Source organism: Mobula hypostoma, chromosome 7, assembly GCF_963921235.1.
Source record: "Mobula hypostoma chromosome 7, sMobHyp1.1, whole genome shotgun sequence".
In the NCBI taxonomy this organism is placed as follows: Eukaryota; Metazoa; Chordata; class Chondrichthyes; order Myliobatiformes; family Myliobatidae; genus Mobula; species Mobula hypostoma.
The window spans coordinates 138,440,648-138,501,595 of NC_086103.1; the positions used below are offsets into that span (position 1 = coordinate 138,440,648).

General features: G+C 39.8%; 1 protein-coding gene across 1 annotated transcript; it reads left to right on the forward strand.

Moving 5' to 3' along the window:
* Positions 1–18,781: 18,781 nt before the first annotated feature.
* On the forward strand, positions 18,782–60,085 carry LOC134349575 (protein THEM6-like). The gene is made up of 4 exons (XM_063054105.1): positions 18,782–20,936; positions 28,594–28,672; positions 44,447–44,579; positions 59,062–60,085. Exons 1-4 carry the CDS (start codon positions 20,684–20,686, stop codon positions 59,287–59,289), a joined length of 693 nt encoding a protein of 230 aa, XP_062910175.1. The 5' UTR covers positions 18,782–20,683; the 3' UTR covers positions 59,290–60,085.
* The last annotated feature ends 863 nt before the right edge of the window (positions 60,086–60,948 follow it).

Sequence of the window (60,948 nt, forward strand, 5' to 3'; positions counted from 1 at the left end):
ATGGTTCAATGATAGGATGAGTAAAGTTATCTCAAATGGTTCAAGAGCCTGATGGTCGAGAGGTAATAACTATTCCTGAAATTGGTGATGTGCGTCCTGAGGCTCCTGAGCCTTCTTCCCAATGGCAGCAATGAGAAGAGAGCATGGCCTGGGTGGGTAAGGGTTCTTGATGTTGGATGCTGCTTTCCTTCGACAGTGCTCCGTGGTGAGGTGCTCATTGGTGGGGTGGGCTTTACCTGTGATGGTCTGGATGATAGGCATTACTTTTTGTAGGATTTTCCATTCAAGGGCATCGATGTTTCCATAGCAAGCTGTGATGCAGCCAGTGAAAATACTCTCCATCACACATCTATAGAAGTTTGCCAGAATTTTAGATGTTGTCCTGAATCTTTGCAAACTTCTAAGGAAGTAGAGGTGCTGCCATGCCTTCTTCACAATTACACTTACGTGCTGGCCCCAGGAGAGATCCTCTGAAATGATAACACCAAGGAATTTAAGTTGCTGATACTCTCCACTTCTGATCCACTGATGAGAACTAGCTGATAGACCTCTGGTTTCCTCCTCCTGAAGTCAATAATCAGCTCCTTGGTCTTGCTAACCTTGAGTGAGAGGTTGTTGTTGTGGCACCACTCAGTCAGATTTTCAATTTCCCACCTATATGCTGATTTGTCACCACTTTGATTCGGCTAACAACAGTGGTATCATCAGTAAACTTAAGCATGGCATTGGAGCTGTGCTTAGCCTCTCAGTCATCAGCGTAAACTGAGAAGAGCAGGAAACTAAGCACACAACCTCGTAGTGCACCTGTACTGATGGAAATTGTGGAGAAGATTCCATTGCCAATCCAAACTGACTGGGGCTTGCAAGTGAGGAGATCGATTCAACCTCTAGAAAAACTTCGTCACTGTGGATGTAATTGCTATTGGACAATGGTCGTTGAGGCAGGCTGCCATGTTCTTCTTAGGCTCTGGCATAATTGAAGCCGGCTGAAACGAGAGGTTAAAGTTATAGGTGAACACTCCAGCCAGTTGATCAGCACAGGTCTTTAGTACCCAGCCAGGTATCCTGTCTGGGCTGGATGCTTTCCATGGGTTCACCTCCAATGCTCTCACGTCGGCCACAGAGACTGAAATCACAGGGTCTTCATGGGTTTTGGGAGTTCGTGAAAGTTCCTCCATGTTTTGATAGTCAGAACAAGCTTAGAAGACATTGAGCTCATCTGGGAGTAATGCCTTGTTGTCATCAACAGTATAATCATCACTCCCAGCAGCAAAATAGCATGTCCACAATCTACAAACACTAACCATATGTCGTTGGAATGGGGGAAGGAAAGCGAAGCATCTGAAGGAAACCCACGCAGTCACAAGAAGAACATACAAACTCCTCCGAGACAGAGGTGGGAGTTGAACCCTGATCGCTGACACCTCCAATCCAGAAAAATGTAAACTGATTCACTTTGAAAAGTTCATCTCGAACTCAGAGTACAGGGTTAATGACGGTATTCTTAGCAGAATCATAATGAGGTGATCAGAACTGAACACAATACTCCAAGTGTGCTCTAATCAGAGATTTGCAACATTACCTTGTGACTTATGAATTCAATCCCCCGATGAATGAAGTCCCACAAGACATATGTCTTCTTAATCACCCTGTCAACCTGTGTGGCAACTCTAAGGCACCCAAGGTCCCTCCGTTCCTCCATACTGCTAAGAATTTTTGGGGAAAACATCACTGGGGGGGATCTCTTGGTCTGTCAACATAACCTCAATAGTAGGGAATGACAATGAGGTACTCCATCTGCAGCTAGACAGATCACAAAGCATTCCAATGGGTGATTAGGATGGCTCAGCACATCGTTGAGACTCGACTACTGGACCTGGAGACAATCTACAACTCTCGATGCCTACAGCACATCTTTAACATCATTAAAGGCACATCACATCCCGGGCACTTTTCAATCTCCTGCTATTAGGTAGGAGATATAGAAACATCTTGGCCAAGACAGTAAGAATGCCATAACCTCCCACAAAGTTAAATATAGTGACATAGGGGTCAGCACAGCTTCGCTTCCAGAACTGTCCTTTGTTATTCAAATATCAAGCCAGGGGTGACAAAGGACATTAAGGACATCCTGAACGCTAAAAAGAGGGTGTTTAAAGATGGAAATAGGGAGGAGCTGAGGGCAATACAGAGGGACCTGAAAGCCAGGATCAGGGAGGCTAAAGACAGGTACAGGAGGAAGCTTGAGTGGAAACTCCAGCAGAACAACATGAGAGAGGTCTGGAGGGGGATGAGGACCATCACAGGGTTTCGGCAAACTAGCAAGAGAGGAGCTGAAGGCAGTGTGGACAGGACCAACAAACTTAACCTGTTCTTTAACAGATTTGACATTGTGACCCCTGCCCATCCCCCACATGAGCCATCTGTTGTCGGCCCCCAACCAACACATATTCCACTCTCCCCTCCTACCCCTCCTCACAGTCCCCCACCCTGCTCTCATGATTATACCCCTCCCCCACACGAAACCACCACAGTGGGCTTCACAGCTGAACAGGTGAGAAGACAGCTGAAACGTCTCAACCCAAGCAAGGCTGCAGGACCAGATGGTGTCAGTACCAGGGTGCTCAAAGCCTGTGCCCCTCAGCTACGTGGAGTACTTCGCCATGTCTTCAACCTGAGCCTGAGGCTCCGGAGGGTTCCTGTACTGTGGAAGACGTCCTGCCTCGTCCCTGTGCCGAAGACGCCGCGCCCCAGTGGCCTCAATAACTACAGACCGGTGGCATTTACCTCCCACATCATGAAGACCCTGGAGAGACTTGTTCTGGAGCTGCTCCGGCCTATGGTCAGGCCACACTTAGATCCCCTCCAGTTCGCCTACCAGCCCCGACTAGGAGTTGAGGATGCCATCGTCTACCTGCTGAACCGTGTCTACACCCACCTGGACAAGCCAGCCAGCACTGTGAAGGTCATGTTTTTTGATTTCTCCAGTGCGTTCAACACCATCCGCCCTGCTCTGCTGAGGGAGAAGCTGGCAGCGATGCAGGTGGATGCTTTCCTGGTGTCATGGATTCTTGATTACCTGACTGGCAGACCACAGTACGTGTGCTTGCAACACTGTGTGTCCGACAGAGTGATCAGCAGCACTGGGGCTCCACAGGGGACTGTCTTGTCTCCCTTTCTCTTCACCATTTACACCTCAGACTTCAACTACTGCACAGAGTCTTGTCATCTTCAGAACTTTTCGGATGACTCTGCCATAGTTGGATGCATCAGCAAGGGAGATGAGGCTGAGTACAGGCTACGGTAGGAAACTTTGTCACATGGTGTGAGCAGAATTATCTGCAGCTTAATGTGAAAAAGACTAAGGAGCTGGTGGTAGACCTGAGGAGAGCTAAGGTACCAGTGACCCCTATTTCCATCCAGGGGGTCAGTGTGGACATGGTGGAGGATTACAAATACCTGGGGATATGAATTGACAATAAACTGGACTGGTCAAAGAACACTGAGGCTGTCTACAAGAAGGGTCAGAGCCATCTCTATTTCCTGAGGAGACTGAGGTCCTTTAACATCTGCCGGACAATGCTGAGGATGTTCTACGAGTCTGTGGTGGCCAGTGCTATCATGTTTGCTGTTGTGTGCTGGGGCAGCAGGCTGAGGGTAGCAGACACCAACAGAATCAACAAACTCATTCATAAGGCCAGTGATGTTGTGGGGATGGAACTGGACTCTCTCACAGTGGTGTCTGAAAAGAGGATGCTGTCTAAGTTGCATGCCATCTTGGTCAATGTCTCCCATCCACTACATAATGTACTGGGTGGGCACAGGAATACATTCAGCCAGAGACTCATTCCACCGAGATGCAGCACAGAGCGTCATAGGAAGTCATTCCTGCCTGTGGCCATCAAACTTTACAACTCCTCCCTTGGAGGGTCAGACACCCTGAGCCGATAGGCTGGTCCTGGACTTTTCATAATTTACTGGCATAATTTACATATTACTATTTAACTGTTTATTACTATTTTTCTATTACTATTCTATTACTATTTATTATTTCCATGACTATTACTATTTACTAATAGTAATATTACTATTATTATTTCTATTACTATTTATTATTTATGGTGCAACTGTAACGAAAACCAATTTCCCCCAGGATCAATAAAGTATGACTATGACTACTAGATGAGCTCAATGCCTTCCATACTCGCTTTGACCACCAAAACAGGGAGGAACCTGTGTTCTCCCCCACATCTCTCAATGATCCTTTGGTCTCAGTATCTGAAGATGATGTGCAGAGGGTTAATCCCAGGAAAGCAGCCTGAGTAACTGGCCGAGTACTGAAGACCCATGCTGACCAACTAGCTGGTGTGTTCACAGATATCTTCAGCCTCTTGCTCCAACAGAGTGTGTACCCACCTGCTTCAAGCAGGCTTCAATCATATCAGTGCCCAAGGCGAGCATGGTAACTTGCCTCAATGACTATTGCCCAGTGGCACTTCCATCCATGGTGATGAAGTGTTTTGGGAGGCTGTTGATGAAACCTACTAACTCCTGTCTGAGTGACATCTTGGATCCGCTCCAGTATGCCTACTGGAGCAACAGGTCCATAGCAGATGTCATCTCATTGACTCTTCACACAACCCTGGAACATCTGAACAGCAAAGTTGCATTTATGAGGATGCCCCTTATTGTTACAGTTCAGCTCTTAACACCATCAACTCCTCAAAGCTCATCAGTGAACTCCCAGACCTGGGCCTCAACACCCACTTATGCAGTTGGATCCTGGATCCTGGACTTGTAGACCCCAGTCAGTTTGGAATGGCAAAAACATCTCCTCCACAATCTCCATCAGCACATATGAGGAGATGTTTTTGCCATTCCAAACTTTGAAGACTGAAAAACAGCTTCTTCCTGAGGGCTGTTGTGCAGCTGAATAATGCTACACCCCAGCTTACCAATGGCCTTTGAGTGTCATAGACTATTGAAATCACTTGCTGCATAAATATGGGGTTATTAAGCCATAATGCATGCATTGTAAATATCTGTTTTGCATGGACAGAAGAAGCACCACAACCTCGTCATCTTACGCAATGACAATAAAGTTTTACTCTATTGTAACAAAGTCCTAGGATTAAGAAAATTAATTACCTACGTCAATCACAACTATTTCCCCTGTGCATGATACAACTCCAGCCAGCAAGGTGTTTAACCTTTGGATGCCATTAGCTTCAGATTTATTAAAGTTTCTTGATGCTACATTCAGTTTAATTCTGCCTTTACGTCAAGAGCAGACATTTTCGTCATGATTCTCGGATTCATCTCTTTTATCTGCTTACTTCAAAGCTGCAATGATGTCTGGAGCCAAGAATCCCTGCCATTAATGTAAATAAATGTTCTTTGATAGCATCTTCCGTCGTTTTGTTGATAATGAGGTGGTTTCAGTCCCAAGTGGATTTGCCCTTTATGTAGGGGGTATGGCCAGGTAATTGACCATTGTCAGTATACAGGTGAGTGGTAGAATCTGGGGGAATATTTGAGATGAGATAGAAAAAAAACAGAAGCAGTATAAATAACTACTGTTGGCTCAATGATAGTTGTGGGGTGGGGGAGGATGTAATACCAAGGGAGAAGGCCTGTTTTTGAATTGTATGACTCTATGTCCTGCAGTAGCAGTTTTCTGCATTTGTCTGGTAAAAGCTCGTATTGTAGCAGAAAAGAATTAATACATGAAAGGCTAATTCTGGACTTTAATTCTTCAACATAGCAGCCATTTTACTGTGTCTCCTCACCTTTACTATTTCCAATGTTTTCAATAATTTCTTCATATTGATGCTCCTGAGAAGTATTATCCTAATCTCGGTGTTACACAGCACACATCTTCTGCCTTACTTCTTTGAATTTAAATGCAACGGTCCTTCAGAATAGCCTACGTACCAAAACCATATTTTTCTTATGCTCGGTGTCTGACAATGCACTTAGGGATATAGTGCTGTTGCTATGCCATCGCAGATCATTAGGCTCCTGAAGCAGCATGGATAACTTCATTCACCACTATTCTGAACTGAATCTATGACCTACAAACTCCATTTCAAGGACTCTTTACAACTCATGTTCTCAGTCTTATATTTGTTCGCACTGTTTGTCTTCTTTTGCACATTGGCTGTTTGTCAGTCTTTTTCTGTTTATGTATAATTTTTTCATAAAACTCTATTGTATTTATTTTTTCCTGTAAATGCCTGCAAGAAAATTAATCTCAAAGTAGTATATAGACAAATATAGACATTCAGTACTTCGATAATAAATTTACTTTGAACTTTGAAGTAATGTTTAAGCTGTTTCCTTTATAATTTTTAATGATGTTATCTTAAATACATACCCTATGAAAGAAAAAGCATTTATTCTTTTCTTTTTAAATCTTTTTATTAAGTAAGTATACAAAAAAGGTAAGCCATATAAACATTAATACAATGTTAAAGTACAATAAAATTCCAAAAGATAACAATACCAAAAAGAAAATACTACAAACAATGTAATTTAAGCATAAGAAACCAAGATAACATAATAGTATACTAGATTTTATATATATCAATGGAAAAAAAAAAGAAAAAAAAACCCCCCCAAAAAAAAACCCACCGTGCAACTACCTAAAAGCAAAGCAAAGCAATGGGCTAACTTGAAACCAAACAGAGTTAAACTTAAAATCACGTCCTCAATCCCGACCTCCATTAAAACAGTGAAAAAAAAACAAGAAGGGTAAATATTACATTAAATGAAAATATCGAATAAAAGGTCCCCAAATCTGTTCAAATTTAAATGAAGAATCATAAAGGTTACTTCTAATTTTCTCCAGATTCAAACATAAAATCGTCTGAGAAAACCAAAAAAAGGTAGTTGGAGCATTAAGCTCTTTCCAATGTTGTAAAATACATCTTTTCGCCATTAAAGTAAGAAATGCAATCATTCTACGGGCTGAAGGGGAAAGATTACTAGAAATTTTAGGTAGTCCAAAGATAGCAGTAATAGGGTGAGGAGAGATATCTATATTTAATACCTTAGAAATAATATTGAAAATATCTCTCCAAAAAGTTTCCAAAGTAGGGCAAGACCAAAACATATGAGTTAAAGAGGCTATCTGCCCCGAACATCTATCACAGAAAGGATTAATATGCGAGTAAAAACGCGCTAACTTATCTTTGGACATATGTGCTCTATGAACCACTTTAAATTGAATTAGGGAATGTTTAGCACAAATAGAGGAAGTATTAACTAATTGTAAAATCTGCCCCCAATCATCCACAGAAATGGTAAGCCCCAATTCCTGTTCCCAATCTACCCTAATCTTATCAAATGGAGCTTTCCTAAGTTTCATAATAATATTATAAATCATAGCCGATGCACCTTTCTGACATGGATTAAGGTTAATTATCGAATCTAAAATATATATAGGAGGAAGCATTGGAAAGGAAGAAAGTATAGTACTTAGGAAATTTCTAACTTCAAATGGAACACAGTTTACAGTTTACTACTCTCGTCCTCGATTGTAAACCAATTAAAGAAAACAAGAAGTGATTTTTATGTTCACAGTGATAAAATTGGCAAGCTGCTGGCTAATCAATTGAAATCTAATTATGTTAAATCTCAAATCAATCAGATTTATAACCAAAATGATCGATTGATATTGGATCATGTGGGGATTAATCAAACCTTTTGTGATTTTTATTCTTCTTTATATCAATCAGAGTCTCCTCGAGATTCTAAATATATGAATGATTTTTTAGATAAGTTAGACTTCCCTCAGATTTCACAGGATATGTCTTCTTTATTAGATACTTCCATTACAATGGATGAGATTAAGAATGTTATTTTTTCTATGAATCTGGGGAAAGCTCCTGGCCCTGATGGGTTTACCGTTGAATTTTATAAATGTTTTGCTTCTTTATTGATTCCTTGGCTCTATAAGGTTTTTGAGGCTTCTTTGAAACTTGGTAAACTTCCGGAATCTTTTAATAGAGCATCAATTTCTTTAATACTAAAGAAGGATAAAGACCCTGCTCAATGTGCATCTTATAGACCAATATCTTTATTAAATGTTGATTCTAAAGTTTTTTCTAAGTTATTAGCAAATAGACTAGAAAAAGTACTTCCTTCTATTATTTCGGAAGACCAAACGGGTTTTATTAAAGGTCGTTACTCTTTTTATAATATTCGTACATTGTTAAATATCGTTTATACTCCCTCACAAAATGTTCCTGAGTGTGTTATTTCTTTAGATGCCGAGAAAGCTTTTGATAGAGTAGAATGGCCTTATTTATTTAAGGTGCTTGAAATGTTTAATTTTAGCTTGAAATTTATATCCTGGATTAAACTGTTATATCACTCCCCTGTAGCCTCGGTTCGTACTAACTCCTTAAACTCACCTTTTTTTCCTCTCTTTCGTGGTACTCGACAAGGCTGTCCTCTTAGTCCCCTATTATTTGATATTGCATTAGAACCTCTTGCAATTGCTATTCGAGAATCTTCAAATATTACTGGGATAACTCGGGGATTAAAGTCCCATAAATTATCACTCTATGCTGATGATTTACTTTTATATATTTCTAATCCTGAGAGATCCATTCCTGCTGTTTTAGAGTTATTAGCACAATTTGGTCTTTTCTCAGGTTATAAATTAAATCTTAGTAAGAGTGAACTTTTTCCGATTAATAAACATCTTCCCTTATATTATAAATTTCCATTTAAATTGATTAATAATTACTTTTCATATCTTGGGATTAAAATTACTTGTAAACATAAAGATTTATTTAAGACTAACTTTTTACCATTAATAGACCATATTACTCAACTTTCATCTAAATGGTTTCCCTTATATTTAACTTTGATTGGTCGTATTAATGCAGTTAAGATGTTTTTTTTGCCAAAATTTTTATATGTGTTTCAGGCATTACCAATTTTCGTTCCTAAATCTTTTTTTGATAAAGTTGACTCTAAAATTTCTTCATTTATTTGGCAGAATAAGAATCCGAGACTGGGTAAAATACATTTACAGAAAGCTAAGAGAGATGGAGGTTTAGCATTACCTAACTTTAGATTTTATTATTGGGCTATTAATATTCGACATATGAAATTTTGGTTACTTGACCGGGACATACTATCTATTCCTAAATGGGTAGCATTGGAATTACAATCTGTTCAGGGTTATACACTTGGTTCTATTTTAGGTTCCTCTCTTCCTTTTGATTCGAAACGCCTTAAGCAGGTCTCTAACCCGATAGTTAAATATGCTTTGCGCATTTGGTTTCAATTCAGAAAATTTTTTGATCTTAATCAATTCGGGTTAGCGATTCCTATTTTAGGCAACATATTTTTTCCTCCCTCTTTTACGGATCGCGCTTTTCAAACTTGGAAGACTAAGGGTATTTTACGGTTTTTGGATTTATTTTTAGATGGTTCCCTTATGTCTTTTGAACAATTATCTAATAAATATAACTTATCAAGAATACATTTTTTTAGATATTTACAAGAAAAAGCATTTAGTTGGATGAAATTTTGATTCCTGTCTTTCCATTAAAAGACAGGAAACACAGCATGTTGTTGACAGCATCCTGTGGACAGGTGAAATTCCTAACCAACATAAGTACAGAACATACTCCAATAATCCGGTGCCTGCCTATAGGGAAATGGCAATTGTGCAGTGTCTGGCTCCCTTTGTGATGCTTGTTGGGCTCCCTTTCCACTGTCTGTGACTCCCATTCTCATGATTCCTTGGGTTGTCTTGTAAAAATTGTGTATGATTTAATTTATGTTTTTACTGAGAACGCTGCTTATAATGATGCTACATGCCTGTGATGCTGCCACAAGTAAGTTTTTCATTTCACCTGGGCATACATGTACTTGTGCATATAATAATAACTTAATTTTAAAACTTACTATAGCCTCCATTCCTACGCTCCCTTTTCACTCACCAGGGCTTCAACGATATTACTCTTCATCCTTCTAAACATCAATAACATGTTCTTTCAAGACAACCACTTTATCGCAATAGTCAACCTAATGAACCTTTCTTGAATTGCCTTCACTGCAATTATAACCCACATTATACAATGACTATTACTTTCCCTCCATTCAGATAAGCTATCTTCTCTTTAGTAAGTACTTTGTGTCCTCCTCACAATTTATTCTCTCACCTATCTATGTGTCATCATCATATCTGGCTATCTTAGATCTAATCCTTCCACTAAGCCATCAGTCATTCATTTGTTATGTGTTGTGTCATACGACGTGGGTGACCATGGTTATTCTTGGCAAATTTTTCTGCTATAGTGGTTTGCCTTTGCTTTCCTCTGGGCAGTGTCTTTACAAGACAGGTGGCCCAGGCATTATCGATACTCTTCAGAGACTGTCCACCTGGCGCCAGTGGTCACAGAACCAGGACTTGTGACGTGCACCAGCTGCTCATACAACCAACTAGTCAATTTCTGTAAAAAAAAAATGGCATTTAGAACATAGAACAGCACAGCATAGTACAGCCCCTTTAGCCCAAAGTATTGTGCTGACTTTAATCTATTCCAAGATCAATTTAATCCTTCCCTTGAACATTGCTCTCACCAGTTTTCTTTCATGCTGTACATGTGTCTAAGAGTGTCTTAAAATTCCCTAATGTATCTGTATTTACCACCACTGCTGGCTTCGTGTTTCATGCACCCAGCACTCTCTGTATGTAAAAAAACAACCTCTAACATCCCCCCTTTTCCCCCAAACACCTTAAAATTATGCCCTTGTATTAGCCATTTCTGCACTGGTTGTCCTCTCTATCTATGCCTCTTATCTTCTTATATACCTCTATCAAATCACCTCTCATCCTCCTCCATTCCAAAAAAAAATGAACTCAATCTGTCACTTCTCAGCATAGCTCTGCATCCTATCAATGTCTTATTGTAACTCATGACATCCTTCTACACTATCCATAACACCACCAACCTTTGTATCATCTGGAAACATACTAACCCACCATTTCACTTCCTCATCCATGTCACTTATAAAACTCTCAAAGAGCAGGGGTCCCAGAACAGATCCCTGTGGAACACTGCTGATCATCAACCTCCAGCAGAATATGTTCCATTTACTACCACCCTCTGCCTTCACAAGATCACAAGACAAAGGAGCAGAAGTAGGCCATTCGGCCCATCGAGTCTGCTCCGCCACTCCACCATGAGCTAAACTATTCTCCCATCTAGTTCCAATTCCGGCTTTTTCCCCATATCCCTTGATACCCTGACTGATTAGATACCTATCAATCTCCTCCTTAAACACCCTCAATGATCGGGCCTCCACAGCTGTATGTGGCAACGAATTCCATAAATCCATGACTCTCTGGCTAAAAAATTTTCTCCTCATCTCTGTTTTAAATGGGTACCCTCTAATTCTAAGACTGTGGCCTCTTGTCCTGGACTCACCCACCAAGGGAAACAGCCTTTCCACATCTACTCTGTCCAACCCTTTCAACATTCAAAATGTTTCTATGAGATCCCCTCTCATTCTTCTTTACCTAATGAATACAGTCCAAGAGCCGACAAGCGCTCCTCATATGTTAGCCCCTGTATTCCAGGAATCATCCTTGTAAATCTTCTCTGAACTCTCTCCAACATCAGAACATCCCTTCTAAGATAGGGGGCCCAAAACTGCACACATATTCCAAATGAGGTCTCACCAGTGCCCCATAGAGCCTCATTAAACATAGAAACATAGAAAATAGGTGCAGGAGTAGGCCATTCGGCCCTTCGAGCCTGCACCGCCATTTATTATGATCATGGCTGATCATCCAACTCAGAACCCAGCCTTCCCTCCATACCCCCTGACCCCTGTAGCCACAAGGGCCATATCTAACTTCCTTTTAAACATAGCTAATGAACTGGCCTCAACAGTTTGCTGTGGCAGAGAATTCCACAGATTCACCACTCTCTGTGTGAAGAAGTTTTTCCTAACCTCGGTCCTAAAAGGCTTCCCCTCTATCCTCAAACTGTGACCCCTCGTTCTAGACCTCCCCAGAACACCTCCTTACTCTTATACACTATTCCTCTTGAAATGAATGCCAACATAGCATTCACTTTCCTTACTGCCGACCCAACCTGGTGGCTAACCTTTAGGGGATCCTGCACGAGGACCCCCAAGTCCCTTTGCACTTCCGATTTTTGAATTTTCTCCCCATCTAGATAATAATCTTCCCGATTATTTCTTCTTCCAATGTACAACTGTACATTTCTCAACATTGTATCTCATCTACCATTTCTTTGCCCACTCTCCTAAACCGACCAAGTCTCTCTGCAACCTTTCTGTTTCTTCAACACTTCCTGCTCCTCCACCTATCTTGGTGTCATCCGCAAACTTGGCCACAAAACCATTTAATCCATAATCTAAATCATCGATATACATTGTAAAAAGAAGCGGTCCCAACACTGACCCCTGCAGAACGCCACTAGTAACTGGCAACCAATCAGAATAGGATCCCTTTATTCCCACCCTTTGCTTTCTGCCTATCAGCCAATGCTCCACCCATTCCAATATCTTTCCTGTAATTCCATGGGCTCTCATCTTATTAAGCAGCCTCTTATGCAGCACCTTATCGAAGGCCTTTTGAAAATCCAAATACACAACATCCACAGCCTCTCCCTTATCAATCTTATTTGAGATTACCTCAAAAAATTCCAATAGGCTGGTGAGGCAGGATCTTCCCTTCATGAAACCATGCTGGCTTGAGCCTATCTTGTCGTGCACCTCGAGGTATTTCATAACCTCGTCCTTGAGGACCGACTGCAATAACTTTCCAACTACCGATGTCAGACTAATAGGTCTGTAATTTTCTTTTTGCTGTCTCCCTCCTTAGTTAAACAGCAGAACTACATTTGCGACCTTCCAGTCCTCTGGGACCATGCTAGAGTCTATTGATTCCTGGAAGATCATTTCCAATGCCTCCACAATCTCCAAAGCCACCTCTGTCAGAACCCGTGGGTGCACCTCATCCGGTCCGGGAGAGTTATCTATTCTTAGTCCATTTAGCTTCCCAAGCACTTTCTCTCTAGTAATCTTGACTGTACCTAATTCTATTCTCTGAGACCTCTGGCTATCAGGTATGTTGCTAATGTCTTCCACTGTGAAGACTGATGCAAAATACTCATTTAGTTCCTCTGCCATCTCTTTGTTACCCATTATAATTTCTCCAGCATCATTTTCAATAGGTCCTATATCTACCTGTGTCACTCTTTTACTCTTCATATATTTAAAAAAACTCTTAGTATCCTTTTTAATGTTAATTGCCAACTTCCTTTCATAATTCATCTTTTCTTTCCTAATGACTTTCTTAGTTTCCTTCTGTAAGTTTTTAAAAGTCGTCCAGTCCTCAGTTTTCCCACTAATTTTTGCTTCCTTGTACGCCATTTCTTTTACTTTTATTTTAGCCTTAACCTCTCTCGTTAGCCACATTTGTGCCAATTTTTCCATTCATGACTTTCTTTTTTCTTGGAATATATTTTTTCTGCACTTTCCTTATTTCTTGTAGGAATTTCATCCAATTCTGCTCTATCGTCCCTCCATCTAGCTTACTTTTCCAATCGACTTGGGCCAGATCCTCTCTCATACCACTGTAATTTCCTTTGTTTCACTGAAATATCGATACATCTGATACCAGCTTCTCCCTTTCAAATTTGAAACTGAACTCAATCATATTATGATCACTACTTCCAAGGGGTTCCATTACCTCCAGCTCCCTAATTGCCTCAGGTTTGTTACACAGCACCCAATCCAAAACAGCCGATCTTCTGGTGGGTTTATGGACAAGCTGCTCCGTAAAGCCATCCCGTAGGCATTCTACAAACTCTCTCTCCTGAGATCCAGTACCTTCCTGACTTTCCCAATCCACTTTCATATTAAAATCCCCCATAATTATCTTGACATTTTCCTTCTGACATGTTTTTTCTATTTCCAGCTGTAACTTGTAGTCCACATCCCAGCTGCTGTTTGGAGGCCTGTATATGACTGCTATTAGTGTCTTTTTACCCTTACCATTTCTTAACTCAACCCATAAGGATTCTACCTCTTCTGATCTATGTCTCTTCCTTCTAGTGATTTGATATCGTTACTTACCATCAGGGCCACGCCACCCCCTTTACCTACCTTCCTATCTTTCCTATACACTGTGTATCCTTGGACATTCAGCTCACAATCACATCCATCATTTAGCCATGACTCGGTGATGGCCACAATGTCATATCTTTTAAACTGTAGCTGTACAACAAGGTCATCCACTTTATTTCTAATGCTGCGTGCATTTAAGTACAGTACATTTAGATCAGTATCTGTTACTTATTTTGCTATATTTCTATCGCATAGCAAATTATCCTGTCTATTCACCTGCCTGTCCTCCTTGCCATCTTTGCTGCACAGTATCTTTGACTTATTTCTATTTTCCTCTTCCTCGACCCTAACACCTTGGTTTCCTTCCGCCTGCCAACTTAGTTTAAACCCTCCCTAACAGCTACATTAAACAATCCCACCAGGATATTAGTACCCTTTGAGTTCAGGTGTAACCCATCGTTTTTGTATAAGTCATACCCCCCCCCCAAGATAGATCCCAATGATCCAAGAATTTGAAGCCCTGCCTCCTGCACCAGTTACCTAGCCACACATTCATCTGGTTAATTCTGCTATTCTTACCTTCATTAGTGTGTGGCTTAGGCAGTAATCCTGAGATTATTACTCTGGAGGTCTGGCTTTTCAATTTTCATCCTAGCTCCCAGTAATCTTTCTTCAGGACCTTCTCTCTTTTTCTGTCTATGTCATTGGTACTTCTGTGAGAAAGCCACTTCCGAATCCATGCAGCCAAGTTTCCTTGGATCCTATGCCTTCTGACTTTCTGATTGAGTGTACCATGGAGAACTTAGTTGAATATCTTACTAAAATCCACACCCATCTACTGTTCTACTGTACCTTCATCAATGTGTCATTTCCTCAAGGAATTCAAATAGGCTCATGAGGTATAACCTGCCCCTCACAAAGCCATGGTGATTATCCCTACTCAGACTATATTTTGCCAAATGTACGTATACCCTGTCTCTATGAATCCTCACCAGTAGTTTGCCTACTACTGACATAAGACTCACTGGTCTAAAATTCGTAGGATTATTCCTACTACCTTTCCTGAACAAAGGAGTAATGTTTGCCACTTTCCAATCTTCCCATGGCCAGTGAAGATAAATAGATCATCGCCAAAGGCACAGCAATCTCTTCCCCTGCCTCCCGTGGTAACCTGGGGTACATCACATCTAACTATGGGGTCTTAACTATCCTAATAATTTTCAAAAGTTCACGGACATCCTCTTTCTTAATGTTGACTTGTTCCAGCATAACAGCCTGTTTTATGCTGTTCTCACATTCATCAAGACCTCTCTCACAACTGAATACTGAGCAAAGTATTCATTAAGGACCTCCACTATGTCCTCCAACTCCAGACATTTCTTTGTTCAAGCTTCAGAACAATGTGATAACAGGCACCAGCCTGTTCTCCTTGTGCACAAGTAAATTAAGTGTGATCGAGGAATGAGAGGCATGTTTTCAGAGGCCAGTTAATCAGTGACGACAGTTAAATGGAGTTGGCTAACCCTTGACTTTGTTATATGGGAGGATGGAGTTTAGCCCTGCGGGTAGTTCATTAGTCCTAAATCCTAGGCAACTCATATTTGAGCAAATGGCTGGGTCTGCTACTGGAACACAAGTTCCCCCTGTGTGGAGTAGTCAGAGTATGCCACACCTTTACCACCTTACCACGGTGGTAAAACAAGGAGGGTGCCTCAGCCGGGTTGGGTGTTGCAAGAGAACGCCGTGGGCTGGACTGGGTCTTGCGATTCCGTGAAGAAGAGGATGCCTTGGTCCAGGTTGGGTCCCAGGAGTGCACAAAAAAGAGGGTGCCTCAGGTTGGGTTGGGTCACACAAGTGCACAAAGAAATCACCTCCAGCCAGGTTAGGACATGCGAATGCACAAAACAAGAGGGTGCTTTGGGCTGGGTTGGGTCTTGTGAGAGCACAAAGAACAGTGTGAGTAAGAAAACGAATTCCAATGCGTATGTGAGTGAATGGTAGCGTGAGAATCCTTTGTCTCGGACCTCTAACGGGACTCCAGTCCCACAGATTTGTATATTATGAACCAGAAGGCATTAAGTATTTTGAGGAGTGAGATTCAGAAACAGTTAGATGAAAAGTTAGAGAAGGAAAAGTACCAGAAAGAACATATAAAGGTGCTAGTGTCTACCTCAGTGTTTACAAAGAAAGAACTGACACTAGATGCATGATATGGTGATTTAAATTTACCCTAAACTAAACCATCATTTTGTGTGTGTGTTACTAGTACAGTTACAGTGTGATGTATCAGAGGCTAATACACCCTAACAGACTAAAGCACACTGCGTGCAAAACTACAAAGGATGATGGTATAATTGAAAATAGGTGGTGTGTGCCAGGATTTCCAACATCAGCAGGTAAAGTAGCAGTGAACTCCTGACTGGCAAGAACTAATCCTGGTGCTGCTGTCAGGCCGTTTGATCATTTCCAAATGGATTCTATGCAGTTACCTAAATGTATGGGTTATAACTATGTACTTGTTATTTGTGTTTGCTTTCTAGATGGGTAGAAACTTATCCATCTTGTAGAAATGATGCTGTAACTTTCTTATATTTTTATTTTGAGACTCTATTCCTAGGTTTGTAATCCCTGAGAAGATCTCAAATGATAATGGCCCATACTCCACAGGCAAGGTAGTACAGGAATTTACAAAAGCCTTATGGTGTAAGCATTACTTAACCTGACTTTACCACCTACAACCTATCCGTTCAGTTCAAAGACAGAACAGGGCCCTAAGAAGCCAAATTTTGTGAGGAAACTGGGCTAAAGTGGCCAGAGGTGCTTCCACTGGCTCTCATGACAATACACCGTGCTTCTACACGAGGCAGCTCTGTAACACTCTGGTTGGGCCACACTTGGAGTACTGTGTCCAGTTCTGGTCACCTCACTATAGGAAGGATGTGGAAGCATTGGAAAGGGTACAGAGGAGATTTACCAGGATGCTGCCTGGTTTAGAGAGTATGCATTATGATCAGAGATTAAGGGAGCTAGGGCTTTACTCTTTGGAGAGAAGGAGGATGAGAGGAGACATGATAGAGGTATACAAGATAATAAGAGGAATAGATAGAGTGGACAGCCAGTGCCTCTTCCCCAGGGCACCACTGCTCAATACAAGGGGACATGGCTTTAAGGTAAGGGATGGGAAGTTCAAGGGGGATATTAGAGGAAGGTTTTTAATGCAGCGAGTGGTTGGTGCGTGGAATACACTGCCTGAGTCAGTGGTGGAGGCAGATACACTGGTGAAATTTAAGGGACTACTAGACAGGTATATGGAGGAATTTAAGGTGGGGGGGGGTTATATGGGAGGCAGGGTTTGAGGGTCGGCACAACAATGTGGGCCGAAGGTCCTGTACTGTGCTGTACTACTCTATGTTATATGTTCTTCCCTTTTGGTTAAACAGATGGACATCCATACTATGAGTGAAAGCATGCTGCAGTATTGTATTGCACTAATGCAAACTCTTAATCAACAACTGTTTGAAGCCCTGAAGCAGAGTGTCAGACCTACCAGAAAGAATATTGGGTACTGGCGAGATCCTACCGATGAAAGAGTTGCGTTTAGCCACAGTAGAAAGGCCCATTTTAAGTATTGCTAACCGCGTATACATGCTCCGAAGGTTCAGGGGAAGCACCAATGACCTTCCAAATCCCATCAACGGTACCTAATAAGCATGGCAGCCATTGTAATCAGAGGTACCCCCTTCAAAATGGGATCTTTGGCCTGAACCAAAGCCACTGAGGGTTTGTTGTTATTTGGCTTACAGTACCATATACTACCACTCGCCTGTGCTCTTTCTATATCCCACTGTGCGGGCCACCATTTAAGGTCTATTACAAAGACTAATCTTATCTCGATAATAGAACCCCAATCCGAGGACCTGTTAGACTGGCTTGTGAAAGCATCTATTGGGCCTCAGCACTGGAGAAATTGGCTAATGACACAACCTGAGTGCTACATGGCATGAGCCAGGCCATCAAAGATATTACCATCAAAAGGTGGCAATCTGTACCGTGTCGACTAGCACTAGACTTTTTCTTGGCTGAGAAGGTGGTACTTGAGCCAGCATTGCACATGCATCTCAGATATATCTGAGAACGTCACCAATTTAGCCTCACATATCAAATTAGGAATCAATAAGGTCAAGAGTTACATAGGACCTCATTATCACCTTGGAGGCCCTTGAACTGATTTCACTCACTGCTGGCAAGTTGGCGTAGCTCCATTATGCAGTGGGCAATGGAGGTGGTGGGCTATTCCTGTAAGTTGTGATATTTGTTTTTTTTCTCGAGCCTGAGATCCATCTGTGGGGTGATGGCCCTACAGAGTAGTCGTCTCCATTATGATCCAACAGCCAATGTCGCTGTTGAAAATGCCGCAGTGTTTCAGAAACTCTATACTATTGAAATTCAATAAGGTTTGTGTTCTTTACAGGACTAAGGGGACAATGGGGAGGTTATGGCAAGACAAGGGGCAGGTTAATTTACAGACAGTGCATGGTCAACAGTGATGAGAAAGTTCCTTGAGAGCACAGTTCCCATTTGCACATCATGGGACTGGAGCCATTAGACATAATAAGAAAAAATAAAGATGCAAACGAAAGATTCTAGGGTGACATTTACTGTTGGACAGCTGTTTTATTAATTAAGTATTAATGGCCTTTAACATGTAGATTCTATTGGCTATTAATAACTATTATTGCAGTGTGATTGATTATGGAAATACAGAATTTAAATATCCTCAAGATTATGAATTGGTCAATATCTATACCCAATTAGTCAATTTCAAGTTAAGTAAACATTTAATTTTCATTCAACCATGCATGAAAGAGCATTACTCCAGGGCCAAGGTGCAAAACATAATACCAACAGTCATACACAGCACAAAGCACATATAGCACAGATAAGATAGCAATCATTTATAAGATAGCAAGCACATAGGAGATAGCAGTAAAAATCTTTTCACACACAAAATATATATATAGTCTAAGTCCCTGAGTCCATGAATGTTGCAGCAGTCTGCAGTTGAACTCAATATAGCTTGTCTTCTGCTGAGCGAATACTTGGGGGGCAGCATCAACTCCAGCTTGGATGCTGTGCCACACCACCTCCAGCAAACGATTCAGATGCCTCTCTCCTGAGTGGTTGTAAACAGGCAACACTGCGGCTTTAGGCCTAGTCCTCAATTTCTGCATAAGGGTGGCATTTCTTTGTTCAAATTTCAGAACAGTATGTGTTTGAAAGGAAATAGGCCATTCTCTTTGTATGTAAACAAGCAAATGAAGTGTGATTGAGGAACGAGTGCAAGCTTGAAAAGCCCAGTTCTTTGGCGATGACAAGATGTTTAGAAATCAAATTACACCCATCAAATGGAACAATGGAAAATGCATTATCATATACAGTATTTTTGATAAGAAAATAAATCAGATGTTACTTTAGACATTGATTAATAAAGCTATAAAGATAAATTATTTACTAATACAAGTTTATAGTGGCAAACATTTTTGAAAGGATTACAATTGTATTAACTTACATAGATTGATTTGCAACTCCATGTAACATTTTTGAATATACACTTATGGATGCTTCATACAAAAGTACAGGTCAGATCAGATCCAATTAAAATGTAGTATTTCTCCATGTGTGCCAGTTTCATGCTATGAGGAGCTGATCTTCATGTCGACGATGGGGCAGAATGCAGCATCAATGCATATTTTGTTCTCTATGGAATTTGGATTGGATAATGGCAAGGAATGAAATGTTTAGAAATGGGTTATGTAGTAACTGAAAGCAGCAACCGGAGAGATATTTTCTCCGATGGACAAAAAGTAGTCAGTCATTAAAAGAGGAAATAAAAACTTAACAGAAATAGTAACTGGTAATTAAGAGTGCAAGAAAAGAAATTGATGGAATAAAGTACAGACCGATTAGAATAAGAAAGAAATGCCGAAGGGAAATTGATGGAGAAAGATTTTCAGTAGAAATACAAATTAATGTGGGAGACAGGTCTCATTGATTAGGATAAGCTTGAAGGTTGAATTAATGGAAATAAAAATCCAGTGCCTTCATTTTGATCCCCAAAGCTGATATTAAGGTCAACCAACATCATTTTACTTATAAATTGTTGAAAACTGTTAAAAGCTTAAAACTCGAGTCAGTTTTTAAAGAGGAACATATGTTGCAAATGCCAAAACGTCTTCCATCTGTAAAGTTCCCTTTCAGCCGATGATGCTTGATCCGCTGAGTGTATCGAGCATTTTCTGTTTTTACAGCAAATGTTACTTCTTTCCACGAGTTACTCGGGTGATTGCCGTGATTACAGTACTCACGGTTCGGCTGGGTTTATTTTCGGGTTGTCGAAGTGGGGATCGTGACGCGCTTTTTTTTTGACTGCAGTGACTGCCGCGCGGCCCGGCGTCGCGCACGGGACTCCGCACTGCGGACTTGGCGCGTGTCCGTGCCACTGCGGCGAAGAGTCCGCGCCCCCGCGGGCGCTCGCGAGCGAGCGGTAGGGGCGCGCATGGCATCTGCCGTCTGGTGGGGGCGGAGGGGCGGGAGTGGGGCTGATGCTGGGGATGACGCGCAGAGGGTGAAGCAGCAGATAGTCACCGGCTCCAAGACCAGCACCATGTGGCTCATAATGGCCGCGCTGTCTGTTCTGCTGCTGTTCGCCTTTTTCGACTTGTGGTATTTCATACGCATGTTGCTGGTATTACTGGTCGCTTCTTTCGAAACCCCGGTCAAGGATATTCTGAGGGAGCAGACAGTCCGGGGTAAGGAAGACTGTTCCTGAGGTGCTATCAGGCTCACTGCAGCCGGGGCGGGGGACGGTGCGGAAGCTGGGTCTCAGCTCACTTCCATTCATTTTCATTACCAACTACACGCAGCTCCGTCGGAGCTCAGTGACCCTGTTAACTTGCCACCTTTCATTATTTAGCTATTTGAAATCAGATGCTCTTCCTGCTGCCGGTTGTCTGGTTGCAGCGTTATCGCGATGACTGTAAATTCGTTAGGGCGGGTCAGGCAACATAAGTGGTTGAAACCTGGCCATCTCTAGGAATTGAAGCTGATGTAGATTTCCCCGGATTTTGTATTTTTTTTTGAGGAATTGCGTAATGCTGGCAAGGTCGTCCATATTTATCCTTACGAAAGTGGTGGTGAAGCTTCCAACCCTGAACTGCAGTCCTTCAGGTGAAGGCTTTCCTACATTGCTCTTGTTTAGGGAGTCCCATGATTTGTACCCGCTAATGATAAAGGATAGATGTTGCATTCCCAGAATCGGGTTTATGGCAGATTTAGAGAATCTATGATTGTTGGTGTTCCCTGCATCTACTGCCCTCTTCTTGTGGGGTTCTAAGTTGCCTTCAGAGTCGTCTAGCGCGCAACACCTGCCTTTTGTACACACTTCTGATCGTAGTCATTGATGAATTGGGTACCAGTAAAGTGGGCAGCTTCTAGACGCTATGAAGTTTCTTCAGTTACTGAGTGCACTGATACTAACAAGTCAAGAGTATCTGCTCTTTTGAAGTTGGCTTCATCCGTAAGCCATTTAAGTAGTAGAAAGACTCGGGTATCAGCAGGTGGAGTCACTTGCCACAGGATAGCCATTTTCTGATCTGCTTTTACAACAATGCAATTTACTGCATCTCGGTACATGCGACATAAAACCAATTGCGAGTTGTCTTGTTCTTCCAATGGAGTTTCTAGTCAAAAGTGACACCCTCCCCCCCCCAACTAGTTGACAATGGAAAGTCTAGAATGGGAATGTTTATGATAAATGGGCCTTGAGCTTTGACGATGTTGAGTGTATCATTCAAAAGTGCTAAGCTTGAGTCAAGACAAGTTTAACAATCTATATAGTTTTCTATTTTCATGACACTCTATATCAAGTATCTGTATAGGCACTAATTCCAGATAGGACATAAATCCTGCTCCATCTGGTATGTATGCCTCTCAGTGCACTCTCTTTAGGGTGATTATGCTGTATCATCCTACACTAGTTCAATCCCCTCCTGAAGTCAATAATTAGTGAGTAAGTCACTACTTTGATCAGTAGGTTTTCCTTCCAATCAAGGAGGAACTATTTCCAGCTAACAAAGCAGATCAAAGTTATACTTTTAAACAAAACTCATTTAATTCTGAGGAATTTTTGACAGATTCAAAAAAATTCCAAACACAATTACAATCCCTACAAAGTAGGTAGACATACTAGTGGGTTGCAGGCAAATGAATCACCTATCACAAGACCACAGAGTGACTTCTATGTCATCTCCCTATCACTTCTACCAACCGTGACTTCCTTCTAACATGTATGTTGTTTTTCTGTTGGTTGACATAATCTGTATGTGATGTTTCACAAGTACATTTATCAGGTCGAGTGAATGGAGATCAACATGTACCCTCCTCTTTAGGTCATAATTGAACGAGGCCTATGTAGAACCCAATGTTTTTCTTGATTAAAAGGGTGAGCAAAGTATACTGTCTAGAAGCTTAACGTATTGAACAACTAACATCTTGAACCATGGACAGTTCCTGCTGCTGAATTTTAAAAGCTAAGTTTAGCAGTAAGTTTGAAAAGCAGTAAGTGGGTTTGAAAAATGATATATCCATCCCAGCATATCAGGCAGAACATAGCCAGGGTCAACCAGCTGAAAGATGTATAGCCCTGGCAGCACTGTTTCTGCCACTGTAGAAAAACATACTCATTCTCTACAGCGTAATGGTAAGCAACTAGAGATGTTTCCATTATATTTTGTTTTTGCAGCTCCATGTCTGAATGACTCTCTTTAAAAATAGTTAAGATGATAAGTTTATATTTGAGTCCATTTGGCTGTACCTTTAAATTGTATGGCTAACTGCAACATATACAATCTGAAGAATAGTGGTCCTCATTAATGCTAATTGTTTTACATCAAGAATTGGGAGAAGGGCAACTTGCTTTTTAAATGACAATTGTATTTAGTAGCTCCAGAAACCTGGGTTTGGTCCTGACCTCAGGTGCAGTCAAATGTAGAACTTGCATGTTGTTTATGTGACCATGCAAATTTTTGTTGAGTATTCCAGTCTCCAAAGATACTCTAGTAGGTAATTACTTGCTGCAGCTCACCCGTCGTGTAGGTAAATGGCAAAAGAATCGCGAGCTGATGTAGCAGAGAATAAATTATGCAATGAAATGTGTGGGGGTGGGGAATTGCTCTGCTGGAAGTTGGCAGGGGCTAAATTGCCCAAATATCCTCCTGTGTTGTAGAAATATATTACTAATCATAGGAACATATTAAGGAATGTTTGAGGGGAAAACAATAGTATTTCAATTTTAACTCCTTCCTTTACATGCTTGTTGACTGCCTATGTTGTTTGATTTTCATGTTGTATAGTAAAATAGCAGAAATTTAAGGATGCAATAAATCTCTGCTGATCTGGCCAGCTCAGGACTTTGGTGCCAAACATGCAGATTTTCTGGACTATTGGACATTGTCCCATTTAATACTTCAACACACTTTTAATTCAATTTGTTATTAGATGTTGCACATCAGTATAAGTAGGTTTCCAGTGCAGTTGGTAAGTTTAAAGGGAACACTGAGATCAGAACCTGAGAGTTTGAAAGGAGTGCAGAGCCAGGATCCTGGAGTGTTAGAGCTCTTGAACCAGCACCGAATGAGCCATCGGAATTTCAGCACATTTGACAGCTCTAGGACTGTGGAACAGCTCCAATTCTACGGGTGATAATCCCACTGTGGGAAATGCAGACTCTGTAATGTGAGGCAGGAGCTGCTGAATGAGATGGGCAGTTTGGGAGATGATGTCTTCCTCCTCAATACTAAGAGCTTCTGCATGCTCCTGACAAATGGACTCCAGGTTCTCTACAGCATCCCACATGTTGCTTCTCCATTTTGAGCAATCATTGGACAGGGGTTCCTGCACATTTGTGGAGATGTTACACTCTCTTGAGAGTACACTGAGAACATCTCTGAATTGTATTCTCTCCATCGGGTGAACTTTGCCATGATGGACCTCTGAATAGAGTGCTAATTTGGGGAGTGTGGTTTCAGGCCTGGCCATTAGAGCCTTGATACTCAGAATACTGGATTAGCAGAGGATAGTGACTTTGGTTTTCTTGGTTTTGCCAGTAGATTTAGAGATTTTGCACAGGCAGCATTAGTAGTTTGAAGTTCTGAGGTCCCAGTCTCAGAACTATACAGGAGGTTGGGATTATCTGTCTAGTAACCAGAAACACTTACAGTGTTTAAGATCTTGATCTTAATGCGGACTCCTGTCAAGCAACACTGTGCTATTTCTCCAACGCTTCGTAACCTCTCTTGCCATAATGTTGCATCTGAGCCCCAATATAGGTAACCTCACATTATGGGGAATAGTGATGAGGTATGTGGTTTTCCAAGAAAAAGGTCCATAATCGCATTTTTCTGTCATGTAAATCCATGTCTGCAGTGCATGTCTCAAGAAATGCATTTCAAAAATAAATTTCTGTATTTTTTTGGCATAAGTTCCATGGAAGTGACTTTAATTCCATATCTCAAATTTTAGCTGGTGATTTTTGAATTCTGTAAGAGTGTATTTTTGTTACTTGGCCGTATTGTGGGGATTCCATGTGTTCTTCCTGCTGGAGTGGAACTGATTTACAGGGCTGATGTTCAACTTGGGTCACTTCCAACCCAGAATCTTCAATCTTCAATCTTATTCATCAACTTAGAAGTATGGAAACAGTGTGTGTTTGAGTGTACACTCAGAATCAGACCCTCAAGTTGTCAATTTATTTGTACAATAGACCTTGCACGAAACATTTGCGAAACAAAGACACTCTATCAACGTGACCCACCCTCATGAGACCCTGGAAAATGTAGACATTCCCATATCTTGGGAGCATTTTTTAAATAAAGGCAGACACTGATGTTGAAATTTGCCATCCATCTGGTGTGTGATATATTTTGTTCTTGCCGAGGTTAGCCTCGGTTAAAATATAGCCATCTAAAAGAGCTTTATTTGCTTGTAGTATCAAATGACAATGAAGGGTCTATACACAACGAATAATACTTTGAACAATGAACATGCATGTTGGTCACATGTTGAAAGTTTGAGCCAATAATGATGGATGTACTGTATGCATAAATGATGTGATCTTGGCTTTGATTTATAGCCTGTTTTGAGTCAACCATTTGTAACTGGAGTGCCTTTTGAGAAGATAGATTTGCCTCAGTATTCTCGTTGAAATTGGAATGAAACCTTTGTTCTTGCCAGAAATGGCCTGTTGGTAGGTCTTAAGACTGTTTACCACTCAAGTTTCATTGTGTTTTTGTGGATTTTTGGAGACAGTCAATATGGTTTCGTAAATGGGTTATCTTTAAAGATCTGAGGCGCAAAGTAGAGAAACAAATTTTCCTATTGTAGACAAAGCCACTGAAAAGCAATAAGTTAGCACATTTAAGATAACAGTGTGATTACTCAAGTTGAGTAAGATGTTCTAAGGGGTTGTCAGTTGTTGGGTCCTCATGTGGCTGTAGAGTCCAGTCGGTGATCCATATATTCTGGTGCAGTGTGGACATGAATGAGTGGTTGGCCCTTTTGGCTGTTCGTTCTTTCACAGCTGCCGGTTGCTCTCTGAGGCACAGCAGAGGTCGCTCCCTCTTGAAAAGATTTCCTCCAAGTACATCTTTTGAGTGTAGCATCTTTGCAGTTTTTAGATGTAATGTTGAATTTCCTCAGACTGATTTTGATGTTATCTTTGAAGTGTTTCCTTTGCCCACCAGGGGCTGGCTGACCGACCTTCAACTGAAGGTAAAGGATCTGTTTGGGGAGATGAGTTAGGCATCCAAATGACTTGACCCATCCGTCGGAGTTGGAGTTGCTTTATTATGGTGGAGATGCTGTTCATGTTGGCTTCTTCCAGTATGCTGGCATTAGTGCATCTGTACTTCCAGCTGTACCTCAATCTTTCATAAGGTTCTTTGGTATTGTTTCAGGGCTTTCAGGTGCCTTTTGTAGGTTGTCCATGATTCAGCTCTGTACTGTAATGTAGGCAGGACATCTGCTCTATAGACCAAGAGTTTTGTTTGGACCTGTAGGTCGCAGTCTTCAAAAACTCTTTTTTCTTACTCTTGTATAGGCTCCACCAGTGCTACTCAGGCAGTGGCTGATCTCTGGGTCGAAGTCTGCTTTTGAGAAGAGAACGCTGCCATTAGGGAAAGTGGCCTGCATTTTCAAGGGCAATACCATCAATTTTAATGGAGGGCTGGATGAATGGCTGGTTGGGTGGGAGCTGATATAGGACCTGTGTCTTTTTTATATTCAAAAGAAGAGTCAGGGCTCTATATGCCTTGGCAAAGACATTCAGGATACATTGGAGGTCTTCATCAGCATGTGCTGTAATGGCGTTGTCATCCACATACTGAAGCTTCATGATAGTCGTGGTGCTGATCTTGTTCTTGACCTTGAACTGGATGAGGCTGAAAGGCCTGTTGTCCATTCTCTACACAACTGGGATTCCCTGATTCAGGTTGTGTCTAATGAGGTGGGGCAATAAAAATGGCAAATAGGGTAGATGCAATGATGCAGTCTTTTTGACTCCTGTTTTGACAGTAAAGGGTTCTGATTCAGCGTCACTATTGCTGAGTGTTGTGGTTGATGTGTCATCATGCAGTAGCCTTAATAATTGGTGAGTACTTGTTAGGGCAGTCAAGTCTTGATAGTATACACCAGTGACGGTCTCCTATATCAAATGCCTTTGTCAAATCTATGAAAGCTAAGTACAAGGGTTGCACGGCATTTTTCCTGTGAAGATCATGTCAGTGAACATCATGTACCTGTAGATGTGCTGAAACCATACTGCGACTCATGGAGTACTTCTTCAAATAGTTGCAGGAGCTGGTTGACGAGGGTACGTGCAAGTACTTTGCCTGTTGTTGATAGGAGGGAGCTGCCTCTCTAATTACCTCAATCTGCCTTGTCTCCCTTCTTGAATATGGTCACTATTGGAGCATCTCTGAGCTCTGATTGCATTACTTTGGATATTTAAGGTAATTAGGTATAAATAATTAGGTGCACCCCAGAATCAATGTTGGTCCCTCTTTTGTTCCCATTGTATAAATAACTTGAGGTTTGCCTCTGGAAGTCTGATCTCATTGTACCTTGCTTTGCTGATTTATTACCTATCTGAGACTTTCAGCGTTTAATCAATAGTCGAAGGCTATCCTGGCCTTCACTAACAGTTCTGATATTTTATTTTTGCTTTTTGTAATACTCTAAAGACATGATAACTAATCCGTTCCTCCCTCCCTCCCTCTGAGCTGCACCGCCCAGTAACCCCCAACAACCCCAATTTAACTCTAACCTAATCACGGGACAATTTACAATGACTAATTAACCTACCTGGTATGTCTTTGGACTGTGGGAGGAAGCAGGAACACCTGGAGAAAACCTGTGATTCCCACGGGGAGGATGTATAGAGGATGCTGGGATTGAACTCTGAATTCTGATGTTCTGAGCTGTAATAGTATTGCACTAACCGGTAAGCTATTGTGGCAAGTGAAAGATATAGATACAATCCTGTAAATGATAAATGTTATTCAACCTATTTACATAATTGTGCTCCTAAGAGAATTTGTTATTTTAAAGGGAAAGTTTAAAATTGGCAGTGATGCTGAAAGCAATCTGACAGGGTATATGATTTTTTCAGATAACTTGCATGTTAGTTTTATCTATTATATAAGCGTTATGACATGGTTCCATAATGCAAAATATATAGCAATTTTAAATTTAGCAATGTCTGGAACAAGCACCATTTTATGCAAAGAATAAGGTGGAGTTCTCCAAGTGGATTCTTGTATTGTGCTGGTAACTTGACTATGGAGATAACATGTCTGGGATTGTAATTGTCTTATACAAAATGCGAGAACTATAATCAGCTTGTGAAACAGAAGGTCATTCAGGATTTTCTAAATACACCCGGTGTTAATATCTTCCTGTTAGACTGCAGGAGTCAATCACTTAGCTTAGCTTGTTAAATTTGAAATGTGTATGATCTACAGAATAAACCAAGACTTAACATCAAGATAAAAAATCTGCAGATAATGGAAATCTAAAATAAAAACAAAATGTTGAAAGCACTCGGCAGGTCAGGCAGCATCATGGAGAAAAAGAAACGTGTCACAATTGGGAAAGAGAGAAGACAAATTTTCAGTTGCAGAGAAAATGAGGTAGCGATGTAGAACAAAAATATCTATGGTAAGGTGAGACTGAAAGGGTATCACAAAAGGTCATATCAAAAGGGATTAATTAGATGTTTATCAAGTAGTTTTAAGTTACTTAAAGTGTAATTTTCATACTTCTATTTTTTATTGGAAGCTTTTAAATAGCTATTCAAACAATTTAATTAGATGATTTCCTAAAGACATATTTATTCTACTATCTGCATTCTAGGCATTGTGCTTTTCCAAGACATCGACTTCCTGGGCCACATGAATAATGCACGATATTTGCGGGAGTGTGATTTTGCCAGGTAATTATTCTTCATACTATATTAATTAGGTTTGCATCAGAAATGGGCACAGAAAATTTCGATAGTTCCAAACGATGCAAATCTCATCTGCTTTTTAGATGAGGAAAATTATCCTGGAAAATCCTTTGATTGTTGGATCCATGCCCTTCCATGCTGGAGGATGGATACAGAATTTTGTATTGAAAAAAAAACTTTAAATATTTGTGAAGTGTAGGAAATATTCTTTGTATAATAAAACCTGTTTGCTGCCTGTCAGCAAGATCGTATTTTGTTGAAACAATCTTAGAATAGTATGGGTTTTGTCACCTAAGTAATAAATCATTCTATCTGATTAATTTTTTATTTCTAGAAACAAATACTTTGGAGAAAACTGCAGAAGAAGTTTAATTGTTTAATTGTTGAAATTACTGGTAATTCAAATACCTACCTTGATTTTCTCCTGAGATCCCCACAGTCATAAGCCAATCCTCCCACCTTTTCAGTCTGCTTCCTGTGATGTCAAGAAACGGCTGAGAGCACTGGATACAGCAAAAGTTACGAGTCGACATTTTAACTTTTGTAATGAAAAACTGCACTCCAGAAGTATTTGTCTCGAGCAAAATGCCAGGTGATGATGTCAAGACTGGGATGTAGTGGACAGTGAGGAAGGCCATTGTGGCTTTCAGAAGGATCTGGATCAGCTGGAAAAATAGGCTGAAAAATAGCAGATGGAATTTAATGCAGACAAGTGTGAAGTTTTGCACTTCAGTAGGACCAACCAGAATAGGTCTTACACGGTGAACGGTAGAACAATGAGATCCATAGTCCATAGTCATTGAAAATGACATCGCAGTAGATGGGGTCATAAAGAAAGCTTTTGGCACATTGGCCTTCGTAAGTCAATGTATTGAGTACAGGAGATGAGATATACAACTTCAACATAATAACACACTAATGAGACCTAATTTGGAGTACTATGAGCAGTTTTGGTCACCTACCTATAGGAAAGATGTAAACAAGGTTGAAAGAGTGCAGAGAAATTTTACAAAGATAATGCAGGCCTGGAGGACCTGAGTTATAAGGGAAGATTGAATAGGTTAGAACTGTATTCTTCAGAATGTAGGAGACTGAGGGGAAATTTGATAGAGGTATACAAAATTATGAGGGTATAGATAGGGTAAATGCAGGCTTTTTCCTCTGAGGTTGGGTGTGACTACAACCAGAGGTCATGAGTTAAGGGTGAAAGGTAACAAGTTTAAAGGGGAACATGAGGGGAAATTTCATTCAGTGTGTGGAATGAGCTGCCAGCACAAGTAGTGCATTCGAGCTCAAGTTCGATGTTTAAGAGAAGTTTTGATACATACATGGATAGTAGGGGTATGGAAGGCTGTCATCCCAGTACAAGTCAGTGGCAGTAGGCAGTCTAAATGGTTTTGGCATAGACTAGATGGGCCAAAGGGCCTGCTTCTGTGCTTTACTTCTCTATGACTCGTGCCTTCAGTTCTGATTTCTATCTCCTACTCTTTATCCTTGTTCACCTGGTCATTTGCATGGTCAGTTCTTCATGTTCTTAGTTCCTTTGGCCACCTATGGCACAAGTGTGGCTTTTATCATGATACACAGGTTTATGTTACTAGGCTTCAATGTAGCCAATTAGATTTGGATGGCAATGTTTATCAGTTTGCTGTTTCCTTGTGAACTGTAATTTGCCCTTCAGGTAAATTCTGCATTTTTTATAAATAAGTTCATTTTTCCCAGCTTAACAGTTTTGGAGAACAATTCCTGTTCTTCAATTGCATTTGTCACTTACTACTTAAGACAAACCCGCTTGCACTGCCCCTCGTCAGCCGAGATTGAATCTGCTCCACCCCATATAATTTTAATCAGTCTACATACTTGGTTTTCTGTCAAGTCTTTGTCTAATTTTCATAAGATTTCAAGTTCAATGTTAAGCTTCCAACACATTTAGATGTTTTGTAATGTTACTGATTTCACTGATTGGCATTGAAAATAACATATGAATGGGCAGGGAATGGAGGGACAATAAAAATCAAAAGTGGACAGATTTTTTTGTATTCAAGGTTTCACTTTTGGAAAATTAGATCAGAAGCTCAAAGAATGAAACAGGGCAAGCAGATGACTTTTAATTTTTTAATCAGGTTATAGGAAATAAAAGTACAGAAGCAATCCCCAGTACGTCCTCTTAATCTGCTAATCTGTTAATGTAGCAGTTCAGCAAATAGGAAAGTCAGTCAGAGAAACTATGCTTGCAAAGCCCGGGACTTTGCAAATAAGGGAAAAATCCCAAGTTCCACAGCGGCAGAAATTTTACTCAGGCATCCGGGGGCCTACTGCTAATTTAGCAAAGAGACCTACCTATCAATCAGTGCAAAATCTATTTGTGCCGTATTTCTTCTTAATGGTGGATGGCAGAATTTCAGTTCCTTTTTGAATTGTAATTTGGCCTTCCAGCAGATTCTGCAATATTTGTAATTTTGTAATACTGTAATTTTTATTTTCAAGATTTTTTTTTGCTTAACCACTTGGGGATCAGAAGAGTACCATTTTCCAGCTCTGGCGCATATTCTACCAAATAAATCTCAGGTCATCCAGACTTGGAAATGTATTATTGTTGCTTCATCACTGGGTTTAAATCTGTGAAATCCTTGCCCAATGTCACTGTAGGAAAATCTTCAGCGATTTATGTAGATTGCTGAGCACTATCTGTTCCAGAGCATTTGGTGATGGGTATTAAATGCAGTTCTTGCCAGTAATGTCTACCTCCCAAAAAAGAAATTCATTGAGTATTGTATAGCTTCTTGTTAGCTGTAAAAAATTAGGGCAGTTATCAACATTTGTCTTAAAACTGCTCATAAAATAGCACAGGATAAGTAAGGTATTACAGAAGCGATCTTCTTTCCTTTCTGTGGAGTATAATTTGGAACACTTCATCTTGATCAATGGTCTTCCATGCTGGAGGGTAGATACAGAATTCTGTATCGGAAAAAATGTTTTAATATTTGTGAAGTGTATATTTGGGAAGTACTCCTTGTATAATAACAAAACCTGTTTGCTGCCTGTCAACAAAATATTAATACCCATTTCTTGAAACAATCTCAGAATAGTTTGGGTTTTGTCACATAAGGGATAAATCATTCAGGCTGGCATTCTTCATCTTGGGGGTGGGAGAGGGGTTTCTTACAGTAAAAGTTGCTTTTCACTAAGTTTTACGAAATAGCAGCTATTCCTTAAAGACTGATTTTATTAAAAATTTTTATTACAAAAGAAATAGGGTATGCTGTGACTAAATATGTATGCAACTCTAAATGCTCAAATTAAAAGTGTTTGGAAGAATGGTGCCTTTTATTTGTTGGTCCCACTCTAAAAGAGAACCATTTTTTGCTACTTTGTGTGTCTTAAGTAAGAGTTTTGCAATGGGTGTTTTAATTGTTTTTCTTTTAAGTTTTACCACCTGGTGACAAATCAGTGAGTTCACCTGATGTCAATAGGAGAATGCTTCAGTCATTCCATAGTTTTCTTGAGCTGAAGAGGATAACTGAGATTAAGTTAAAATATTAGGTAGATACTTCCTTGAATACTTTGAATATAAAATAGCTGGCTCAGTAATCTGTAAATTAATCAGGTTTTATTATTTATTATTGGAGATTATACATTGCAATTAAGTGTCACATGCACAGTCCACTTGAAATTCCAGCAAATTGTGCCATGTTCTGGTGGGGCGGGGGGAGCAGTTTTGGATCTCCCCCTCCCCCTCCAACTTTCAAATCCCTTACTCACTCTTCCTTCAGTTAGTCCTGACGAAGGGTCTCGGCCTGAAACATCGACTGCACCTCTTCCTAGAGATGCTGCCTGGCCTGCTGCGTTCACCAGCAACTTTTATATGTGTTGCTTGAATTTCCAGCATCTGCAGAATTCCTGTTGTTTGCTTAAATTGTGTAGTTTTTTTGCAGGTTGATAGCTGGAAGAAGTATCTAAGGGTTTGTTTGATGTTTTCATTCCTTTGTTCAGTGTATTTCTTCCACGTGCAATATCTGCCTTGAGGTGGGAAAAATTATCATGTTCCCTAGTTTGTTTGACTTTTGAAATTTTAAACTGTAGTGTTTTGAGGAAGTATATTTTCATTTCCTAAATATGTTATGGTGCACAGTGTTGGAAGAGTTCCATTTTACGTCTGTAGTTCCCCACATGATAAATTCTCATCTCCAGTTGCGATGTGCAGCCAAAAGATAAAAGCTTCCCATGGGGAGAAAGGAAAAACAAAAACCAGTTTTGTTGCTAAGGCCAAAGGTGGTGTTCATTTCCCACAGTAAAATAAGGGGATGAGAGCAAAGCGAATTGAGGCAAAAAAAAAAGTTTGTAAAGAAATGTGTAATTCAGGGCTCTGAGGTTTAGTTTTATAAGAAATAGCAGTGATCAGTAAAATTATAATGAATGTGGGGAATGTGTAGGCTTTATTTCTGCATTATCCATAAATTTCTCTTTCAATATTTTTATTAATATATACATTGCATAAATACAAATACAAAATTCATAAGGATACAATTAAGTAATATGAATTATATTACATTTAAATCACAGTAATATGATCACAGTATCCCATATTCCAAATCAATCATGTAGGAAAAAAAGATTGAATTATGAAATGAAATAAAATAAAATAATTGTATTTTATTAGAAAAGAATCTACCCCCCCCCCCACCAAAATGAGCTGGTTGGTAAAAAAAAAAGAAAACAAAATAAATACCTTACCATATAAAATTATAATAATAATGGCTCAGATCCATACTTTAATAACAGTTCAAAGATTATGAAAATAACTCAGAAAGGGTCCCCATAACATTAGAAAACCATGTTTAGAATCAGAAATCGAACAACAAATCTTCTCTAGATCAAGGCACAACATAACGTCAGATAGCCATTGAACATGAGTGGGCGGGGCAGCCTCCTTACACTTGACCTGGCCATAAGAGACATAAAGGCCAATACCCGCAAATTAGGTGGCTTCAGTTTTGTTGCAGTATCCTCAACAATACCAAACATGCAGTCAAAGGATTGGGCTTAAAATTGACATTGAGAAGTACAGAAGAAGTTTGAAATACATCTTTCCAAAACTTTTCAAGGCTTGGACATGTTCAAAACATATGAATTAGTGTGGCCACTCCATTAGTACATCTATCACAGTAAGGGGAAATATCTGCGTAGAAACGAGAGAGCTTGTCTTTAGACATATGAACTCTATGTACCACTTTGAATTGTAATAAAGAATGATGAGCACATAATGATGAAGAATTAATCAATTTTAAAATAATTTTCCAGCTCTCTTCAGATATGAAAATGTGTAAACCCTTTTCCCAGTTTCCTTTAATTTTATCTAAGAGGCCTTTTTCAGTCCCAACAGCAGACCATAAATATAAGATATTGAACCGTTGTCAAAGGGTTTCAGATTAAAATTTATATCTATTATATTCTTACCTGGACTTGTAGGAAATATATGTAATTGAGATCTTAAAAAACCTCTAATCTGTAAGTATTGAAAAAAGTGGGTATTGGAAAGGTTAAGTTCCATTTAAAGTGCACAGATGAAGATAGATTCCCTCCATCAAACAAATCCTGAAATCGTTTAATACCCAATCTCTCCCATTCTTTAAAAGATAAGTCAATTAAAGATGGTTTAAAAAGACAGTTAGAAAAGATGGGACTCGAGAGGGAGAATCTCAATAAACCAAAACCATAAATTTCTAAATAGTATTTGATCATGATCTGTCAAAAAAAATCATACAAAAACAGTGTAAAAAAGATTCACAAACATCTGTGCTATGATGCCACAAGGAAGCAGCTACAGTTTCTCCACCTCTGCAGCTGTACGCCACAGCATTGTTTAGTGGTGCCAAAATCCCTTGCACCTACTGGTGCAATGTTAACAGTATGAAGTAGTACCAAATAAAAATTGTTTCACTTGGGGCAAAAGTGTTTTATCACTGACAACAGTTGGTTTCACCTGAACTCTTTATGATTAATAAAGTACAACTGTTCTTGGATTCCTTAGTTTAGAGCTGCCTGCTGCAACTGGAATTATGTTACCGTGGTTCATTTCGGAGAACTGGGTATTGCTGACAAGGCCAGCACTCACAAGCCATCCCTAAATGCCCTCGAAGGTGATGGTGACTTGATTGACCAACCACCTTGAACTGTGTGGAATGGGTGTAGTTGAGAGTTCCAGGACCTAGACCAAGTGATTAGGAAGGATTAATGATGTGTTTCCAAATCATGAAGATGTGCTTCTTAAAGTGGAATATGCAGATTGTGGTGTCCCCAGCAGCCAGGTGCCCTTGTCCATTTTGGTGGTAGTGGTTGTGAGTTTGGGGAAGTGAAGTCGGTGTAGCGTAGCTGAAATGATTAACAATGGTTCCTTTTTGTAGATGCCACACGTTGTAGCCATGTTGCAATGGTGGAGCAGTGGATGGAGTCCAGTTGAATAGGCTGCTTTATCCTGGAAGGTGTCAAGGCATTTTGAGTATTGTTTGACAGTCACTTGCTTTGCAAAGTAGAAGTATTTTAGAGAGCCAAACTTATGCCCTATTAATGATGGAAACGCACTGGGTATCAGTAACCAACTTTGTTCGCTATGGGATATCCAAACTGTAAACTGCTCTTGTTTTCACCAATAAATGAACAGCTGGCATGCTTGATTTCTGCTCAGTGGTGATACATAGATGTTGATTGTTGGGGATGTCTGACTACAGTAACATCATTGGTGTATGGAGTGCACTCGGCCTTTAAGTGATGAAGTATGACATGATTTTGGGAGGTCTAATAAGGGTTGGGTGTACACAGTGAATGGGAGGGACCTAGGAAGTATAACAGGGATTTTAGTGTACAAATCCAAGGATCATTGAGGCTGATAGCACAAGTAGTTAAGATGGTGAAGAATGCATATGGAATACTTGTCACTAGGGTATATAATATGAAAGCACGGAGGCTGTGATGCAACTTTATAAAATATTGGTTATGCCTCAACTGGAGTATTTTGTGCAATTCTAGTCACCACACTAAAGGGAGGGTGTATTACACTGCAGAAAGTGCAGAGGAGATTCACCACAGATTTTGTCTGGGCAGGAACATCTCACTGATCAGAGACTTGACAGGCTGGGTTGTCAGAAGAGGGTAAGTGGGAGTTGATTGAGATATATTTAAAAAAAAATTATGGGTAGATTAGACATTTCAATTATTTCACCTCAGCAGAGGTGTTAAAGATAAAGGCCTAGGTTTAAGGTGAGGGATATGAGGTTTAAAGGGCATCTGAGGATTTTTTTTTTCATCCAGAGGATGATTGAAATGTACTGACTCCACCACAGTTAAGCATCTAAACAAGCACGTGAAAGTAAAGAAAGTGACAGACCTTTTCTGGTAAACGGAGTTGGTATAGATGGCTGGTTGGTGGTCAGCATGGATGTGGTATGCTTTAGGGCCTATTTCCATGCTGTATGACTTTATAAGAAACTATTCTACACATTGCATTTAGAGAATCTGAACAATATGATATCCCGAACAGGGCTGATAATTATTTTGCCGCCTTTAGGGAAAATTTATACCTTGCAAAGCCCATCGAGGTTTCAGAATCAGGTTTATTATCACCAACATGTGATGTGAAATTTGTTAACTTAGCAGCAGTTCAATGCAATACATAATCTAGCAGAGAAAAGAAAACATAATAATAAATAAACAAATCAATTAAGTATATTGAATAGATTAAAAAACGTGCAAAAACAGAAATACTGTAAATTTTTTTTAAAGTGAGGTAGTGTCTAAAGATACAATGTCCATTTAAGGGGAAGAAGCTGTTCCTGAATCGCTGAGTGTGTGCCTTCAGGCTTCTGTACCTCCTACCTAATGTTAACAGTGAGAAAAGGGCATGCCCTGGCTACGGGAGGTCCTTAATAATGGACACTGCCTTCTGAGACACCCGCTCCCTGAAGATGCCCTGGGTACTTTGTAGGCTAGTACCCAAGATGGAGCTGACTAGATTTACAACTTTCGGCAGCTTCTTTTGGTCCTGTGCAGTAGCCCTTCCATACCAGACAGTGATGCAGCCTGTCAGAATGCTCTCCGTGGTATAACTCTAGAAGTTTTTGAGTGTATTTATTGACATGCCAAATCTCTTCAGACTCCTAATAAAGTATGTCTTGCCTTCTTTATATCTACATTGATATGTTGGGACCAGGTTAGATCCTCAGAGATCTTGACACCCAGGAACTTGAAGCTGCTCACTCTCTCCACTTCTGATCCCTCTATGAGGATTGGTATGTGTTCCTTCATATTACCCTTCCTGAAGTCCACAACCAGCTCTTTCATCTTACTGACGTTGAGCGCCAGGTTGTTGCTGCAGCACCATTCCACTAGTTGGCATATCTCACTCCTGTACGCCCTCTCGTCACCACCTGAGATTCTACCGACAGTGGTTGTATCGTCAGCAAATTTATAGATGATATTTGAACTATGCCTAGCCACACAGTTATGTGTATATAGAGAGTAGAGCAGTGGGCTAAGCACACACCCCTGAGATGTGCCAATGTTGATCATCAGAGAGAAGGATATGTTATCACCAATCCGCACAGAATGTGGTCTTCCGGTTAGGAAGTCGAGGATCCAAATCAAAGGGAGGTACGGAGGCCCAGGTTCTGCAACTTCTTTATCAGGATTGTGGGAATGATGGTATTAAATGCTGAGCCATAGTTAATGAACAGCATCCTAACATAGGTGTTTGTGTTGTCCAGGTGGTCTAAAGCCTTGTGGAGAGCCAGTGAGATTTTGTCTGGCATTGACCTGTTGTGACAATGGGCAAATTGCAATGGGTCTAGGTCCTTGCCGAGGCAGGAGTTCGTGATTCCCTTCAGTAAGGAATAAAGTGACCAGAATCTTCCAGCCTTGAAATGGTATTTCAGTTGATTTTGTAACAACCATAGTTCATAGCTCCTAATGGAGTGCTACTGTGTGCATGACCACTAATTATTTTTTCCAACTGCTTCTTTTCCCTCAGCAATTCACAATTCAAGGAGTTGGAAGTTAAAGATCATTCACTGATCACATGCATTGTTCAAAATTTTAAGAAGTGATCCACAATAGCTGTATTGGTGGAAATCTTAAGGTGCAAGGCAAACAGGGGTGGGTTCGAATTTTATGGAAGAGTTTGCATGAGGAATTGAGTTGAAAGCAGTAAATGCAAAGTGAAGGGATTCCATTGATGAAGATTGAAGGACAATGAGTCTCTTCGGTTCAAAATAAAGCTATGATAATCTCTGGATTACTACTGGAGCCTTGTGTGAATTGGCATAGTGTCAATGAAATCAATGAACTGTGTGGGTTATTAAAAATTAGTATGGGAGAAATAAGTACTAGGGAAAATGGGAGTTATTCCATTAGGATAAGCTTTGCTTGAATTGGGCTGTGTACTATGCTTCAGCAGATGAAATAACTGGACTGCAGATGGAGATGAGGCTTTCAATTAAATGGTAATGTGAGTTCTGGTGAGAAATTTAGGAACTTAAAAGGGCAAAGTGAACTTTGACAAACTTCTATAGTTGTGTGACGGAGAGTATATTGACTGGTTGCATCATGGCCAATGCCCTTGAACAGAAACTCCTAGAAAAAGTAGTGGATACAGCCCAGTCCATTATTGGTAAAGCCCTCCCCCACCACTGAGCACAACTACACGGAGCGCTGTCACAGGAATGCGGCATCCATCATCAGGGACCTCCACCATTCAGGCCATACTCTATTCTAACTGCTGCAATCAGGAAGGAGCCTGAGGGCTCTCACCACCAGGTTCGTGAACAGTTATTGCCCTTCAAACATCAGGCTGTTGAACCAGTGGGGATAACTTCATTTGCCCCATCACTGAACTGTTCCCACAACCCAAGGACTGACTTTCAAGGATTCGTCATCTCATGTTCTCAATATTTTTTGCTTATTTATTTGCTTATTAGTTTTGTTATCTTTTGAATTTGCAGAGTTTGTTTTTTGCACATTGGTCATTTATCCGTCCTGTTAGGTGTGGTCTTTCACATATTTGGTTATTTTTCTCGGATCTACTGAATATGCCCGGAAGAAAATGAATCTTGGGGTTGTATATGGTGACATATATGTACTTTGATAATAAATTTACTTTGAATTTTGAATGTTGGGTAGCAAAATAGATAATTTGTTAGGGAAAGAGAAAGATTAATGTAAGGGAAAACCTCCACTTAGTGTCAGAACAGGGAATATGATTCAAAGACTGAAATGAATGCTCTTCTTAATGCATGTTGCATTTGTGAAAGGATCGGTGAATTAATAGCACCAATGGGACTAAATAGATAAAGGTTTAGTTGACTTTAGTTCTTAAAGTCAAGAGTTAAAAATGCCAAGGTAGCTTCAGAAACTTGAGGCAAGATAGAAAGAAAAGAAGGATCATCCTGATTTTAAGCTCTGCAACAAAACCAGTACATTGGAAGGATCTTAGCTCAAAGTAACAAGAAGTACAGTAGTTTGGGAAGAACCAAGAAACAGCAATAGTCAGAAAACATAGGAGGGAATTGTGAAGATAACGGAGGGTTGGTATAAATCAGAAAATTATGGGTGTATATAACATGGGTAAGGCAATAGTCATAGGGAATTCCACTGTACATAGATGAGAATTGATCATTAAATTTATTGAATGCATTAGGTATCATTTCCAAGTAAGTATATTGAAGTATCAATGATGGAACAGGCTACTTTAGATCTGGTATTCTGTGATGATAGATTAATTGATGACCTGATTTTACGGGTCGTTAGGAACAGTTACAAATATGAAAGAATTTTATGCAAAGATCGGAAGGGATTTTAGTTCAATCTGGCACAATAGACAAGATGATCCAATTGATGTAGTGTTTTTCATTTTCAAGGAAGCCTTTGATAGGGTACTATACCAGAAGATATTCAAGAAAATTAAGATACAAACAAATGGGGGTATATACTGGTGTATTGAGGATTGGTTAACATTAAGAAAACAGTAAGAACAAATAGGTGACTTACAGGTTTAGATTTAGTAGGGATCGGTGTTATTCATAATTAGGGCTAAAATGATTTAGATGAATTAACTGAGTATAATATAGTATATATACATTTTGCGCAACTCTCCCTCACTTAAATCCAAATCACGCGCTAGTCTTGACATCATCATAATGGTGTCGAGGTTTTCATCTACGTCAATGATGGACGAACAACCATATATACATTTGTTGATTATGCAAAGTGAGGTCATGGTGTGGGCTTGAGGATGATGCTGACTGATGTTGGGAAATGTAGCCAGACCACAAAAATGGGCAAGGACATAACAAATGGAATATAACGTTTAAAAGTAAGGTCATCCACTTTGGGGAAAAATGGTTAGGTGGATTTTATTTTGTATGGTAAAAGATTGAAAGACATTGGTATTCAGTGGGGCCAGAATCGTTGCACATAAATCACAATATGAATGTGTGGTTTCAGTAATCAATTAGGAATGCAAAGGGTATGTTTGCCTTTATTGTAAAAGATCTTGTTGCAATTATCCAGACAGGATTGCATTTCAAATATTGTGCGCAGATCTAGTCTATACTTAAGGAAGATTATACTTGCAGTAGCAGGGATGCAGGCAAAATACCCTATATTGATTCCTAGGTTTGATATACAAGAAGATAGTAAGTATCATGAACTTTGAAGAATAAGGGTGATTTCATCAAAATGTACAAAATTCCTGATGTGGTTAACGGGATAGGTGAGTTGTTTTTCCCCTGGCTGGGATATTTAGATCCAAGGTTCAGTCTCAAAATACGAGATCAGCTATTCAAGACAGACGAGAAGAAATTTCTTTGTACAAAAGACAGTGAATCTTTCAAATTTATTACCAGATGGAGCTATGAAGGATTAGTCATTATGCATATTTAAGGCTGAAATTTGTATTTTTTTTCCAATTGGCCGGGAGCTTTTTTGTCTTTCAGTAGGGTCCTGGTCTCAATGCAACACAATTTTTCTACTTTTTCTCTGGAACAGAATATTCCAAATATTCTCCGAACCAGTATTATTATCACTGACCTATGTCATGAAATATACTGTTTCATCTAGAGAAGAGGTCATGTCCCGGATGGTGAGGGTCTTTAATGATGGATGTTGCCTTTCTGAGGCATTGCATTATGAAGATATCCTCAGTGGTGGGGAGGGTTATGCCAGCAATGGAACTGGATGAGTCGACAAAGCTCTGCAGCTCCTGCGCATTAGAGGCTCCCTACCAGCCTGCGGTATAGTCAGTCAGAGTATTCTTTACCGTACATCTATAGAAATTTGCAAGCTTTTGGTGTCATACCAAGTCATCTCAAACTCCCAGTGAAGTAGATGTAATTCTTAATTTTCAACTAAAATAGATGACTCTTTATTCTGAAACTCTGCTCCCTAACTCTAGATACACCTACTAGGGAAATATTATCCAGCATCCACCTTTAATCCTCTCAGCATCTTGTATTTCAGTATGATCATGCCTTCTGAAGTCCAATGAGTATATTTCCAATGTGCTTAAATTTTCTTCATAGTCTAAACCCTTCATTCTAGGAATCAGTATGGTTAATCTCTGCACTGTCTCCAATGGAACTGTCTTTACTTAAAATACAGAGACACTGGTGGTACTAGTTACTGATTGCAGATTGAAAATGACCCATTTATCTTGACTGTTTTCAATTTGTTAGCCATTCTCTTTCTATGCTCATGTATACCTGCATAATCGAAGTTAAGGACATGAAGTTTCAAACCCGAGTTTCTCAGCCTCGCACTGAATTTGAAATTCCGCTATGCTATGATCGCTCTTTCTTGGGTGGGGGGGGGAGGTCCTTTAATGTGAGACTACCAACTAATCCTGTTTCATTGCATCATGCTAAATCTAACATAGTCTGCTGTTTGGTTCCTCATTGTATTTTCACTAAGCAATTATTCCAAGGACATATCCTCAAGGCTAGTTTTGCCAAATAGATTCGTCCAATCTGTATGAAGATTAAAATTGTTCATGATTACAGTTGCCATGACAACTGTAAAAGTTCCCACTATTTTTTGAATTGCGCTATTTTCCTACACACAATGGATCTTGCCCCTCTTATTTCTCATCTCCACCTAAAGTAATTTTATGTCCTGAGATTGAGCAACTTCATTCCTCAACGATCTTTTTTATCCTGTTACTTTACTTCCTTTACTTTTGTCTGTTTCTCCAAAATATCAAATACAGTAGATTTTGGTTAATAGAGGCATCCTTTAATGTAAATATGGGAGAACTCAATGAACAAAAACTAATTAAGAAAATAGCTGAGGCGTCCTTTGTTTATTTGGGACACTATGCTGCTTAATTGGGACAGAAACTGTTGCTGAACAGTTTCTAACTAGCATCAGTTACGTGCACTGTGCGACCTTTGGGACACTACATGCTTGGAGCAAGCAGTTTTTAAATAGCGTCAACTGTGTTATGTTATCCATTTGGGCCAGTGGATGCTGATTCAAAAAGCACTACAGTTTGTCATTGATAGTTGGCAAGAAATAAGCAGTAATACAATTCAGAACTGTTTTGCTCGCTGCAGTTTCAAGCATTCTGGTTTGGAGATGCCAGAAATAGCCAGGCGTGAAAATGAAACAATTTCACTACTTCAAGTTAGGAACTACGAAGAAGTTGAAGGTATCAACAATCATCTTGAATGCTACAGTGAAAGTAAAGATTATCCATTATCAGCAACAGGTCTCCGCACTGATATTATTCATTTACAGTTGATCAAAAAAACACGGCAACGTACATCGGATGAATTTCTCCAACGATAACTATTTGGAATTAATAATTGGGTTTATAGTACTGTAGTAGTGGTGGTAGGCTTTAATTTGTTCTGGTATTTCATTTAAATACATAATTTGTCACTTAATTAAATGGTAGTTTGTCCTTTTTGCTATGTAGCTATTTTTTTTTACCTGTTTAGCTACTTCCACAAAACTTCGGCTAACTGGGTCAGCTGCTTAATTGGGCCAAAATGTACTGGTTCTGATGTGTCCCTATTGAGTTTCATAGTCTTTTCCCAGCTTCATTCATCCTGCAAACACACCTCTAATGAGTCTAATGCTCTAACCCTTCCTGATGCATTCTGGTTAGTTCCATCACTGTCCTGCAATATTGCATTTCCCTTTAGTCTTTGCCTTCCAAAGTATTCCTTTATCTAAACCCCTACCTTCTTTTCACTTTCTCCCTCCGGGTTCCTGGCATAGGGGAAGCATAGCTGAAGACAAATGCACTTCAGTGAAAATGCTAATTGTTTCTCCTTTCACAGTTGCTGCCAGACAGTGCTGGGGGTTTACAGCATTTTTCCATTGCTGTTATAAGAAACATACTGTCCAAGACTTACATCAACCACTGAAGCACCTATTTAATTCTCCACTATTGGATCCCATATCACTATTGGTCTCTAACTCCACTCTCATGCAGCTAAGCCTTGTTCCTTTCTTTGGCTGAACTTCCTGAAGAACCATCAAGCACATCAATATCCAAAGGGAAACTCTGTTTGTGAGTGACATGGACTTTGGGGGCAATCTGCCATCAGGTAGTCTGCCTGACAATAAACCATTCCTGCTTGCACATTCTTGGGTGGCCACGTCTCTAAATATGCTACATCACCATTCAGTAAGATTATGGCTAGTCTTTTGTCTGAGGCCTCTTGCCTTCATTACCCCTATAATGCCTAGATACATATGAAATACATGAATATGCATCCTGTGCATTTTGGGAGGTTGTGGTTATGGACTCTTCCAATGATTGAGATCACTGCAAGTGCAGAAGTGTCTCCAGCATAGCTGATGCACCAAAGTGATTCCAGCTACTGTTACATTTCTGAATCAGTGTTTAACTGCTGCAGCTGGAGACACTTCCTGCAGCTGCATTTGTCTATGTCTCTAGAACTTTTCACGATCTGAGTTTCTGATAGCTGGCCTTATTGGCATCCAACTTCAGTAAGGAAACTGTGTAGTGCTTCAAAATGTTTTGATTCTGACATCCATTGAAGTGAAGTTGAAAATAAGAGAAATAGTTGGAGATTTAGTGGATTGGATCTTGCTTAATCATTTGCATAATTTCTAATGGCAAAAATCACAGTTGGAAAGGAATGTGATGTCTAAATTACTCAAACTGAAAATCAAGTTTGATCTAATCTCTTGTTGACAGTTTATCCCTGTTTTCTAGTGTGCACATTTGGCGTCTAATTTATTTTGTCAGCTGTTATAATTAGAGTACCAGAACACAAGACAAGCAGAAGTATCTACCAGGCCCCTCAAACCTGACCTGTCATTCAGTATGATCACAGTTGATCTTAATTGGCCTGAACTCCTATGCCAGCTCCCCATAACCCTCAATTCTTTGTTCTTTGAAGTATTTATCTACTAGTGCACAAACTAATACATTTGCTGTCCTTTTCCCATTTTGAGATTAAACCAAAGCTACTTGCACAAAATCGTTTCTGCTCATGATAGTTGCTTACTCTCCAATTGTCTGTCCCATTTTATCCATCTAGTCTACTTAGGTTGTACTTAAGATGTCAGGATTAATTAGGACATTCCTTTAGAAATAAACATTGTTTGAATCATAGTATTTCCCATTTTTGGGAATAATATCTAGCCCATAATTTAGCATGTATATAAATAAAGATGTGGGTGGGTGTATTTTCAGTATATTCTGGGCACTGTAATGTTATTTTGTGTGTTTTCCAGGTTGTCCCTTTATATCCGCAATGGTCTATTACATGCAACAAGGAAGTTAAAAGCCAATATGGTGGTCGGCGCTGCAACCATACGGTATAGACGATCTCTGCATTTGTTTGAGCAATTCAGGATTAGGTCTAGAGTAAGTTGGTACTTTATATTTAACAAGAATTATGCTGGATTATGATTATTAATTTTCATGGTGGTTAAGCAAATCGCAAGCAGTTTTTTAAAAAAGACTAAATTAATAAAAATTGACTTAGCAGGGATCTTAGAAGTTTGAAATACAGACGGAAAATGCTGGAAAAATTCAAGAAGGGCATCATAAAAAAAGAAAACGAGTCGATTTTTCAGGTTGAAGATCATTCATCAGAATTGGACCTAATACCTCAGTATGCTTACAATGAACCTTAACTCTGTTTCTCTTTTCATCAATGCTACATGACCTACAGAGTGTTTTCAGTATCTTCTGTACTGTCTTTATTTCAGATTTCTAGCATCTGCATTTATTTTCAGTCAGATGGAGGTTTCTCACATGATTCCTATTAAATAAATTTGGCAGGTTGGTAATAACAATTGGACATTTTATAAATATCCATAAGAGTTTTTTTTTCCTAGCCTGTATATGCACCCAGAGTAATATTTCTTGAATTCCTTCAAGCAAGAGGGATACCTATCTCTTGTTGCGATGGACATCATCTTTATAAAGTGCTGTTAGCACAGAAATTTGTAGGCTAGGTAAAGAATTACCCCGGTATTTTTGCCCAAACTCATCTGAAACGTTTATCCGGCTTTCAATCAGATATACGAGGGGTAATTGATAAGTTCGTGGCCTAAGGTAGAAGGAGTCAATTTTAGAAAACCTAGCACATTTATTTTTCCTACATTTACACACTTAGTCCCACGGTCGTGGAGCATATGGATCCCTTCGTTGTAGAAGTCGGTGTCTTGGACCTCCAGAAGTGGTCCACAGCGGGGGTGATTGATAAGTTTGTGGCCTAAAGTAGAAGGAGATGAGTTATTAATTTAAAACTTTCTGCATGATCACTCAGAGTTGAACTGCACATGCATGTAATGAGAGCTGTATAACTCACCTCCTTCTAATGTAGGTCACGAACTTATCAATCACCCCTGCTGCGGACCACCTGGAGGTCCAAGACGCTCTCGTTACATGCATGTGCAGTTCAACTCTCTGAGTGATCATGCAGAAAGTTTGAATTTAATAACTCATCTCCTTCTACTTTAGGCCACGAACTTATCAATCACCCCTGCTGTGGACTACTTCAACAAAGAAGGGATCCATATGCTCCACGACTGCTGGACTAAGCGTGTACATGTAGGAGTGGACTATGTTGAAAAATAAATGTGCTAGGTTTTCTAAAATTGACTGCTTCTACCTTAGGCCATGAACTTATCAATCGCCCCTCGTATATTGTGATACATAGTGCTTCACGGTTAAGCAGGATAGGCTGAATAAATTGGAAGAGCCCAACCAGATTGTCATTGTATGTTCAATACTGCATGCTGTGTTCAGGCAAAATCAGGTTAGAGTCCTAGAACATAGAAATGGGCACTTCAGCCCATCCAGTCTGTCTCGACCGGGTCTTCTACCTAGACCCATCTACCTGCACTCCAACCATAGCCCTCCCTATCCATCTTATTCATGAAATTTTCAAACTTATCATAAATATTATAATTGAATCCACATCTACCAGTTCTGCTGGCAGCTTGTTGCATATTCACACCACCCTCTGAGCGAAGAAGTTCCCCTTTAGATTCCCCCTAAGTATATCACCTTTCATTCTTATGATCTCCAGTTCTAGTCTCACCCAACCTGAGGGGAGAAAGACTGCAGGATACTTGCTGTTTTATATGTAGAGGCTTCATAATGGATTCGTTTCAATACATTTCTGGTTATGTACTCACCAGATAAGACTCTGGCACAAGTAATTTTGCTCTAAATCAAAAAAACAGCACTTCTTTCATGGAAGAAGTTCTGTATGAATATACTATCAAAGAACAAACCAAGTTTTTAGGAAGCCATAAACCAGGTTATGAAATTACAATGAACATGTGCAGAATTGCAGATTAGATGCTATTCATCCAAAATTTTGCTAAGAGGATAACTTCCATCATTTAACATCTAACTGTTGCAGTGGTGTATAGAACCCTGTCGCTGTTGGTGAAGGGACGTGAGGCGTTGCATTTGGAGCTTGTAATAGAAGTGGGGGGCCACATCACTGGGTATATTTAAAGCAGAGATTGATAGGTTCTTGTTTGTAAAGGCATTAAAGAATTGCGGGGAGAAGGCTGAAGAATGGGGTCGAGAGGGAAAATAAATCAGCTGTGGTCGAATGGTGGAGCATGCTCCTGTTTCTTATGGTCTTGAATTGAACAACATTTGGGACACTAACATATGGAATCAGAATCTATCCCCTTTGAGATGCGGAAATTGAGAGAAACTGGAAGGAACAGGTGAGATGTATAGTTGCTCAGATTTTACTGTAATATTATACAGTTTATAACCAGTTTATGAAAAGCAGTCTTGACTGTTTTTCTTTCACTCAACCTGTTGCCTCACTTATCCCTTCTTTTCTGTGATCAATTGTAAAGTATACTGTGTACCGTACCAGTAAGATGTAGACATGTTTAAAATGTAGTTTCATTGCAATTCAGTGAGTTAAATTTCAAGACTAAGTAATGGCATTGAATTTCTTGGTTAGCGAAAAAAAACAATGATTGTATTTGTGTACTTGTTTCATCATAACTGCGGTGGATATGCTTTGAATTGTTATTGATTGGATTTGTTATATGGACAAATATTTAGAGCCTTTTCATCTTTTCTTCCTAAACTTTTATATTTCCTGCATCTCGGGTGTTTCTCACACTAAATTCAAAATCTAATTTCTGGTTAGACAAATGTGACATTCATTTTACAAGTCTGCTGGAAGTCTGAGCAGTTAATTTTTTGATGCAGGTTAAGGGAATAATGTTAGTTACTGTACAGGAAGAACTTGTCTGCTATTATTATTGCCAAATTACCAAACAGCACGACACCCAGAGAGACTGGGGCTCATTTTGTGTCTTATCCAAAACACCACATTGTCATGTTGTTATTGTTTCTCGGTAGTTTCCTGATCAGCTTCAATCAAGTGTGCATAATTTAATGTAATAGAATAAATAATTCATTGACATATGATGCATACTAATATGCAAGTTATAAATTTAAAAAACCCTCTGGTCACTCAAGGGAAGAATTGTAACAGTGCTTAATACACCTCCACTTAACTCTTATTTACAATATGTATAATGCTAAAGATATTTGTACTTTAGAAAGTATCTTTAAAATCTAATAGTTGCATTTGAAAGTGCAAATTTATAAAAAACCATAACTATAAACTTTGAGATATCTGGGTTAGTCTGGGATACTGCTGCTTAAGGTCAACCATCAGCTGGGAATTAATTGCTTTTCTGCCTGAGCAGTGGACTATTGGCAGCAGAATTATGAATAAGTAAAGAAGAGGGAGGAGAAATACATTCAAAACTATTCAGCCTGACATTTTGTTCATAACCTGTACAAGGTTAATGTAAAATCTTACTTTTCTCACACCTCATCTGTTCTTCAGTTTTTTTTTTGATTGACCCATCAATTAAGCAAGCACGGCTTCCATTACAATTTGTAGTGTTGTGCTATATGCCTCTTCAAATTGAACACATCACATTTTTGCATCAACAGTGAGAGAACTGTAAACGTCAATACTTCATGATAAATGAAAACAACGGAATTAAGAGGTGTAGGCCATTCGTCCTTTCAGCATGCTGCAGATCCTCATGGCTGATCGTTCCCTTCAGTATGCTGTTACCACTTCATTTCCAGAAACCTTTAAGAGTTTTAGCAATTTAAATGATGATGACGATGAGGTCTGTAATATCAAATGATATAAGATGCCCTCTCAGGCAGAATTCTAGACAGATAGAATCTGATATTAACTATACACAATGTCTTCTCAATTGCAGTGATCGTCAAACGGAAATTTCATTGCCTTTTATGGCTTTCTGAAACTCTGATTAGTTCTTTGATATTAAAGTCGTATAGACCAGTCTCTGACAAGGAAAGGATTACAGCATCATTATTACATTTTCTAAGCTAAGTGTGATCTCCTTCTGACCATGGTTGTATTGTTCTGAACAATGAGCCTGACTCCTGTTGTGTAAGGTGTGAAATTATCCTTGTAACAAGTTTTTCAGAGAAGTCATTACTGGAATTTAGAATCGAATCCATTTTACCACCACTTCACAGTTTGAAGTAGATTGTCAGGCCAAAAATAACTAAATTGATACTCTTTCATCTTGCTCCGACCATTGCAGTTGAAATGTCATTATAAGGGGTATTTTATTGTCCCAGACTTCCTTTCTGGTTTCACAACTCTCAAAGATATTTGCCATTGCAGTTCATACATTTATAGACTCTACAGTTCTACTTATTTTGAGGAACACATTGGAAAGACTGTACAATTGCCTTAGATGTGCATATATTTCTTTGACAGTCTTAATAGAATTTAGGCCAAGTTCTTTATGAGCACAAATTGCAGTAATCTGATTTGTAATGAGATGAGAAGGTTTTCCACCACAGACAGACCAGGCAGCACGTATTTCTGACCGGAACATTTGATATCAGTGCATTCCTGACTTCTGGCAAATTCATCTGAAGAAGTATTTGGTAAAGCAGTTTTTCAGCATCTGATTATGTTTAAGAGTCACGAGGTAATGATCCAGCTCTGTAAAACTCTGGTTAGGCCACACTTGGAGTACTGTGTCCAGTTCTGGTCGCCTCACTATAGGAAGGATGTGGAAGCATTGGAAAGGGTACAGAGGAGATTTACCAGGATGCTGCCTGGTTTAGAGAGTATGCATTACGATCAGAGATTAAAGGAGCTAGGACTTTACTCTTTGGAGAGAAGGAGGATGAGAGGAGACATGATAGAGGTATACAAGATATTAAGAGGACTAGTTAGAGTGGATAGCCAGTGCCTCTTCCCCAGGGCACCGCTGCTCAATACAAGAGGTTGTGGCTTTAAGGTAAGGGGTGAGAAGTTCAAGGGGGATATTAGAGGAAGGTTTTTTAACTCAGAGAGTGGTTGGTGCGTGGAATGCACTGCCCGAGTCAGTGGTGGAGGCAGATACACTAGTGAAATTTAAGGTGGGGGGTTATATGGGAGGCAGGGTTTGAGGGTCGGCACAGCAATGTGGGCCGAAGGGCCTGTGCTGTGCTATTCTATGTTCTATGTAAGGGGTAAATTCAAAAACAGAACTAACAACTCAGTGCAAGAAATGAATATTGTGTTTAGGTCTGCTCATTTATTTCCTTATTTGGCCAGTCAGGTATACTCCTTTGTTCTGAGTGTTTTCCTGCCTGGGCTCTCAGTTACACAACTGCTCAGTACCAAACATATCATTCTACTATCTCCAATTGTTTCTCAGTCTGTTTGTTTGCCTGCCCATTCAATTGTTTCATGATCAAGGTTTATACCCATTTCCATCCCTCTCTTTATAGATCATTGTACATCTGTGCTGTCCTTGTGTTGTTTGGCCAGTGTGCATTTGCTGTTGGCAGGGAGGCGAAGGAGGGATAAGTTAGCAGAATAGTCAAATCTAGTTTGCTGAAAGTCATCCATTCTGAGAAGGATGGTGATTAGCTGGTGATTAATATTTTGAATGCAAAAAAAAAAGAAAAGACCTGAATAAAATAGTGTAAGAATCCAGAAGGAAAACTAGCACAGTGAAAAGGATGAAGTATAAGAAATGGAGAAAAATCATAAGAAAGGGAAGGAGATGAAAATTCATAACTAATTACCTCATACCTTTCAAATGACCAGTGACATTAAATTATGTCACCTTTTAAATTGAATAAAAGTTTGGTTTAATAGTTACGTTCTTGCAAAAAAATGTATCATATGCTACCATGCAATTTAACACCACACCAATATTTTGGTGAAAGTCCATGTAGTCTTAATTCATGGGCTTTGTACAATGGGGAAAATGGTTTCCTTTTCCATAATCCAATTGATGTAAATAAATCATTGTTCATTTGTTAAGTTGCTAATTTGTTATTTGCTTATATTTGCGACAGTTATAATTGTGAACACATGAAAGCTGAATATCCATGAGATTATAACTCAATCACTAACCACTGGCTATCATTCTTTAAGATAGCACTGAAGTTCAGCTAAAGACAGGGAGCCTGAAGTGAAGGCTTTTTGTTGAGAGTTTGACTTTTATTTTAATCTAATATTGATTTTTCAGTGTTTTGTAGTAGTGTATCTATCAAACAATCAAGCTGTTTATTATCAGCTTTAAAGGCATTTACAGCATGTTAGATTTACTTCATATAAAAAAAAGATTTTATCTTCCAAAGTCAAATAAAAAGCTGCAAGTAGTGGCAGTCTAAGGGGAGGGGTATGATAAAATACTGGATAAACACAGCGTGAAATTATCTTTTATGGAGAACAAAGTTGAACTGATGAAAGGTCATCGAAGTGAAATTATTATTATGTTTCTCTCTCACATATGCTGCCTGGCCTGTTGAAAAGCAAAAGGCATCCTGAAAGATTAGACAAGACCAATTTCAGAAAAGATGTAGCTAATCATTATTGTTTTTGGTATTTTTAAACCTAACAGAAATTCTAGCATTTCTTGCCAAGTACTAGAATACAGGAAATCTAAATTTCTCATTCTGTTGTTGGTAGAAAAGTTGATTTCCTGTATTTTAGCATTTGGCAAGATGCATTGAAACTTAAATAGCACAAGCACTGAGGCTCTGCCCTTTCACTGATTACAACTGTATTTGATCCCTTAGTCCACATTCCTGTCTTTTTAAAATTCTCACATTCCTGTTAGAATTCAGAAAATTTTTCCATCTTATGTCTGAACATACCAAACAACTGAATATCCACATTGACAGGAGAATTCCGAATCTTCATAACCCTCTGAAATTCTTCAAGTTCCAAACAGCCCCCTAACCTGGACTCTGCAACCAAAAGTGACAGAATCTGTCCTTTGAAGTGCTCTAATTCATATTTCAAATAAAAATTATTCTCATTCTTATAAATTCCTATGATATGTGATTCAAATCCACATACTGGGAATCAATGTTGCATTAGGCCTATAATTTTCCAGCACAGCCTCATACAGTTTCATGTAACAGCTCCATTGCAAATTGAAAAGTATATTCAGTGCTGAATATTTGAATTGCTGACCCATTCAGTTCTATATCTCAGATTGCCACTGCCCATGCCTACATTAATAGTTCTAGATTTAATGTTATGGTCTAAAGCCTAAATATACAAGCGTAAAAAGTGACCACATAATTAAGTTGAGGATTGAAAGCAAGGTCTGAAATTGTGAACTGATAACCAGTCCTGGGCTGGTGTCACTATAGACCGCATACCAAAACAATTCTATTTAAAAATTATTTTTTTCAAGGAAATGATGACTGTCTTTTAAGTTATTTGCTTTTTCTGAAGACCATCAATGCGAAAATCATTAACTTTCCCCCAGGTTGATTTTTAAATGGTCCTATTTAATAGGAATAAAGCTAGATCCAGCTGCAATATTCATTGTAAACAATAAAAGCAATGTACTGTAGCCAGAGCTACACAATCCCAAAATCAGTAGATCTCATAAATGTTCTCTTGTTTCTGCCACACCAAGTTTTGAATGATGGTGGACAATTAAAACAGCTACCACTGAGAAGGTGGTAGCACCACTGAGCTGGAACCTAATGGATGAATGTATTTGCAACTACAATCAGCTGCAAGAACTGAGGGAGCAATTTGTTCAACCTCTCAAGGTCAAAACCATCAGATGCAGTCTTCAGCTAATTTAATTCTCCATTTCAAGAAATAGCCAAATGTATAGTTACATCAAACATAGTAGGCCTTGGCACCATTCTCTCTATAGCCTTGAAGAATCAATCCCATCTCAGCCAGCTGTTCCTGTACAGAAAAGGCATGTACCAAAAGATGGGAGTTGTGCAGATATGTCCTGTTTATGAAAAGCAGGACAGTTTCATTTTAATTAATATCCTATCTGTTTACTTGCAGTAATCACTTAAGCAATGGAATGTTGTCAGCTATAACATCCACTGACTTCTACCAATAGCCCATTCACATGATCATTTGGATTCTGTATGAACTATAAGGCTCCAGATTTCTTCACAGCTAATAAAAGCTAAATTCTAGAGGCAAGCAGGACTTGAGGCAGTACTTGACTGAGAATGATTTCAGAGGGTACTACTAAAATTGTAGTGAATGTGAAAGTTCTCCCTACCTGGTGTAAAGAAAGATGGCTGTAGAGCAAGTTAACTTATTGCAACATATTTGTGTGTTTCTCAGGGCTGTGCCCTAGGCCCAACCATCTTCAGCCACTTCATCAGTGATTATTAGTCAGAGGTGGAGAGACTTTCTGATGATTATTTATGTTCACTTCATATGAGAGCCATCAGGTAATGAAGCAATCAGTGTGCATTCATCAAAAGCTAAACAACATTCAGGCTTCAGCTGCTTGTGCCACACGCAAGTGTTAGGCATCTCTAGAGAGGGTCTGAGCATCTCCCCATCATACTCATGTGATCAAACCTCCTCCCTTCCATCAATATTGTTGAAGGGGCTGGTGGTGTGACTGCAGTATATTAATAATTGTAGTTGGCCAAAAGCTTAACTGAATCAACCACATGAATAGCATGGGTGTAAGGATATTAGAGGTTCAGTTCTGCAACTTCTCAAAGACCATCCTCTAGAAAAGGAGGGAGAGAGAAACCGGGGAATTATAGACCGGTTAGCCTAACGTCGGTGGTGGGGAAACTGCTGGAGTCAGTTATCAAGGATGTGATAACAGCACATTTGGAAAGCGGTGAAATGATCGGACAAAGTCAGCATGGATTTGTGAAAGGAAAATCATGTCTGACGAATCTCATAGAATTTTTTGAGGATGTAACTAGTAGAGTGGATAGGGGAGAACCAGTGGATGTGGTATATTTGGATTTTCAAAAGGCTTTTGACAAGGTCCCACACAGGAGATTAGTGTGCAAACTTAAAGCACACGGTATTGGGGGTAAGGTATTGGTGTGGGTGGAGAATTGGTTAGCAGACAGGAAGCAAAGAGTGGGAATAAACGGCCCCTTTTCAGAATGGCAGGCGGTGACTAGTGGGGTACCGCAAGGCTCAGTGCTGGGACCCCAGTTGTTTACAATATATATTAATGACTTGGATGAGGGAATTAAATGCAGCATCTCCAAGTTTGCGGATGACACGAAGCTGGGTGGCAGTGTTAGCAGTGAGGAGGATGCTAAGAGGATGCAGGGTGACTTGGATAGGTTGGGTGAGTGGGCAAATTCATGGCAGATGCAATTTAATGTGGATAAATGTGAAGTTATCCACTTTGGTGGCAAAAATAGGAAAACAGATTATTATCTGAATGGTGGCCGATTAGGAAAAGGGGAGGTGCAACGAGACCTGGGTGTCATTATACACCAGTCATTGAAAGTGGGCATGCAGGTACAGCAGGCGGTGAAAAAGGTGAATGGTATGCTGGCATTTATAGCGAGAGGATTCGAGTACAGGAGCAGGGAGGTACTACTGCAGTTGTACAAGGCCTTGGTGAGACCACACCTGGAGTATTGTGTGCAGTTTTGGTCCCCTAATCTGAGGAAAGACATCTTTGCCATAGAGGGAGTACAAAGAAGGTTCACCAGATTGATTCCTGGGATGGCAGGACTTTCATATGAAGAAAGACTGGATGAACTGGGCTTATACTCGTTGGAATTTAGAAGATTGAGGGGGGATCTGATTGAAACGTATAAGATCCTAAAGGGATTGGACAGGCTAGATGCAGGAAGATTGTTCCCGATGTTGGGGAAGTCCAGAACGAGGGGCCACCATTTGAGGATAGAGGGGAAGCCTTTTAGGACCGAGATTAGGAAAAACTTCTTCACACAGAGAGTGGTGAATCTGTGGAATTCTCTGCCACAGGAAACAGTTGAGGCCAGTTCATTGGCTATATTTAAGAGGGAGTTAGATATGGCCCTTGTAGCTACGGGGGTCAGGGGGTATGGAGGGAAGGCTGGGGCGGGGTTCTGAGTTGGATGATCAGCCATGATCATAATAAATGGCGGTGCAGGCTCGAAGGGCCGAATGGCCTACTCCTGCACCTATTTTCTATGTTTCTAGAATGCAGTCAAATACTCTCCACTTGCCGGAATTAGTATAACTCCAATGCTCAAGAGACTGAAAATCATACTGGCACAACTTGCTTAATTAGTTCACTATCCACCATTTCAAACATTTACTCCCTTCACTAGTGCGTTATGGCTACATTATGTAATGTTTGCAAAATGCACTACTAATAAACTCTATTTGACTCTATTCCCCAGTACCCAGAAAATTAAGTGGAGTAGGCACATGAAAAAATCTTCACCTACTAGTGAGCAGTGTCACTACCTTTAAGGACAGACACGTGCAATTTGACTTGCACCAGCTCCAGAAACGACAGGCAGTAGCTGATGGCAAGTTTCAAAATATGGAAGTTTCTTCAAGCCTTCTGACTGCTAATGTGAATAAAGATCAAGTAATGGACTGACAACCTAATCAGTGTTCCTTCAGCCTTACAAACTCCAGGGCGGCCTGCTATATCTCTCTAAGGATCTGGATATGAACTGCTTCTCCCTTGCATCTTGATTCACACTTGTGAGATTCTTTTCTCCTGCAGAATATGGGAAAGATACAGGGGCAAATTGATGTGCATGAACTGTATGCAGATCTATTTGATAAATATTGTATTCTGGGTGAAAGGATTGAATAGCAAGTTGCAAGCAAAAAAGTGAAGTAAGCTGAATTTTGAGGGGCGTCATCGGAACAGTTTTTTATTTTGGTGCCTTTAACAAAAATGGGCATTGCTGCAAGTCCGTCCATCTTTAATTGACCTCAACCTTTGTGGGTTGCTAATTTATGTCAGAGCTAAAACTATTGTTATGGTCCTGGTCTTACAGATCTTTTTTTCTGTAAGAGGCATTAGTGAACCAAGTGGTTCCTATTGACACTCTTGCAGTTTCCTGGTCATTTTTTTTTTTACTAATTGAGGTAGTATCCCATCATGTGCAGTGAGGAGAAGGGGATGGGAAAATGACCTTACCAGATGTAGAGAAGTGCAGAAGTGAAAAAGTATACCCATTAAATTATTGAATTTTCATTTCACTGTACTTTCGCCAATTGCAGTGATACACACCATGTTGATGACCTCTGCTTTCTGCAAGCATGTTCTTTTATCACCTCATCTTCCCCCTTAATGTCCTGTGTGCCTTGTATCCAATCTTTAAATAGTGATTTGTATGCCTGCTGGAAATCATACCCTGAAGGTCAACTGACTGCCCACACTGATATTTCAATGGAATTCTAGCAATTCAATGCAACCAGCCCTTGCCTATCAGTCTCCAAATATGCTGCAGGTTAATATTCCACTTAATAAGTCTTACACATCTCCATCCCAATCTAATCAGGTAGCCTATGTTGCAAAACTTTCTGCCCACACAAAAATATCACTCTAATTCTACACTGCATTTTAAAACAAATTTCTAAACTTTGCTACCTCTTCTCAGTTTTAGTCTTCTGAAAATATGCAACACTCCTTACGTGTGCATACATGTTAATGCTGCTTTTATCTGCATGTTTGTTTAGTAGGATCATAAGTATATGGTAATTCAACCTTCTGGATAACCATGGATGAAAAATCATACTTGATTAGTCCATGATGGATCCAGTTGCTACTGTAATACTCTGCCTTCACCTGATCGGTAAATGGTATTTATTCTCAAGTGCTACTGACATTTTGCTTCTGGCCAGGACCAAGTATAAACTGCCTTTTTAACAACATAAGAAAGAGGAGCAGGATTATGCCATCTGGCTTGCCGAGCCCGCTGTGTCATTTAGTGAGATCTGGCCCTGGACTCACTTCCATCTACCTGCCTTTTCCCCTAGGTCATTAATTCCCCTCATTACAGGGATCTATCCCTTGGTAATAATGATCAGAGAAGCACAGAAAGAATCTGTAATCACCAATAAGTACCTTGATTGTCTCAATAGGAGAACCTGCACAACTGAATACCTGTGTGCAGACCTACTAAGTTTTCCTGACCGGTCAAAGAATAGAAAAGGTAATACCAGTAAAAGGAGTCTGTGCTGGCCATCTCCACATGTCAGTGGGTACTCCACATCAGCAATGGTTGGTCTCTGGTGATTGCAGAGTTATTGCTCTCTCAAATTTTAAACTATTTATAGTGTTCCTCCTCATCAGTTTAAATGGTGTATCTCTATTCTGTTGGCTCAAGGCCACATGACCTACCTGGGAGTCACCTTCTTATTAGCCCTGGCCCAGAGCTACAACCTTTGTTGTTCTATAATCTCTGCCTCCGGTCCTGTGCCTTTGTTCTTTCAACTCTGACTGGTTCAGACTAGTTAAACTAGGTGACCCAGACAGAGTTTAATGAGATTACAGATTGCTCCTCTGGCAAACCTAACACTTTACATAATAAATAGCTACTTATCTGAGAATGGCCTCAGGTTTAGCAGGTCATTAGCTGAAACATCCAATTGCTCTGATTAGATTATCCCAGAGTAAGAATCAGTTCATCAGAGTTCACAAAATGGTGGGCTGAAGGACACTCTCACAAAATGGCCACCTCCGTCTCCTTCAAGCACATGGCAAGGACAAACACAATTGGTTTATCTACTTCCACTGTTCTTGATTCACTGATTTGTAGACTGTAGTTCTTTCTGGTCAACACCCTTTTACACAAAAATCTATCAAACTGTGTTTAATACCTACTAACTATATCTACTGAGGCAGTCTCTACTGCTTCCCTGGGCAGAGAATTCCACAGGTTCACTACTTTCTGAGAAAAGCAGTTCCTCCTCATCTCTAGTGTACTGTGGTACCAAGGTGGGATAGATTCAAATAAGAGTATTAACTTGTATTTATGTATTATCTATTATTAATGTCAATAAAATCTTAGGGTGTTTTGCTGATATACGTTTTTAAGTTTAATTTCTGTTTCCTACACCCTCAGATAAAATGTGCGCAAAGGTTTGAAGGTCCAAAGATTTAATATCATCATATTAAGATAAGCATTTTGCTAACATGAGCTTCAGTAAATGTAATTTGAGAATTTTAAAAAAAACACATTTGGGGATAAATTACAGACCGTAGGATGTTAGGGTAAGTCTTCATAAAACAGTATGGATATTGTCTTCCATGATGAAGAGATATGGATATGTACTTATGAGTTTGACATCTGTATTGTGTGACAAAAAGGCTTATAACTTAAACAAAATACAGAAAATGTTACATTGAATTATTGAAAGGGACAGAGAAGACATTTATGGGTTGCAGGAAGATGCCAATAGACCATCCAGATGAGCAAAAATGTGGTAAATGGAACTTAGGCTGAAGTAATGTAAGAAATCCAAGAGCATGCACAATAAATGACAGAATAAGCAGGGTAAAGGAACGGGAGAATCTTTTTACATATAATAGCCAGATCCGTACACTTGGCCGACTGGCACAACACCCTTGACACTCCTCTGGTGGTTGTGATTCTTTGCCACTGAGTCGTCATTGCTCTGTAGATCAGTAACATGTAGAGTGTGATGGAGAGTGTAATATACATTCTGTTTACATCATTACAGCTTTGGGAGCAGTCAGTCATATGTCACGAGCCTTAAAGAGATAGCAGCCCTAAAGCAACAGCTATTGTTCACAATCAGTATTATGGTCTGTATGCATTTCTTTGCAGACATTCTTCTGAAATTGTGTTGCTAATTATTCATGTTGCATAGGAAATTTGTAGGAACAGGGGGATTGGTAATTCACTGAGCTTCTCAGAACTGGATTGCTGCTTTGTAGGAGGTTCTCATGCAATGTTGCATATTGTCATGAATTAGTATTGTAGAAGCAAGTGTGAACATTTGGCAGCAGCAGTAAGAGTTTGAGTTATCCAAGTGCCATGACCCACATCTAAGTGCGACAGCCACATCAAGCATTGCAGTGTCACAAATTTGTTTTCACTCTCACCTTGGAAAACTTGCACGTATTTTTTGCATACTGTTGCTACCTGATCTTAAATTTTCATCAAGGAAGTGAATTATATGATTTTGATTTCAGTTTAAAAACGTAAGCATGGAACCATGAAAAACGACCATTTGGTTCAGCAAAACTGTCCTCACAGACCACCTATAGTCATTGCTTTCAGATTCTTGAGCAAAATTTCTCTAGAATGTGTTTTCTTTAGGATATCTTTATTTCTAATCACCCCACCTTTCATTTTGATTTGCTGCTCCCTATTCTTTGGCTTCTTCAGAGGTATATTGGCTGCACCGTATTTCATCATCCATGTCTGCTATTGTATTATTAGCATGAATTTGCATTGAGTTCAAAGATCAGAGCCACAATGTTGTGGCCTTGGTTGTAGTTTACACTCAGCAAACAAAGAGTCTACTTTTGGCAAGTGGTAGCATCTCTAATGTGACAATACCATTACTTTTTTATTTCTAACATATGTATCCTCTCTCCAACAGATCCTTTGCTGGGATGAAAAGGCTTTTTATATCGAGCAGGAGTTCATCTCCTGCAGGGATGACTTTGTGTGTGCCACCATGTTGTGTCGACAGAATGTGTTGTACAGCACCCCTGATAAGTTACTGCAGGTGCTATGTAAGAGGAAGGTAGAATGCCCAGATTTTCCTGAAGAGGTACAGTTGTGGACCAAGTACAACCTGGCCAGCAGTGCAAGGCTGAGAGCATAACCATCTCATCAGCAAGACCAAAGAGTCCTAGGCGAGGAACCAATGATGGTGGAGATTTCTGTTGATAATAGCAGTCTTGTATCACTTTAATGTTGACATTCTGCTGTAGGATTTTTCTTTATTTTAAGCTCCTGACCAAATTATTTATTTCAAGTTTCAAGGGAAAGATTAGATTCACATTTGTGAACTTTGTTATAAATCAGTGACACTGGCAGATTCCTTAGAAGTTATTTTTTTTATAATTTGTTTTTGTGACCTCTATTGTTAAATGTATTAATGTATTTTGTTGTTTTGAAATTCATATTTGTTTGGCAGAAAACATGGTCAATGCATTATTAAAAGAACTGTTATCTATCTCATTTTCCCTAAAGTCCAATTTAATCGTTTTGTCTGATGGCTGTCATCCTTGCAGTGATTTTTCACCAGAACAGTGACATCAAACCACATTAAAGGAAAAACAATATTCAATTGTTAACCATCTGAATAAAACAGAGGTGCAGCAAGCTATTAAAAAGGCAAACAGTGTATTAGCTTGTAGCACAAGGTTTTGAGTACAAGTGGGAAGGACCCTAGTAAGACCTCACCTAATGTGGGTGGAGGTGGACTCTACCCACCTCACAGAAAGGCCAGGACTTCTACTGGATAAAGAGTAGTTCAAACACTAAGTTACAGCTTGGACAGAATCCTGATTACAAGATGTTAGAGACGTGACAAAGATATGTATAACTGACACCAACCTGGACCAGATAGTGCACTAATCAATAGGCAAAGATCCCATGCATAGCATCAGTTAGAGTTGATCTGTATGATGTCATTCTTCAATGGGATTTCAGCTTTTCTCTCAGAGCAAAGTTTGTGATTTACACTGTAGCACTTTCACAAACCTTGGCTTCAGAACTGAAATATTAATTCCATACAATTTTGTATAATTATAATCAAACATCAGGTGGTCCAAAAAAATCACAATTGCATCCATATTTAGAAGTACATAGAACAGTACAGCACATTACAGGCCCTTCAGCGCACAATGTTGTGCTGACCCTCAAACCCTGCCTCCCATATAACCCCCCACCTTAAATTCCTCCATATACCTGTCTAGTAGTCTCTTAAACTTCACTAGTGTATCTACCTCCACCACTGACTCAGGCAGTGCATTCCACACACCAACCACTCTCTGAGTAAAAAACCTTCCTCTAATATCCCCCTTGAACTTCCCACCCCTTACCTTAAAGCCATGTCCTCTTGTATTGAGCAGTGGTGCCCTGGGGAAGAGGTGCTGGCTGTCCACTCCATCTATTCCTCTTATTATCTTGTACACCTCTATCATGTCTCCTGTCATCCTCCTTCTCTCCAAAGAGCAAAGCCCAAGCTTCCTTAATCTCTGATCATAATGCATACTCTCTAAACCAGGCAGCATCCTGGTAAATCTCCTCTGTACCCTTTCCAATGCTTCCACATCCTTCCTATAGTGAGGCGAACAGAAATGGACACACTACTCCAAGTGTGGCCTAACCAGAGTTTTATAGAGCTGCATCATTACATCGCGACTCTTAAACTCTATCCCCCTCGACTTATGAAAGCTAACACCCCATAAGCTTTCTCAACTACCTATCTACCTGTGAGGCAACTTCCAGGGATCTGTGGACGTGTACCCCCAGA

Bases quoted from the DNA above. Each gene is read 5' to 3' on its own strand.
- LOC134349575 (XM_063054105.1), top strand. From the start codon at position 20,684: ATGGCATCTGCCGTCTGGTGGGGGCGGAGGGGCGGGAGTGGGGCTGAT. The intron at 20,937-28,593 runs GTAAGGAAGACT...TCTGCATTCTAG, and splicing joins GAGGGAGCAGACAGTCCGGG to GCATTGTGCTTTTCCAAGAC. The intron at 44,580-59,061 runs GTAAGTTGGTAC...TCTCTCCAACAG, and splicing joins AATTCAGGATTAGGTCTAGA to ATCCTTTGCTGGGATGAAAA.